Below are 72089 nucleotides of genomic sequence, written 5' to 3' on the forward strand. Positions count from 1 at the left end.
TAGAAGTAACAATCCATAAATCTTTTCATGTAGTGGATAAACCGTTTCATAAGTTTCTTCATATTCTTGTAGTAGTAGGTGTTTAATAGGATTTATATGTCTTTGATCTTGTAGTACCTATATATAGAGGTACATTGACACCCTTTATAAGTACTTTTGTATTTTGTTGAAATATAAGAATATCATTCTCCATTTCTCTACTTCTTCAATTCCTATTGTAGTATTTCATTTTACTAGTTTTATAACAAATTGATGCTAATAGACTAATTAACATATTTACAGTAACAATAAATGGTGCCCAATACACCACTCATGCACCTTACAGAAAATGTAAAGAAACAAACAACCTCACTTACTGGATAAATTCCATTATTTTTCTAAAGTTATATGACTATTACGAAGGATAGTACGCACTAAAGTTATATGAGTACAATCAATTAACATATCTAGTCTATTGAAGAATGTCAATCTTTCCAATTGATTTCAATTGCTGATGTGGTGCCTCCTTATTGGTCAATTGGTGATAATCTTTCAATTGATTGTAATTTGATCAGACGTGGTCTTGTGATTCATCAATTGATAGTAGTCCTTCCAATTGCACACGGAATTGATGATATGGTGAGTTTTGATTGAATGGGAGATGGTAAGTAACATATTGCATGTGAGATTGTGCTAAAATTTGGTCTTTTATTAATTTTTCCTTTTCCAACAATAAATCATGCTAACAAAAAATAGGCCTCCCTTTTTTTGTCTTCTTGTCCAGCAAAATCACGTTTAACTACCAATCTTTATTGATTAATTAATCATTATTAATAGCTCATTAATAATGCCATGTTTTTTGACGGTTAATTAAATATATGTTCCACCTTTTATTGCCTAACAGATCACACCTAATTACCAATTATTGACACTCTTGTTTGGTTGCCAAATGAATCATAATTAATTATCTTTTTTTTAATTGCACGTGTTATACTCCAACTGTGACAAAATTGGCTCATTGTCCCCCCTCCCCCCGTAAAAACAACCTTGCAAATCTCATTTCTCTTTATTTTTTTTTGGGGAATGAGAGAGGAAGACATTTAACAATTATTATCAAATTCTTCTAATTATCTTTATTTACTATATTATTAATTCTGTGCAAATAGTTGATAATGTGTTCCCCTTCCAGTTGTGTTAATAACGTGTTAACAGGTAACGTTTAGTTACAAATTTTTAAAGTTTTCTCAATTAACTATTAATAACTAATTAATAGTGTCATGCATTTGGTCGCACAACACACGATGTTCAGTTATCATTTCCCACTCTTAATTGTTAATTAATTAATTCATATTTTTGCTATTTTATTGCCTCAAAAGTGATATCTAATTATCAGGTTTTTGAAATTATTACCACTTTCTTTTGTTTGCTATATAAATAACAATTACTTATTATCTTTTCTTTTCAATCACTTGTGTAATGTTCCGATTGTGAAAAAAATTCCTCCTTTAAAAAAATATGGCGAATTATTTTTTAAAAAATGGTTTTTTTTCCCACGGAATGAGTGGGGAAAGCATTTAATTATTATTACCAATTTTGTGTAGCTTCTTTTTCCAGTTTTACGCAAATGCTAGATTATGTGGTGCCTTTCCTGTTGTGTTAATAACGTGTTAATAACACCCTGTTTCTTTTGCCGAATGAATTATGTTATTCAACGTGTCCTTGTGCTAAGAAAATTGGCCTCCCTTTTTCTTGCCTTGTCCAACAAAATCACGTTTAGCTACCAATCTTTCGCTATTAATCATTATTAATTAATAGGTAATTAATATGGCTGCTCTTTTTTTTTGGCGCCTAACAAATCGCAGTTGATTTACTCGATTTTTTCCTATTAATTTTTATAATTTAATTAATTACTGATCCGCCCTTTGTTGTGTAACTGTACAAACTAATTACCAATTATTTACAATAATTAACACTCTCTTTTGGTTGGCAAATAAATCACAATTAATTATCTTTTTTTAAATTGCTTGTCTTATGCTCCAACAGTGACAAAATTGGCTCCTTTTTTGCCAAAAAACTACCGAATCATGTTTAAAAGAAAATGTTGCTCTTTACTTTTGTGGAAATGAGAGGGGAAGATGTTTAACTATTATTATCAAATATTTGCAATTATCTTTATTTATTATTAATTCTGCACAAACAATTGATAATGTGGTACCCTTCTAGTTGTGTTAATAACTTGTTAACGGATCATGTTTAGCGACAAGGTTATAAAGTTTTCTCAATTAACTGTTAATAACTAATTAATAGTGTCGTGTATTTGGTCTCTCAACATACCACGTTTAATTATCGATTTCTCGCTATTAATTCTTAATTAACTAATTTATTGCCATTCTTTTCTACTTAATTGTTATTTGATTATTTTATTGTTTCACCAATTATACTTAACAATTTATATTTAATTACCATCTTCTTTTAATTATTAGCTTTGTCTTTTTTTTTCTGATATGTTGCATTTAATTACCATTTCTTTTTTTAGATTAACAATGACTTTGTTTCTCCGCCAGCAAATCTTACTTGCTTGGCTAATCTTTTGCAGTTTGTCATTGTCTCATTCCCCAACACATACGGAATAAATCAGGGTGCTGTTCCAATTATATGTTACACATTTAATAATGCGGTTATGTGAGGACGTGTTAATGTTGATCCTACCTGAGAAATATGCTTCTTCTTATTTTTTTTTTCTTTCATGTTTGGATTGTAAAAAATTATACTTTATTTGTAACTTATTTACACACACTGATTTGCTTGTATCATCAACACATTTTCCAATTACCTTTTTATCTCACATACATCATATCAAAAAAGTGCTACAGTACTTTTTCCACAAAATTATCTCAAATAATTTACAATCCAAAAGTGCTACATAATTTTTTTCTGTTGTAACTTGTCTTCTTATTACTAATTGACAACTATTTTTGTTAGTAAATATTTTGTTCTTTCAATTGAAATATATACATGTTTTCTCAATTTCTTAATACACTGCATTCTCAGACATGACTTGTCCTCCTTTGCAGACAAGTGCTTGTACCTGACCTGAGTGATGGATGTTTTATTTCACTATATTACCCATCCCTTGTGTGTGAATTTACACTTCCACTTAACAGGCCTTACAAATTTTTTTTTCCACTTTCCTTGAGGTCACTCTACACTCTTGTCAAGAGTCACCTGTTTTTGGTTTCGTTGATTGAGGTGGTTCTATGTTTTGCATCTGTACAATGGTTGCAGAGTTTATATGTTTTTTCCCACCGGATTTTTTAGTGATTATCATCATGATTAGCAGTAATTGTGCATCTACTACATTCTTTCTTCAATTCTATTGCTTTTGTTTCTTCGATAGACAGAAAGCAATAATACCTCATAAGCACTGTTCTTTACTTTTTTTTTTCTTGCCGAAACGATAGATATTGTATAACCTACTCTAGTCTAGTCTAGGGGAAGGGACAGGGGGATGGTCAACTAAGACCAGCCACATATTGTGGCCAAATTGTGACGCCCCTACTTCTCCCAAGGGTGTCTGTAAGACGCCTGCCCAACTCTCGCCAGGATTCGGTACAAATTCAATTCAAACTTAAGAATAACCAATTAGTACTAAAAGTCAAAAATATAGAGGAAAGTCAATTCCTTAATAATCGATTAAATCTTACATCATAAATTACCAAAATATCTTACAATCCCAAAATATATAGATTCCAAAAGTTTACTAAATGAATACATTCAAAATTCTAATAAAAGGCCATCAAGTCAACATCTCCATCATTCCTTCCATTTCAGCTCCTGTTAAAGAAAGTAAGTCTAACGGAGTGAGCGGATGCTCGTGAGGCCAAGAAAACATGCAAGACAATTATTTCAATAATAATAGCACTTACATACTAGTGAAACTATAACATTCAAGAAATTTCATAATTTATAATAAACACCCTTGAATAGGATGCAGAAGCTCTCCGGAGCTAATGATTTCTTATTTTACCCAAATTCAATTTTAATACCTTTTCGGGACGACACCCCGTCCCTCAGGTAGGTAATTGAGTTCGTAGCCCTTCACGTATTCCATATATGTTTCTAAGACGACTCAAGAGGTGCTTCCCACCCAAATCGGTGTGGTACTTACTATCATTCAGTTTATAGTTCTGGGACGATTCGAGAGGTACCTCCCACCCGGATCGGTGTGGTACTTACTATCGTGCAGAGGTCGATGAGACATCGCTCCAATCGACTTAGAATGCTTTAAGATTCTGAGACGATTCGAGAGGTACCTCCCACCCGGATCGGTGTGGTACTTACTATCGTTCAGAGGTCTAGGGCACTGAGATGATTCGAGAGGTACCTCCCACCAAATCAGTGTGGTACTTGCTATCGTTCAGAGGTCGATAAGACATCGCTCCAATCGACTTAGAATGCTTTAGGGTTCTGAGACGATTCGAGAGGTACCTCCCACCAAATCGATGTGGTACTTGCTATCGTTCAGAGGTTGATGAGATATCGCTCTAACCGACTTATGCAGCCATAGCATATTTTTCAAGTCAAGTCATGTCAGGTCAAGCAAGTCCGGTCAGGTCAAGACAAGTCGAGTCAAGCAAGCCACGTCGGGTCAAGCAAGCCACGTCAGGTCAAGCATGAGTCTTTTATTTCAAATGAAAACGAGTGCGATAAGGTACACACTCAACTCGGCAAGTTTACGTATCATGTATAACACTTGTACAACTAATATCTCAATCACATAAGCATTTAATACATACTTGACACTCCCCAAATAAACAAAGAAGAAATATCACTTGACGTTCAGGCGTCCACCGTGGAATTCTCTTGAAGGTTCTCGTGCGAGCCTCCTTAGATGCTAAAGGTCAATTTTTTGGCCACAAGAAAGCTCCAAGAAACCGTGGAAATGAAACTCTTCTCCTTGCCTAAGTGAATCTCCAAGTGGTTTGTGAGTTGGTTGCAAATTTTGAGATGAAATGGAGGAAGATTGGTGCAAGAATGAAGAAGCTTTTCTTCCTTTCTTTCCTTTGCTGTTTGGTCGGCTGTTTTGGGAGGGAAAGGAGAGTGTTTGGCTGGCACTTGAGGTGAGAAGAGAAGGGTTTTGATCTGGTGTGATGCTCCCTTGAGAAGCCTAAGAATGTGTGGCCCAAAATGCTCCAAAAGTCAACTAAGGAGAGTGCGCGTACGCGCGTGTTTCGTGCTCATTTCCTCTCGGGTTTGTTTCACTTGTGCACAAAACCTCTAATGCACTTATATTCATACTATTATTATTCACTCTTAATGGTCAAAAAAATAAAGGCCTTAAGTTCCTTAATTGATCGCGCGCGTAAAAATGCGTACTTCCAATTTTGCGCGATAACGCTTAACTTTCAAGAAATTCTTATAACGATTGTATTACTAACTAATACTTGATCACTTAAACTTAAAAATACCTAATTTAAGACTAATATACAAGTCTCCAATTTTCCAAATTTATTGTATTCTCAAATTAATTATTTACTCCAATTGCGTATTCATTATTTTCACTTAACGGGTTTCGAGAAACTAATTTTTGAAACGAGCCACTCTAAAAATATAAGTAAGTCATAGATCAATGTAATTAGGTCTCAAGAGACTAGAAAATAATATTCGGGACAAACAGGCAATTAAATATTTTAATAAACTCGTAACAGGAGTTTAAAAATAAATAAACTTTTGCGAGTTCTCATGACTTTTTCTTAATTTACCATTGATCATCCTTACTTTTTCAAAATTAATACACCCTCAATTCAAATATAGTCTTGAAAAACGTGTACTTATTGTTCCGAACTAAATGAGTTTTTGAAAAGTAATTTTCTAACAAAACGCTTTAAAAACATAAGAGAGGCGTTTTTTCATATAAATGAATTTTAAATAGTCGAATTAATTAATTAATTAAGCCAGTAAAATAAAATAAAATAAGGAAATTTTCGAGTCCTCATATCCTCCCCTCCTTAAAAAGAATTTCGTTCTCGAAATTCATACCTTGATTTATGAATAACCTCATATACTTCTTTCGGTCTCCTCTTTAACTTCTCAAGTTGCTTCATTGATTCCATAATCTCTCTATAAAACCTTCATTAGAGAGACTTACTTGCGTTTTTTACTTCTTCACCTTTTAATCAAAATCTTTACCGGTCATTTCTTCACGTGATCAATTTTCATCATTTTTATTTCTCCCATTCAAAATTCACACTTATTGAACTGTATTATTCTCAGGTGCCATTCATGATCTTATTACAGGTCTAGAGGCATTGAGCATTAGATTGCATATACATATAAGCCGTAGAATCAATTAGAAGCAAAATAAATTTTCATATATCATAAAAGATCATAATAGTTATACTAACTTATGATAAGTTCATCAAATAGTTTCAAAAGAAAAGGGGAATCAACAAGATCAAAATGTGCTAAATCGCAATATATAACAAAAGGATGTCATCCCCTATATAAAAGATTACAACCCCTAAAAGTACCACTCTATGTTAGGGTAAAACTACAATCTTTTTTGTCGAGTGGAGTTAGATTCACTCCTACTCATAGAGGTCCTACTACTTGGGTCCCTCTTACAATCATTAGTATTAATCACTCCTTCTGGCACTCGACTGATTTGCAGTGGATTTAGCAGGTTGTTGAGAATTCTCTTTTCTCTTAGAAGTTTTAGGGCAATTCGAAAACTTATGTTCGGCACTACCACAACTCAGACATTTTTCTTACTTTCTCCAGCACTCGGTCTCAGTGTGGTTAATTTGGCCACAATATCCACAAGTTACGTAAGGAGTCATGGCTTGACTAGTTTGAGATTTCCCTTTTATTGACCTCTTCTACCCCGATTTCCTTTTGACGGGGTTTCGCTTGATGGAGTTTCTCTAGGTTGGTCATGCATATTCACTCATCCAGCCCCTTTTTCTATATTAAGGGGTTGGATAGACTTCTCGAACGGTTTAGGGATATCACTTGGGTTACCCCTCTTTCTAGCATGAAAAGCCTTAGATTGAGACTTAGCATTCTCTACCCTCTGTGCCTTATCTAAGGCATCCGTAAAAGTGGTAATCTGAGCAGCCGCTAAGGATTCTTGGATTTCTACATTTAACTCCTGAATAAACCTCCTTATCCTTTTACGTTCGGTGAGTACAAGTTCAGGGGCAAATTTGGAAAGTTTGGTGAACCGCTCATCATATTCGGCCACACTTAATAACCCTCGTTTCAACTTAATAAAATTATCCTCCCTCTTTTCTTGTATAATTGGCGGGAGAAATTTGACATTAAACTCCCTTTCAAAGTTTACCCAAGTCCAAGGAATTTGTTCTCTTTCCCACTTTGCACTAACAACATTCCACCACGAGCGTGCCGCCCCTTCAAGTTGGAAAACGGCAAAATTCACTTGCCTTTTCTCGGTATAATCTAAAGCAGCAAAAATATCAACCATCCTTTCAAATCAATTTTTCGTTACTTCGGGATCAGACCCTCCATGGAACTTAGGTGGAGCGAACTGCAAGAATCGCTCTAGGGCTCTATCCTCACCCCTCTCATGGCTCGTAGGTTGGTTGACTGGTTCAGGCCCTTAGCGCTCAGCTAAGTGCTCGAGGATATCGGTCATGCGGTTAATGGCCGTAGCCACTTGGTTACCCTCTTCGTTTCTAGGGCTTTGGTTTGGTCCAGTCGCAGATCCCTCACCTCTCTCAGGAGTGCGGGGTTGCCGAAGCCCACGCCCACGCCCCCGTCCACGTCCTCGCCGATTCATTTAGCAAGTTTCTAAACGCATAATAGAAATAGAAAATGTAAGCATGTGAATCGAAAAACAGGTACATATTGCAAGAACACTTTAAGTCAAAGCATAGCTATTTGTATAAGTTAGAAATCATGTCACATGTCGATGTGCATACAACGAGTTAATACAGGTCATAGGCAATTAAGTGCCACAAATATAGTACTTGCAGGCAAAATACAAAAGGCCTCACGGCGAGCACCACTCCTACTATACTAGGCAGGATCAAAAGAAAACCATAAGTCTAGTTAGGGACAAAATTAGAGGAATACATGATACCAAACCACATCATTCAAATGATCATAAACTCCAAATTGCATCCAAAAGCCTGAGTTACTTTCTAAATTCTTAGCCTTCTCGCTAGATTCAAGGTGAAAGTTCTTGTACAAACTAGAGTAATAAGTCAAACCAAACGGAATGCAAAGATGTCTTATTTTCAAGTTCAAAGTGGAGCCCAAAATTGTTCAAATGGTTCAACTGTTCTTTTGAAATGTTCGACAAGCAAAAGAGTGGGGAAAGCAAGGTTTTTAACCATTAAACTCACTAGATAGCTATTTAGATTGTCTAATCTTGATCCACTTCCAACCTAACTTGAAGAGTAAAACCTCATAGTATTTTGTGAACAAAATGGTGCTACAACCTCAAGCAGCAAAAATCACGTTGTACTTAATACACAATCAAACTCCACAGTCCGGCATCCTAAACTTTTAGGCTTAGGATACACTACAAAGATCTAAACCCTAAACTCTGATACCAACTGTGACGCCCCATTTCTCCCAAGGGCGAACCCAAAGGTGTCTGCAGGACGTCTGCCTAGCTCTCGTCAGGATTCGGTACAAATTCGATTCAAATTTAAGAATAACCAATTAGTACTAAAAGTCAAAAATATAAAGGAAAGTCAATTCCTTAATAATCGATTAAATCTTACATCATAAGTTACCAAAATATCTTACAATCCCAAAATATACAGCTTGCAAAAGTTTACTAAATGAATACCTTCAAAATTCTAATAAAAGGCCATCAAGTCAACCTCTCCATCATTCCTTCCATTTCAGCTCCTGTTAAAGAAAGTAAGTCTAACGGAGTGAGCAGATGCTCGTGAGGCCAAGAAAACATGCAAGACAATTATTTCAATAATAATAGCACTTACATACTAGTGAAACTATAACATTCAAGGAATTTCACAATTTATAATAAACACCCTTTAGTAGGATGCAGAAGCTCTCCAGAGCTAATGATTTCTTATTTTGCCCAAGTTCAATTTTAATACCTTTTCGGGATGACACCCTATCCCCCGGGTAGGTAATTGAGTTCGTAGCCCTTCACGTATTCCATGTATGTTTCTGAGACGACTCGAGAGGTACCTCCCACCCAAATCGGTGTGGTACTTACTATCGTTCAGTTTATAGTTCTGGGACGATTCGAGAGGTACCTCCCACCCGGATCGGTGTGGTACTTACTATCGTCCAGAGGTCGATGAGACATCGCTCAAATCGACTTAGAATGCTTTAGGATTCTGAGACGATTCGAGAGGTACCTCCCACCCGGATCGGTGTGGTACTTACTATCGTCCAGAGGTCGATGAGACATCGCTCCAATCGACTTAGAATGCTTTAGGATTCTGAGACGATTCGAGAGGTACCTCCCACCCGGATCGGTGTGGTACTTACTATCGTTCAGAGGTTTAGGGCACTGGGACGATTCGAGAGGTACCTCCCACCAAATCGGTGTGGTACTTGCTATCGTTCAGAGGTCGATGAAACATCGCTCCAATCGACTTAGAATGCTTTAGGGTTCTGAGACGATTCGAGAGGTATCTCCCACCAAATCGGTGTGGTACTTGCTATCGTTCAGAGGTCGATGAGACATCGCTCTAATCGACTTATGCAGCCATAGCATATTTTCCAATTCAAGTCATGTTAGGTCGAGCAAGCCACATCAGGTCAAGACAAGTCGGGTCAAGCAAGCCACGTCAGGTCAAGCATGAGTCATTTATTTCAAATGAAAACAAGTGCGATAAGGTACACACTCGGCTCGGAACGTTTACGTATCATGTATAACACTTGTACAACTAATATCTCAATCACATAAGCATTTAACATATACTTGACACTCACCAAATAAACAAAGAAGAAATGTCACTTGACGTTCATGCGTCCACCGTGGAATCCTCTTGAAGGTCCTCGTGCGAGTCTTCTTAGATGCTAAAAGTCAGTTTTTTGGCCACAAGAAAGCTCCAAGAAACCGTGGAAATAAAGCTCTTCTCCTTGCCTAAGTGAATCTCCAAGTGGTTTGTAAGTTGGTTGTAAATTTTGAGATGAAATGGAGGAAGATTGGTGCAAGAATGAAGAAGCTTTTCTTCCTTTCTTTCTTTTGCTGTTTGGTCGGCTGTTTTGGGAGGGAAAGGAGAGTGTTTGGCCGGCACTTGAGGTGAGAAGAGAAGGGTTTTGATCTGGTGTGATGCTCCCTTGAGAAGCCTAAGAATGTGTGGCCCAAAATGCTCCAAAAGTCAACTAAGGAGAGTGCGCGTACGCGCGCGTTTCCTCTCGGGTTTGTTTTACTTGTGCACTAAACCTCTAATGCACTTATATTCATACTATTATTATTCACTCTTAATGGTTAAAAAAATAAAGGCCATAAGTCCCTTAATTGATCGCGTGCGTAAAAATGCGTACTTCCAATTTTGGGCGATAACGCTTAATTTTCAAGAAATTCTTATAACGATTGTATTACTAACTAATACTTGAGCACTTAAACTTAAAAATACCTAATTTGAGACTAATGTACAAGTCTCCAATTTTCCAAATTTATTGTATTCTCGAATCAATTATTTACTCCAATTGCGTATTCACTATTTTCACTTAACGGGTTTTGAGAAATTAATTTTTGAAACGAGCCACTCTAAAAATATAAGTAAGTCATAGATCAATGTAATTAGGTCTCAAGAGACTAGAAAATAATATTCGGGGCAAGCAGGCAATTAAATATTTTAATAAATTCGTAACAGGAGTTTAAAAATAAATAAATTTTTGTGAGTCCTCATGACTTTTTCTTAATTTACCATTGATCATTCTTAGTTTTCCTAAATTAATACACTCTCAATTCAAATATAGTCTCAAAAAACGTGTACTCATTGTTCCGAACTAAATGAGTTTTCGAAAAGTAATTTTCTATCAAAACGCTTTAAAAACATAAGAGAAGCGTTTTTCCATATAAATGAATTTTAAATAGTAGAATTAATTAATTAATTAAGCCAGTAAAATAAAATAAAATAAGAAAATTTTCGGGTTCTCACACAAATTGTGGAAGGCAGGGGTTGATCCCCTGATCTACAGCATCACCATAAGCACTGTTCTTTACTTGCTTTTGCTATTTTGAACTTTCCTTCTTCCTAATTTACTGGGTTGATTTTAACTTGCACTGCTGCTGTTATTGCTGGTGAGTATGTTGTCTTCGAGTTCACTTCACTTTGTCATTCTATAATTGTTGAATTATTTGAGAATATTGTCTTGTTATTTATTTTCTTTATTTACTTTTCTGCTCTCTCATGCACCGGTTCAGACATTTTAATTTTTCTCCCTCCCTTCTAAACTTTTACCACCGGTTCGTATTCTCTTTCTACCTCTCTTTTTTTGTCCCCTTTTCTTATTACCTTTTACATGATGTGGTTTCTTTGTTATTTTTAAAATTTCAAGGGAGGACAGTGCAACTATCAAAACCTCATATTTTTGTTCTAAAATTATCCCCTTTTCTTTTTTTATAAATTTTGGGTGAGATCTACTCTAACCACCATTTCAAGTCAAGCTTTTGTATTTTTGTTCATTGCCCACCATCTTCGCCCCCACCAAACAAACCCAACAAATATCCCCTGTTATTATTGAGGAGTTAAGGGGATTTAGTTTCTTCATGACAATTGCTGTAAACTGACTGCTATTTTATTCTATGTTATACCTTTAATTACCCCCAAAAAAAAAAACACTACGAGTGAGGGCATGTTCTGTGAGTCCACAGGTCGCTTACAGTGACACTTACCGTAACACTAGCAAATTATCTATCATTTCAGTCTTCACATCAACAGTTGATACGAACACATCACCTTTTTGGAGATAATGGTCCATCCACGGTGAGCCAACTCGTGTGTTTGCATCGACTCTGGATTCATGCACGAGCACCAAGGTGATAATCATCCACTTGGTTGCATCCCTTTCAGAACGATAGATACCAGAAGTTACGTTGTACATATATAAAATTTTGGGATAATTTCAGAAACCTCCCTTGAGGTATATAAAATTTCACTTCAGTTTGACAAAAATATTTCTATCAAAGGTCACAAATTGATAACATTACTCTTACTTTCAATAATTATTTAACCAAAAAAATAAAATAAAATTTTAAACCAAAATATGTAGATTAAAAACATAAATTAATATCTAATAATGATCCATATTTCTCTATATCAAGGTCGTAGTGGAACAGCAAAAAACGTGGATAAATTAAATCTAATCAAAGTTAACCACTTGGAAGGATTTTGGTAAGTAATTGACACTTTGAAAAATTTCGTGGACAGTTATATTTTAGGAAGTCAAGAAATTTTTTAGGAAATATATTTTAATACATGATGTAGTTTAAGTTATATTGTAAACTAAAATAATCTCTTCATACATTTGACTTTTTCAAGGCGTAAATTTTTCAATATAACAAAAATAAATAGTTCTGATATTAAGAGAAACCTTAGGGGATATTAAGAATTTACACCATATAAAAAATTTCAAGGTGATATTAAGAGAAACCTCATGGAGGTTTCTGATATTATCCCTTTAAATTTTATAAATAAGTGGGGGAAGGATTAACCTCTTCATGCCAGTAATGAAGGCCCAGGAAAAAAAACTTAATTGGAAGTAAGTGAACCACATAAAAATGTGGATGGAAAAAAAAAAAAAAAAAAAAAAAAAAAGATTGTCGATGATGACAATTATTTTTACCTTTCTTCCATGTCAGGATAGACCTATTGTATTCCCTGACTAGAGCTTGTCTAATCTAGTGAAAGAGCCTGAATACAGATGAAGGCAATCAAGATCATTTGAAAGTTGTTCTATTTCAAATGAACAAGATGCTTTCTTCTTCTTCTTCTTCTTTTTTTTTTTTTGTCAAACTATGAAGTATCACCCACTTTTTCTATACAGCGACATACCCATAAGAAGTCTTTTGTAGTGTTGTAACAAATCCAGACCTCTACCATAAAGAAATCAAGAAGTGCGACTCCTCCTTTCCAGTACCTCATCCAGGAGTTAGTATATTTCTTGCGGATTTAGGGAATTCTTTTCTTTTGCTCATATTCCCTCTCAAATGGATTTGATAGGAGGAGTTTCTACGTCTTACCTGTTCACTTTTACTTGAATCGTTTCATTCAAAATCGTATAACAACTCTGCTCGATATGCCACTCATGCACCTCACAGAAAATGTAAAGAAACAAACAACCTTATGATAAGTTCCATAATTTTTCATATGGAAAGCAGTACAAGCTTTCAATATTACAGAGTCATACATTATTCACTTGAGAGATAGAGCATACATGGCTCCTTATTGTTCTTACTTAAAACTGAAATTAAGTAGAGGTAACAGACTTGAGAATATCTTCATTTTTCTTTATGAACACCACCGGGTAAGGCTGACCACCTAAAGCCAGTCGCCTGGTTCCATCGTCATCATGATAGATGCCAACATATTTGCAAATCGCTTCAGAACTGGAGTCACAAACTGTGGGACAGAAAACAAGCTTGTAACCTTGAACACCGACGGCTTCAATCTTAAACCAATTGGCCGTGGTTTCACATCCCGAGTTCCCTTCAACTCCGTCAGTCAGTACAAAGTGTTGTTCGAGTGCCTCGTTGAAATGAACCTTCCACACATTTGATCCACTACAAAAATCAATAATTGGTGGTTCAGCGAACTTGATGTTCAAATCAGTGGAAACACGAACCACGCCTTCTTCTGGGTTCACCGGTGTAAAAGTTACTGGAAGGCCTCGTTTGAGCCACGCCTGAGCCACTGCCAGAGGGCAAATTTCATTGCCTGGGCCCTTGCCATAAGTTACACCGCCGCCAGGGCGGAAGGTGGTCCCCATGTAGTACTCGACACCGGGGCGGATTTCGTCCCCGTTGGTGTCGAGCACTGGATTAGGCTCTTCAGCAGCAAAAGAAAGGAAAGAGTTGAAGAGTAGAAAAGAAAGGAAGAGAAGTAATTTCTTCATTGTGAGCTGCAAGGTGTGTACGAAGTCTAGGAAGTATTCAGTGCAATTGTGCTGATGTCGAGCTATGTTGCTCGCTTTATATAGCTGAATGAACTCAAAGGTGATGATAAAGTTTTGTTTCCAACTACTGTGGTCCACCGTTACACGTGTGCTTGTACCGTTCAATTGATCTTGTAACTGCATTTTTTCATGGCTTTCAAAACCGTAGTAGCGTTCATTCGATTCGATGCAATATATGGTTTATGAAGAAATTTTCTGGAAAATGCTTTACATGAAGAAGATTTATTCTTGACATCTTCTTGTGCTTGGTGTCATTAAATATTTTTAAAATTGATCTCAAAATTTGTAATTTGAAGGGAAAATATTGTGAATGGTAAAAGGAAGTTTTGAAATTCATAAGTAGGGTATAACTTTTTTAAAAAAATTATAAAGGGGAATTGGTAAGTATTCATTCAATCAAATATATACTACACTTAATTACTAGATTACCAAATTATCCTTATTTCATTGAAACACTCTATTGGCCAAATCTGCCCAGACTATTAGGTTTTTTTTTTTTCAATTAGATTTTGTATATTTTTGTGTACAATTGCCCAATAACTATTAGTTTGGAAAGTAAAGTACATCTTGTGCTTCAGTGATTTCTTTTGGTCGCTATTGTTTTTGTTATATATTTTCTTACTTTAATTCTCAATTTAGCAATATGTATTGAGCTCTATTTCAATTTTCTATCGTACGAAAAATTAAGTTCAGCCTATAAAATGAATTTTCAATGCAAGTTAGAAAACCTGGTAAGCTGCTGTCTTAAATCCTCAATGATATTAAATTTATTATTTCGTAAAAATGATAATTAAGTGTTCACTTCTAAATTTTATTCCAAGGTTATTGTTAATTTTAGAAAAATTAATTTTGAATCAAAAAAATTTCTTTTAAATAGGAAAAAACTTTTATTTTCTTTCTCTAAGAAAGAAAAAGCTAAGTGAGAAAAATTTACCCCATGAGAGCTTTAAATGTAAAATTATATGCCTCAAAAGTTGGTTAAACATTTATGAACCTCAGGAGCTCATTAAGCGTTTATGAGCACGTGCTTGTTTTCAAATGTCAATTGTTATTTAATTAGGAGAGGACCAGCTGCGTTGTAATATAGGGACAGGTGTAAGAATGGCAATGGGGCGGGGACCTCATTAAGCGTTTATGAGCACGTGCTTGTTTTCAAATGTCAATTTATTTTGGGTTAAAAACAAAAAAGCCCCATGTGATAAGCCTAATACACAGAAAAGTCCCCCATGGTTTCAAAATATACAACACGACCCCTCATACTTTGAACTAAATTGTAAAGGTGACGGAATCCGTTAAACTTAACGGAAATTGTCAAAATGACGAAAATACCCTTATATAATTAAACAAAAGACAGCTCAAAAAAATCATTTGTTTTATTTTCTAAGTAGAGAGAATTGAGAGTTAAGGGGTAGAATAGGTATATTTGATAAAAATTAGGTATAAAAAATTTTTTTTAGGTTCCAATAAGTCATTTCCGTTAAGTTTAACGGATTCCGTCACCTTTACAATTTAGTTTAAAGCATGAGGTATCGTGTTGTATATTTTGAAACCATGGGGGGCTTTTCTATGTATTAGGCTTACTACAGGGGGCTTTTTTGTTTTTAACCCATTTATTTTATTACGAGAGGGCCAGCTGCGTTGTAATATAGGGAAGGTATAAGGATGGCAACGAGCTGCCCCTGCCCCTTCCCCCGTCCCTTGCTCCCCCACCCTGTTCCTGGATGCGGGACTAATAAAAATTTATTATATAATTTTATTATAGTTAAATTTTAGTAAATAATTAAGTACTAAAATATTAACACATTACCAAATTATTATTAATTGTAATTTCACAATTGAAACTTATAAAAACAATCAAACAAAAGTTATTTGAATACAATCCAACATGATGAAATAAATACAACTAAAGTAGTCAAATTTTCACTTTTGGCACAAATACAATCACTAATTTATTATTGTACTTGTGCATTTTTTTGAGAAAAAATTGTTATTGTATTAAGTGTAATTAGGCATTTAATATAAATGTATTAGGAAATTTAGTATAACCAATTAATAATTTGTATTAGTACACATATATAATTATTAGTATAATTGATAATATCAATTATATTACACATACTAATATACATTATATAATACATATAACTAATAATATCATTATCATAAATTTGTAACTAATTAAATTATATACTTTTATATATACAATTATATACATATATATTTTTTATATTTATTTTATTAAAGCGGGTGGCGGGCCGGACGATGGGGTGGGGGTACACTCTCCCACCCCCCCACCCCGTTTCTCAATGGGGGAAAAAAAATTCCCCCAGTCCCCGCCCCAACCCCCACCCCATTAGCACCCCGTGGGGCACCCATTGCCATCCTTAGACAGGTGGCATACTTTCAATCGCTCCGATCCTCGGCCCTGAAAGAGCCCTTTACCAGATCTCACCCTAAATATTTGATATCTATAATAAATTTGACATCAGCAAACAAATTTTTTTTCATAATAGGAGTAGTGATTTTTTAGAATTCTAAGTCAAGTAAATCACAGTTATTTGAGAGTGATTTTCTGGAATTCTAAATCAGTAACAGATATTCAAATTTAAAAAAGGGTGTAAACAGTGATGGAAAACATCATATGCTGCTGAGAGGGTTGAGAATAATTCTAATTATAGATTTATAATTTATAAATTTTTGTTTTATGTGATTTGTCATTGGTTGAGTTATTGATGCAGTGATTGGGAAGGAATAACCAAATTGGTTTCGAGTAGGATTGGATTAATAAAATTATATGAGTTATTACTGGTGTCAAATTTTTAGAATGAAATATGATAAGGGAACTGATGGTCGGATACGATTTTCAATGGGATCGGAACAAACTTTCATATCAATCAGATGTGCTTTTATTTCTACTTATATATTTTTGTATCTAATGCAGTCTTTACATCCACGACAAATTCAAACGCATGATTATGCGAGACAAAATTGTCCCTTCTGGGCAATTATTTGATATGCCAAGAGGTGCAAGTTATGCCACGTTTTCCTAGTACCAATCTCCCCTCAAATCACTGTACTGCCTCCAGGCTCTGGACTCCCACGGACCACGGACAGGAACGGTTGCAAGTGCAATCGTTTTTAGTAATTTTGTGTATTTTATATATTATATAATTTTATTTATACATGACGTAATTTTATTTATACAACGTATAACTTTAGAATAAATTTCTGTGGGCCTCACACATATTTTTAAAAACGAAGTATAAGAAGTGGTTTAAATCGTATAATTTTTTTGGGTCAAATCTTGACCGTGAACAGCTCAGGAGCAGTCTATCTGATGACCGCTCCTGCCCCTCATCCGGACTCCCTCCATCCCTTATCAACTCCGAATCCTGCTTCCTACCCTCCATGCGGGATATGGGGCAGGGACGGTCATCAGAAGGACCGTCCCTGATCAGTTCACGGTCAATATTTGGTCAAAAAAAATTGTACGATTTAAATTTCATTTTGTATCTCAATTTTAATAATGTGTGGGACCCATAAAATTTTATTCTAAAGTTACACGTTATTGAAAGTAAAATACATCATATATAAACAAAATTATGCGCTATACAAAATACACATAACTGACAGGAACGGTTGCACCCGTGTCCCCTCCATGCATACCCCAATCATCACCACTCCTTCCTTATCTGCTCCTTCCCCAAAAGTCACTGCTCCCTTCGTACCCCAATCATCATCACCATATTATCCACACCTTATTTCCTCTGTCTTCCCTCCCCAAAAATTGTGACGGCTCCCTTCCTTCTCTGTGCCTCCATAGACACTTACTCTTGAAATCTTTCTCCATTTTTTTTATAAGAAAAAATTTATGTGGATTCGACTTGATCGCTTACAAATCGTTCACTAATGTAACTCTTACATCAATAGCAATTTTCAAACAAACGACCTTTGACTATAAATGTGGACCGCCATTGTCAACTGACCCAACTTGTGTTGGTGAGATCCTTCTCCGTTGGAACCACTGCCACTCTCCTTCTTCATGATTTCTTTCCCTCTTTCATTTCCTAAGATGCTTTAAGGTTATATATATATATATATATATATTGTTTTGGGGTTAAGCTCATAATTACTGAACCCCAAATATATATTTCCAAAATAATAAACCAAATCCAAGCAGAAATTACCGCAAAAGAAAACTGAAGATGTGGGGAGGGGGTTTGGGAAATCTTACAAGAAGTGTGGGATGGAATTTGGGTAAGAAAGGAAAAAGAAACCTGATCTTGAAAATCGTTGCTTATTAGATTTTGATTTGTTCTCGTATGTATTTCAAAAGAGAAATTTAAAAAGATTTGGAAAACAAAAAGAAGAAGAAGAAGATGAATGAGAGACATGGGAGCGCAGAGCGTTGCAAAGTGAAGCAAAGACTTATGCTGAATGTTTTTACTTTTGATGGTACTGCAATTTCATCATTACCTGGTTTACAACTGGCTCATAGACCAGGTCTACACAAGTTTTTGCCATCCATCCTCAGTGAGCTAACTTCTGTGATCGCGTCCACATTAGATTTATGCACGAGGACCAATTTCATATATACAAATAATTTCTTTTGAATCTACAAAATGATAGAAACCACAAGTTACGTTGTACATAAGTAATAATTTCTTGGCACTTTTTTATGTTCTTTTTGGGTTTTTTTATTACGGTTTAGAAAACAAATTTTGAGATTTTTATCACAAAATTAATTATTTTTAATTGTTGAGGATTTCATTGTCTAGTGGATAAGTTTTTTTTTTATTATTTTACTTAGAGATCTTAGGTTCAAATTCCCTATTTCCCTCCCTACTTCTTAAATCACACCTCTCTTGCTAGAAATTTACTTTTAAAAAAAAAATAATTCATGTTCTTAATAGCTAATTGAGTACAGGATGATATGAATTTAATTAATTTTTAAAAAATATAGTTTACTTAATTACCTTTACAATCCTTATTTCTTTTGTATTAAAAAAATTATTAAGTCATGTAGCATTGTAAGATAGGTAAAGTTATTAAATTTAGTACCACGACGTGGTCATGACTCTAAGTTATCATGGTCATGACTAGAGGTGTCAAAATGGGTGACTTGGGCGGGTTTGGGTTGGGTAAAATGGGTAATGGATATAAGTAAGTTAACTCATTTATACCCATTTAATTAGATGGGTATAAATAGGTAAGTCAAAAAATGAATTGGGTAACCCAATTACCCATTTATAACCCATCTATTTTAATTTTTTGTAAACTCATTTAAATTTATTTTTGCAAACTAAGTTATCAATTTATACCACTCTTTGTACCCATTATTAGTTTTAAATATTTACTTGTAATGTTCAATAAACTTAATTACCAATTTTTTTTCATTTATACTCTGTCACAAAATTACCTATTATTTAATAATTGAATAATAAGAATATAAAATTTTGAACTAAGTACTATAAAAATTAATATAAAAACTTAATCCAAAAATTTTGAACCCCTAACATTTTTTTTGATATATAAATATAAATTTTCATTTTATAAAGATAATAAAATAGGCTAAAATTTATTATAAATTGGTAATGCTAAAAAATGAGCAAGTTAACAAACTAAGAGAAAATAAAATAATAAGATAAAACCAACAAATAATAATAATAATAATGAAACAAAAGTAGTTAACATCATGACAAAATGAAAATTTTGAAAAAAAAAGGTGGGGGAAAAGAAGAGACTTGGGGGGAAGAGAATTCTAAATGGGTTAATTGGATTTGATGGGTTACCCAATAATACCCATTTAATAATTATTGGGTAACCCATTTATACCTATATACAAAAATTTAAGATACCCATACCCATCTATTCATGGGCGGATATGGGTAAATTTAGTTAAGTGGGTTGATTTGCCACCTCTAGTCATGACACTTAAAGTTACTCTATTGTGGCACGCATATGATAAATGGCATTATCTTGTGATACTTATTAGTTAAATGTCATAATAATGTCACTAAATCTTATTTTTCTGACATTTTAAACAAAGTGTCATTAAGCAATAACAACAGATACTGTTATAATCTCTTATCTTGGCATTATAATTGAAAATATCATTAATTTAATGCCACTAAATTGCTTTTCTCTGGCAATGAGCTCAAGGCTACAGGTTAATCTTGTTGCGTCAAGGAATTTTCTGTATCTCCACAAGTTAAATATTTTTCGCCAATTTTAAGAGAAATTTTCCTTGGAGCAAAAGGCCAAAATAGTCCCAAAAATATTTATCCAAAGCTGCAGTAGTCCTTAAGTTCCACCATTACCCTGCTGGGAAAAAAATTTAAAAAAAAAAAATCGCAATAGTCCCTAAACTTTAATTGGGGCTAATTTAGTCCTTAAGCTAATTTAGTCCTTAAACTATATATGTCTAACGAATTTAGTGCTTTTTGGGTTGAGTCACCAATAATGCAAAATGCGGGGCAAAAAAAGAAAGCATACATTCCAACATTCATTAAAATCATTAAACAAGATTTTGACGGGACAATATTGCATCGATTGGAGGATCGAAAGTACAGGTACATTTTGAAACCCTACATCCAACCATTCATCTTAAAATCCATCCAAAAAGACACCAGTTAATCTAAACCCGGATCTTCGTCCGCTGCATTAATGAGCAACAAAATGCATATAGGAGGTAGCATTAATGAGCTTTTGAAGAGTAAGTTTCCTCACTCTTATACCTCCAAATAGCATTAATTAGGTTTGGTGCAATGCTTATGATTGCTGGTCTGGGCGTAAACAACTTTATGATGTTTAGTGCTTGTTCATTGGTGGGATTTGGTTAATGTGGGTCAAAGTTGAATTAAAAATGTATCAGTGAATTACTATATTTAGCCCACGGGAAGCGACTATTTGTTTGCTTGGTTAGCCTTTGCTTTCATGTTCCTATTTTTTAAGACAGAGTGGTTCTCGGTTCTAATCAAGTATATCCCTATTGTTTATAACAGGTGAAGGTGGCAATAATGATTTTCTTAAAGTTCATCATGGTGGGGTAATTGTGGAGGAAAATATCAAAAAAATATGCCAGTGGATTTTTCGATAGTTTGGGTGCGTGTAATGTTGAAACAATGAAATTGTCCATATTGGAACATGGTGCCACCGACATTGGCGGAGGGACTGGGGGAAGGGGCCCCCACGTCTTGAGATTACTTTTTAATCCCTAAGAAATTTTAATAACTCTTATTAGAGATCTTTTCTTTGTCCCCCCTAAAATATTAACAAAATTTGATCACCTAGTTTTTGCCTTGTGAAATTTTGAACTTTTATTCATCTTTGAATATTTTTGACCTTGCATTATTGTTAGTTGATTACTTATTAATTGTTTTAGCATTATATTTTACATTGTTAACAGTTTATTGTCGACTTAAGAAAAATCTCTTGTTAGCTAAGTTGCACACACCTTTCAATTAACTGTTTTCTTTTAATGTTCATTATTGATTAGCCAAATTTTAAACTTAAGTACTTCATTCTACATTTATGCAATCTTTTTGTGTAAAACAAGGAAACTAATAAGAAGTAAAGTTTAGAAATTCTCTTCCTAAACATTTACAGCTAATTAATAATATTATCCCTTTACTTCTTTTTTGCACTTTGAGATATGATTGCTTTCCAAAGTTTGATATTACAGAATAGTCAATTATATTTTGTCTCCTTAATAATGGAAGAATAAAAAGTTGGAAAATTGAGTAGTTGTATTTAATTAATATATTAATGTAAATTTTTATTTATTACACAATATATAGCTTCCTTATTATGTTTCATTAAATTAAGTATTACTATTATTTTGTCAAAAAGTCCATAAACAGAAAAGAACTTGTTAATATAACATTTTAATTAAAAATATTTTTCTCCAATTGCAATTCAATATCTAGACTGAATAAAAAAATATAAACTAATAGTTAACATGCAATTTATAAGTCTGAAAATGATGCACATAAAAAAATTTTTTTTTTTACTCAATGTACACCCCTCTCCCTTCTACCTCCCCTCCCCCTGCCGCAGTTCTTGGGTATCCAGAAATTACAAATTGGCAGTATAGAGTTCTTGATAAAGATGTAACTATCATTCTTAGAACTCTAGAGAATGAAGGAGATGTTAGTTACTATCACTACAAGAAATTTGGTTATTAGTGACAATATTTTCTAGTGACAAAATTGTCGTCATAAAATAGGGCACATTACGCACAACATAGAAAGTTGTCACAATTGACTGAAAGGAACCAGTGACCTCGAATTGTCGTCACAATTGGAATCCCGCTAGAACGCGCTCAAGTATGTCAGTGGTGACTTTTAAATGTCGTCAGTAATAATCCCCTTTCTTTGACAATGTGTCCATTTTTGTCAGTGATAATAATGGAAGTCGTTAGTGACGACTTATTCTTGTTACTAAATAAAATGAATTTTGTAACGATTAAGAACCAAGTCTTGCAAATGAATACTCGTACAATAATTTAAAACAAAAGTAGCCATTAAAATTCGTGCTTCTCAGTGTAAAACAACTGAAAATACTACTGTACTGTTAGGCTAAAATAATGAAAAGAAACAAAAATAAGTTATAATAATTTAGTTTCACAATTTCGAGACAATGTTATCAATATTAACACTGGATGAGCTATTTGACATCATTAAAAAGTGAACTATTTGAAATAAAAAAATGTACATTTATCACTGGTAATAACGCAACAAATTTTCTCACCCTTTATGAATAATTTCACAAAAACATAAAACAAATAGCAATTAATAATGTATTACTAAAATTAAACTTCAACTAAAAAATAAAAATAAAAAGCCTTGTTTGAAAATTTGCAACCAAACAAGAAAAGGGGGGAAGCTAAGGAATTGAAATTTCATTAAATGAGTAAACAAAGAAGGGGCGTGGTTCCTAGTACTCTTTCACTATACACTGTACTACCAACATTTAGAACCAAAATAGAGCTTCTCCCTCTTCATCTCTGCCAAACGAAATAGAAGAACTTCTCCTCCTCATTTCTATCGATCAATTATGGCTCTGTAGCGCTAAACCGAAGACTTCCTCCACTACCAATGCTCTACAATAAAAGGTATGCCCTCTCTCTTTTTTCTACTGAAAATTTCCCCAAAGTTTTGGGTAAAAATTCCTCTCCAATTTTTTTTTGGGTTTCTTTTGATTTATGGATGGAGTCATCTCCTGATAGTGGAATTTGCTTAGTTGTCGGTTTCTGCCCTATGTATTTTTTGCCAACTTTTTCTTGTACAAGACAAGGGGGTTTAGAGGGATTCGATTATGGGTACAAGGTTTGGTGAAAATTTTTGTGCTATCAAAGATATTTTTGTTTTGTTGAAATTTGGTTAACTGTAATGGGAATTTCACCAATGAATCATTTATGTAGTTGGAGTGTGCTTTGTTCTTCACATTACCGGAGTGTGTATGGCCCTGTTTCGTGTTTGTTTGGTTTGGAGTGTAATTTTTTCCTATTTCCCAAAGAGGGATCTCATTAAGGAAAAAAAAAAGGAAAAAGCAGATTTTTGTAAGATGGATTTGATGATGGGCTTTGAGGTACTACCTTCAACGATTACCATACCAGTTCTTTGTGTTCCTGCTACTGTTCTGAGAATAATTACGTATGATGCTTGACCTCTGTATAATCAGTTAATCCACTAGCTTCTTGTACAGATTGGATCATGGAGTTGAGTAATTCTTTGCAATTAACTTGTCCATTTTCTACTGCAACTTTAGCTTCAGTCAGTGAGCAACTTATGGACAAGGCCTGCAAAATACCATGAAGAGCAAAGAGTATTGGTACAAGGACATGCCATGATTTTGACAGATTAAAATAAGCACAAATAAGAAGTACCAGACAAAAGCCACTTTAGGAAACAATCCTAGTAAAAAGCAGGTTCAAGAACACAGGCAACTGAAACTGAAAGTAGAAAGAGCCATAACCACAAAGATATAGTTAATATAGTTCAATACTATATGTTTTAGAATGCATCAAATTATTAACAAAATCACATCACTGTAAGCTCCAGAGGCAAATGTATGCACTTGATGATATTCGGTAACTTTTTACTCTTAATTTCTAAAAAAGTTGTGCAATCTATCCAACAACTTGTTTGGTCTATTTTGTCTCATTTAATCCTCTTAATGTTCTATTTTTTGCTTGTTAAAATGACATCTCTGGAGCATAGATTACTTTTGATTAGCTAAAATAATCTCTAGAGTATAGTCATCCCTAGTTGTTAAAATTCATTTATGACTGGTTAACTGAATATGGATTACGCTTGACTGTACTTGATTGTAATGACTATGCTTGACTATCCTTTAATTTTTGAGCAATAATGCTCTGTTTAGATTGATAGTTGTAGGCCTTGTTAGATCAATTTGCATATGTACAATTTGATGCGAATTAAACTCCCAAACCTTAAATTGTTTGTACTGTGATTATTATTTTTTGCAGTGATTGAAGCTGCAAACATAGGCTCAGTGTCTCACTAGGAGATTGTCATATAGCTGCATTTTTTACTTTAAGGTGAGTTAACGCGAACTCTCTCTTTCTCTTTTTCTTTTGTTTTTGTGATCACGTGTGCACGTAATTAGAAATTTTCTCTTTCATTGAATGATTGAAAAATTGGCATAGTGCTGCATTATTGTAATTTTTATTTTCAATGTACTGAGTTGTCATGATGTGGTCAATCTAGTTCATTTAGTATATGTTTTCTATTCTACTTTGAGATATATGCACCTGATTGTGACATATTTGAACATGAAAAATATGTATTTCATGCTTTTGGAGTTTATTTGATAGTATTTGAGAAGATTAGTTTTTCCAATTCAGTGTTTGAATCTTCACTGTAATTTATTTGTTGCAAATCTTTATGTTAGGATAGAGGATGAAAAAAAATGGATAGGAGTTGGATGTCAATTAAAAACTACCTAGATCTGAGATATATTGCTGGAATCAAAGAATTTATCGAATTTTCTTATTTAGGAAAGGATTCGACTTGTAAACTCCCATGTCCTTGCAAATTATGTAACAATTTTGAAGATCAAACTATGGAGGTCATGGCTGATCACTTGTGTAGGGGAGTTGTAGATGGTTGTACAAGGTGGGTATATCATGGTGAAGGCTTTGAAGAATCTGATGATAATGAGAGTGCTAATACTACTATAGATGAAGAACTAAGTGATAGTGATGAGATTCAAGAAATGTTATTTGATGTTGGAGTGGCTAACTTTGGTGAGAATTGGAGAAATCCACAAGAATTTGATGTGAATGTCCCCCATGAGCAAGATGGTGAAGCTAGTAGGTTTCTTAGATTATTAGCTGAAGCTGAAAGAAGTCTTTATCCAGGTTATGATAAATACTCAAAGCTCTCTTTTGTTGTCCATATTCTTCACCTAAAAACAACGAACATGTGGACTTGTAAATCTGTCGATACGTTGCTGAAATTTTTAAGTCAAGTGTTTCCCATGGCTTCAATTCCTACTTCCTACTATGAGGCAAAAAATTTAATTCGTGAGTTAGGACTCAAGTATGAAAAGATACATGCTTGTGAGAAAGATTGTGCACTTTTTTGGAAAGAAAATGAAGGCTTAGACCATTGCCCCAATGAAAATTGTACAGCCCCTCGATACAAGTCTCCGGGATAAAAAATTCCAAGAAAGGTCTTGCGCTATTTTCCATTAAAGCCTAGGCTACAAAGACTCTTTGTAAACAAAGAGATAGCTCGTGATATGAGGTGGCATAAGGAGAGACAATGAGAATAGCATGCGGCAACCTGCTGATTCATTAGCTTGGAAGGAGTTTGACAAATTTCGTCCCTCATTTGCCAATGATCCTCACAATGTAAGGTTAGAGCTTGTGAGTGATGGTTTCAATCCCTATGGAAACATGAATAATTCCTATAGTATTTGGCATGTAATCCTCATTCCTTATAATTTGCCACCTTGGAAATGCTTAAAGGATCCCTTTTTCCTATTAACCATGATCATTCCCGGTCCTAAATGCCCCGGAAATGATTTGGATATATTTTTCAAACCTCTAATTGATGAGTTGAAAGAGTTCTTTTTCACTAGTTTTGAAACCTATGATGCCTTCAAAGGCGAGAAATTTATATTATGTGCAACACTTTTATGGACAATAAACAATTTTCCAGCATATGCCTATTGGTCGGGTTGGAGTACAAAAGGATATAAAGCATGCCCAGTTTGCTTAGATGAGACAACTAGTTTGTATTTGAGAAATGGACTCAAATGTTGTTACATGGGGCATCTGCGATTTTGCCGACTGACCATAAATGGCATCGAAAAAGGAAAGCATTTAATGGTGATAGAGAACTCAGGCAGCCAATTAGGACATTATCTAGTGAACAAATCTTGCAACAGCTTTTGGGTATTGACCATGTTGAGTTTGGGAAGGCCTCCGAAACACTTAAACAGAAGAAACGAAAATACACGCAGAACAATTCAAATTGGATGAAGATGAGCATATTCTGTGAGACATAATCGCTACCTTACTAACAAAATGAGACATAATCGCTACCTTACTAACAAACTGAGCTACCTTACTGGAGTACTAACAAAACAAGATCTTCAAGCAATTTGGGACAGTGGAGGAAGCACTAGCACATCGCCCTGAATATGTGTCAGAATCTAATTGGAGTTACCTTTGTAACTGCTTTTGTAGTCTAGAATTTAAGGTATCTAGGCTGACTGTTGTTCAATTACTTTTTCGTACCACTACACATGCTATATTTTGTGGAAGTTGATCAATCTTACAACTTCTTTAATGTAGATGGTGAGTGAGAGGAACAAGAGTAATAGAGCAAAGCAACAAACTGCTCATATAGATGGAACAAAATCATTTCTGCGACATAAATATGAACAAGTAATTAACCATTATAACGATTTGCTTCACGGTGTATGATCAAGTATTTTAAATTGTTATGCCAACAGGAAGCACAAGAGGGAAGGAAAATTGGTCCGATTGAACTTTATGACATTATGCATTTCAGTACAAAAAGAATGATATGGTTGACAAGATATCGGCTACCAATTTAGTGAGATAAACTGAACTTGTTATCAAATAGTGTATGTATAACTCTTATGCACACCTAACTATCAAAAACTTGTTTGCAGCGTAAGATGAAGGAAAAGAAGTTGGAATCTGAGGCTAATGGTGCAAATAGAATTGAAGAAGACATATGTGTTGAAGTAATCAGACGTGTCACTGGATATGTGCGTGGTTGCGGTCCCTCAATATTCTTGTCACTCTTGAAATCATTTTTTTATTGTTGATTTTTTTTGAATTGGGTTAATTTGTTACAAAAACATTAGTTTTAAGAGAGGTTAATGATATTTTCAAAATCTCAAGAGAGGACAGTGAAACTATCAGAAACATTAGGGGAGTTTTCTAAAATTATTCCCTTTTCCTTTTTATAAATTTTGGGTGAGATCTACTCCAACCACCATTTCAAGTTAGGCTTTTGTATTTTTGTTGATTGCCTACCATCTTCCCTTCCCCCCTTTCCACCCAACAAATATCCCCTGTTGTTATTGAGGAGTTAAGGGGAGTTAGTTTCTCTGGGACAATTGCTGTAAACTGATTGCTATTTTATTCAATGTTATGTCTTTTGTTACCAAAAAAAAAAAAACACTACAAGTGAGGGCAAGTTCGGTCCCCCACCCCCACCCAACAAATATCCCCTATTGTTATTGAGGAGTTAAGGGGAGTTAGCTTCTTCAGGACAATTGCTACAAACTGACTGCTATTTTATTCTATGTTATACCTTTAATTACCCAAAAACAAACACTATGAGTGAGGGCATGTTCTGTGAGTCCCCGGGTCAGTTATAGTGACACTTACAAATTATTTATCATTTCAGTCTTCACGTCTACAGTTGACACGAACACATCACCTTCTTGGAGATAATGGTCCATCCACGGCGATCTTGATAAGTGTTTATTATATATGCTTTTAAGTAGCATTAGGTGTTTATTTTTGGTATAAATTAGGGTTTTGGGGTGTAACTTGCTCTCTAAGTGTCTAAATTTTGCGAGTTTCATTTGAACAGTTTAACGTGCAAATTTGGTTTTATTTATAGGATTTGAGAAATGTTATAAGCATTGGATCAAGAAGGATTCATTCAACTCCATTAGTGCATGATTCAACGATGATTTGGAAAGTAATTGGGCATAAAAGACAAGTATTATTGGCGTAATGCATGAACAAAAATGTGGACACCTTACTTTTAATCTTAGTGTTGAATTGGAGTAGAAAAGAATTAAGAAAAATTCACTGAAGAGAAAACATGACCTCTGAATACGTGAGATCTAGCTCACATATTCCATTGCTCACGTATTCTCCCTTGTTTTCTACAACTTGTTCTGTCTGCTTTCACACAACTTTACAGCTCAAGTCCAGCAGATAATTTCAGCTATACCTGCTCAAGAATCTTTAAGGATATGCATAGAAAGCTTTATGTCATTCCATTAAACACTTTTTGAGTCTCTTAACAACTATATATGTAAGAATCATTGAAAGAGACAGGGGAGATGCAAGAAACACCACAAAAATGTAGTTCTTAACTAGTTTCTTAACTCTTTAGTTTGGGTAGTATAAGATTGTTTTATTAGATAATTTCATCCATTTCTTGTGTACAGCTAAACTTGAATGAAGATTAAGGAGCAAGATGGAGAGTTTGATCTCATGTGATAAGGGTGATACTTCTTCAACTACTTTCTTTTTTGTAATGAATTTCATGTTTAGTTATTATACAAGTTTGAATTTTATGTTTATTATGTGTTTCTAAAATTTATGCCTTGGATTTTGGTTGAACTTTCTATGATTGTATTGTGTTGATTTCTTAGCTATTTGATGCTATTATTTTGAGTAAGTTATTTAGCACTTTTGCTCCTCTAATCATGATTAACTAGCCATTAATTGTAAGAATTTTAAGATGTTAAGTTTGCAATAAAAATTGGGATTTAACACTAGTTCAAGAGGTGCTAAATTTAGGGAGCACACTCATGAAAGTAGATGTGCACCTTTGTGGTTTTAGTGATTTATTTCATGTAATTTTATATAGGTAATGAACTTGTAGCTAATTTCATAATCACGATAGTAGGTATGGATTAGTTATAAGTATAGTTGATTCACTACAAGACTAGGTTTTAATGCATGAGAAAATTACGCCATAACTAATCAAGATAGTAGTACTCAATAATCCAAAAATTGTACTTGTATGAGTAAATACTATAGTCCAAGGAGCTTTCATTTGCCATTTTCTTACATATTTTAGCTTAGTTTTATTTTCTTCAATTTGTTGATAGTCTAAATAATAGAGGAGGTGTAGTAGTGTCAGTAATTGTTAATTCTTCTCTGTGGATTTGACCCTTAATATCCTATACTTAATCACGATCTATATAGTTGCAAAAAATCACGTGTGTGGTATTTAAGAATTTATAAATGTAAAATCTAACTGTGGAATGAATTTAATTTTTATATGCATACTCCAGGCTCGTCAAGTTTTTTGCGCCATTGCCAGAAAAGATTTATGGCAATATCGGCGTGAAGAACAACTCTATTAGTTTAGACATTTTATTTGTTATATTGTGTTTGTTGTGTCTCGTGTGTTTGTTGAGTCTTTATTTGTGTGTTTTTGTATGTGTCAGGTCACCTATTCTTTTTGACTAAACTTGTTTTTGAATTATTTTGAAAGCATGTTTAGGGACTCAAGAAGAGTAATAAACATGGGCGGACAATGCATAAGAAATGGAAGATCAACAATGGATTGTTTCCAAGTACGAAGTTCCATGAATAGAGGTAACCAAGAAATGTCTAAAGATATATCATTTGAAAATGGTTTAAGAAATTTAAGGGTCAAACTTGATTATATAACATTAAAAGTTTAATTGGACACCATTATGTATTTGATTGGACAAAAAAAGGAATGTTAATGCTTTTAATTCTAATTATGCAATTTGTGACTTGTGTAAAGTTATCATACATGTAGGCAAGTGCAAAATGTGAAGTATTATGATGAATTTGAGCATTGCAATTTTTATTGTAATTAATATGGTCCTAATTGAGAAAATTCTTATACTTATGGTTGGGGTAATCAATGTAATTATAGTGATTCTTTATTTTTTTATGATTATCAACTCGAATTTATCCAATATGAATCTAAGCTATTTTGAAAATTAGTTATAGAAAAATTAGTTTTTTTTCCTAACGATAATAGAAAAATTAGTTAATAAACCTTTATCTTGGGAGTAAGTTAGTGAAAGATTAGCTAATGAACTTAAACCAACTTGGGAGGTAGCCATAGAAAGGTTAGCTAATCAAATTGATTCAAATTTAGAAAAACTAGTGATAAGTAGATATTTTATGTGTTTTAAGTGCGTTTTAACTATTTTTACAGCTAATTAATTAGGAATCTAGTGAAAATATCCATTTTATGGTTTAAAGTGTGAAAATTGCAATTTCTATGGATTTTTAGGGTAAAAACTTCATGTTTTTGTAGGTTTAATGATTCAATCATCAATTGGAGTGATTTGAGAAGATAATTGGATGATTGTTGATGATTTGAAGTGGTTCAAAAAAGACATGAAGTGCAAAACATTCAAAGGAAAAAATGCAAGTGAAGACAGTTTTGATACCTTGTGATATTTTGGTTATATCTTGAGATACAAGCTTGTTTTGTGAATTGATTTTCGAGCTTAAGAGGAGCTTGATAGTCAATTGGTTTGCATTTCTTATCTTTTTATTTATTTATTATCTTGTGATCCTTAAATTGCATATCTCTTCTACTTCTCTCAAGTGATATTGCTCCTTTATTGATTGATTTATTGTATGATCATTTAGAAAAGAGGGTAAATTTCGTATTAAGCAAAAAATGCCCATAATCTGATTAGTTTTTAATTAACCTAATTCACCCCCTCTTAGATTGTCTTCGAGCCTAACAAATATCATCAAATAACCAAGTAAATATTACTAACAAAATATAGTAAGTTCATCCATAATTCTAGGCATAAACTTTAATTAAATATGAAGATAAACACCAAACTTGTATTCTAACTAAATATGAATTCAATTACAAAAGCGACAATGATAGAAGAGAAGAGAAGTCACCCTTGTCACATGAATTTTAAACTCTTCAAATTTTCATCCAAATCTAGCTACTAATGCAAGAAGAATAAATTACACTAACTATACTATATTATCCTAACTAATGAACTAAGAAAATTTTAGTGAAAATTTGTGAGTTTCTCTAACCTTTCAAAGTTTTCAGAATGTTCCCTGAAGGCCTCTATTTATAGAGGATTGAAGAGCTAAAATGAGTTGTTTCTAGTTGGCATTTTTGACTCTTGAAACTCTCAAAAGTTGCTTCTCAAAATTTTCATACTCAGCTGATCATTTTCAGCTAAAAACTTTGCAGAAAAAGTGATCAAAAAGATTGTGTGGAAAGAACACAGGTTACAGAGCAAGTTGTAGCTGAAATTCACTAAAACGTGGGCAAGAAACGTGGTCTAGCTCGCGCTTTGTCCCCCCATTTTGCTCTTTTTGTAGGTTTGCTCATTCTGGGCAGATTTCATTTTTACTCTATTTTTGCTGATATTTTCTTGATGATGGAGGTTGAACTATTCTCGTACAAAATATGAAAGTTATAGTTCTTTGAATTAGTTTTTCAATGCCTCAAGAATTATTTAATTTGGAACTCTGTAGACCTAAAAATTATCAAAATACCCTGAACTGATCAGAATTCTGTTTCAACTTTCAACCATAAAAATGCACTTTTGTATTTTGACTTTTTGACTAGGAAACGACTACACTGGATTTTGATATCTTTATATCAAATGTAGATCCATCTCTTAGTTTCAAAATAGTACAAGAATCACCTCAATCCATACTTGTAACTCAAGATATAGCCAAAATACCACAAGGTGTCAAAGTTAAAAAACTCTCTTCTTGTATACTGAGTTGCATTTCATTTCTTACACTTCATATTCTCTTTAAAACCATTTTAAATCATCATCAATCATCCAATTATCTTCTTAATTCATGTCATTTGATGATTTAATCCTTAAATCTACAAAACATGAAGTTTTTACCATTAAAATTCATAGAAATGCAATTTTTACACTTTAATTATAAAATGCATATTTTCACTAGAATTTTAACTAATTAACTATAAAACTAATTAAAACACACCAAAACTAATTAATAAAACACACTAAAACATGTAAAATACACACTTATTAAACTCCCTCGCCCTTGAACCATTGTTTGTCCTCAAACAATAAGAAATACAAATCAACAATGATCTAAAACTTTAAAAATAAACATATGTGCACAATTCAACTTCATTTCCTCAAAACAATGTAAATAACCATTATTCAATCGCTCAACTAAACTCAAGTACTCATAATATCAAGTAAAACAGAGTTAATTATACCATAATTGTAATTAGTTCAAGTCATTTTCTCATCCTTACCCAATTTCACAAGTAACTTATAAGGTCAATAAAAACGCTTCCTAAACCCATGATCATTTCTTATTCAACTGGAAGAGGGATTTATTCATATCACATATATAAATATTACTCAAGTTGTGAAAAGTACCTTTTGATGTGAAAATCGACATTTTTGATGAAAATCGTCTGTTACTCAATACTTTACATACTCAAATTGTCTTACATACTCTTAATTCTAGTACCGTTTTACGCAAAATCGACATTTGTAGATAAAAACTCCCGATTACTAAGTACAAGAACCATTGGAATAGAACAACTCTTATTCTCTTTTTCTTTTTCTTTCTTCTTATTCTTTTTTTTTTCAAAGTAAAGGTAATAACATTTTCTCAAAAGAATAATCATGAGAAGAGTATTTCAATTATTGACCATAAGTATCACTTATAAATTTAAGTAAAGAGAAGAAATTTTACTAAACTTGGAAAATATAGGCATAATTTTCTCCAATTTGCAAGTTATACGTTCCCATAAATACACAAATTATAATCACATAATAGTCATTTCTAATTTAAATGAGAAAAAAAGTTTTCAAATCACATACATTTATCTTAAAAGGAGAAGGAATTTGAGTTACTAATGGTATGGAACTTGTTGCCCTTGGATATAATCAAAAAAATATTTTAAACCTTTTGGGGTAAATTTGTAATTTTGGACAAGATTTTGAAAAAATTTTGGCAGAATTTTTTCGTAAAATTGGATGAAACTCCCCGTCAGCAAACCCAAGATTTACAACATGTAAGTACAATTTATATTCCATCATCAAGTCAATGTCAATATAAGCACAAATATCACAAGTACCACCCATTTCCTTCTCCACACTGAAAATACATGTTGTCCTCAATGTGTGGGAAAAGAAAAACAATAAAAGATAGAAAAAAGTACTCTCTAGTGCAATGGCTGGGATCCAGATCAACCATGATTCACGAACCTTTACCAAAAGATACAAATATCTACTAACACTGTCGAAAAGATCAAATGCAAAAGAAAAAGTTAATGTCACCTACATAAGAAAAGAAAAGCTAAAAGATCATAGAAGCAAAGTAAAATGGCAGCTCAAGATGCTAGCCTAGCGCCTCCTGCACTAGCAGATCCTTGACCATCATCACTATCTCCAAGACTAGTGTGAGGCTGAGGAGTGATGCCTAAATGATCCTTCATTTGACGCATCCTAACATCATAGGAATCTAGGCGAGTATTGATTCGATCAAGTCATTCAACAACTTGAGTCTAATGACACCCTAGAATGTCGAAGAGTCACTATCAGTTGGAACGTTGTGGAGGTAGAGATGGCGGTGGTGGGATGGAAGTAGATGGTTCGGCAGAAGTAGAGGGACTAGCAGAACTAGAGGGAATTGTTTCGCATTACTCAGTTTGACCAGCTTGTTTTGATCTATCTCTCCCTGGGCAGGGTAAATTATCCGTCGGAATGCCCATGTCAGTAAGAGTAACAATATTTAACTCGTCCATAGGTCGCACAGGAGCTTGTGGGATACCCTCCAAATTGACGCCTTCCCTTTCAAAAAATAAGGATAGGAGACGTGAAACCCCCAATCGATAAGAAGTCGTACTTCTTTGGACGGCCATCCTTATGTTGCTAATGATTATATTCAGAAGTGAAATACGAGCATAAGGAAACTCCCAGTTTTAGAACATATAATCAAAGAAGTAGATATCAATATGTCGAACATCTCCTTGTCCACTCTTCTTGGGAATCACATTGTGCGCTATGACATAAATAATGAGATGGTGTCAATAATTGAACACGCATGCGAGAATGGCCTCTTTCTTAGATGAACGAAATAGTTGGTATTGTAGACCAAATCTTGTCATGGCATGTGAAGGGTTCCAATACCTTCTTTAAATATGGCGATGTAAATCCCTTCTTTATATCAATGATTGGTCTTTGATTATTGGACTTCAGAATTTGAGCAATTTTGGCTCTAGTAATGGTCAATTGCCTCCCCCGAACAAAAGATCTAATCTCTTCACTACTATGGCCCCCTTTTTGTTGTCAATATTGGCATAGAATTCTTGGACCAAATCGGGGCATATATGGTGAGAAAGAGTAAGAATAGGCGCCCATCCCAATAGTTCAAAAGCCTTCGTAATTCGATAGACGGCATCAATGTCTAGAGCTATGTGCATTTCATATATGAACACCATGTGCTCACGGTTGTCGAACCAATCTTGATTATCTTTGGAAGTGAAGCACTCAACATTATAGTTCGGAGGAGGTGGTCGCCTAGATATGTCTCTTTGCAATCTCCTTTGTTGGGGCACTGGAGATGGTATCCTCTCGACTTCTTCTTCACTAGAAGATTCGCGAATAATAGTGTGACAGCCCCACCTCCCCCTAAGGCGAACCAGAGGGTTCGGCGGACCGCCTGCCCAACTCTCGCCGGGACTCAGTCGTTCACTTCAGTTCTCAATTAAAATCGAAATAAAACACAGGAATAAATATAACGACTATCCAAAACTTAACGCAAAACTTATATACATTGCTATCTCAAAAGGGAGTATAAACATCGAATATACAAAGGTTCTCAATTCACCATACATCCAGCCCGCCGAGCATTAGGGCGAGAACCATTACAAAACCAAAGAAACCAGTCTAGGCTAGACTCTACCGAGCTCTCGTCCTTGCTCGCCGTCCCCTGTTAAGGAAAACAAAACTAAAGGAATGAGTTAAAAGCTCAGTGAGGTTCCGAACACATAGGCAACAAGAAGTTCAATGCATTCATTACATATAACCAATAATTCAAGATACAAATACAAAATAAAGCGAGAAACACATTCATTAAAAGGATACGGGCTCACAGGAAGCCATATATTCGTTCGTTCGTTCGTTCTCCTGTCATTCCCCTTATTCCTCCGGTCAATTAAATAAAATGCTCAATTAAATAAAATGCATTTTTGGTAAATAAACCCCTCGTTCGTTCTTTCGTTTCGTTCACCCCCTCTTGGAAATTGGTCAGGTTCCACCAACCTACAAGGTAATACTCGAGTATACCAACGTTCACACCCAGGGTCATCATATCGCCCGATCGAGTTTGTTTCTGGCTCGAGTCGATCGGTAACGAAGGGCAGGGTCTAGTTCAGCCAAAAGGCTTACATCATGCGCAACTAATATAACAATCATTAAATCATTGAAAATTTCACGTTTCATTTAGATCGAGCGCGATAAAGTACACGCTCGTCTAAAAAACTCATTTTGAAAATCCTTGAAAGCACTTAACACATTATCGAACAAGAACACAAGTCATAAAGTCAAGAAAAATATAGCAAACAAGGAATACTCACCTATATACGCAAAACAACGTGCAAAATATCCTTCTGGATATTATCTTTAGTCACCAAGAAAACCTAAGATTAAACAAGAAAGAATATTACAGCTCATCTAACACAAACAATTAGGTGAAATCAAAAACTCGACAATTGATGAGTAGAACGTATAAAAGACTTTAAAGTGAAACGAGGACATTTGGACCCGTGGACAAAAATAACTAGGGTTTCATAGTCGAAACGTAAAACCCAACTCAAAAGGGTTATAAAATTTTTCAATGGAAACACTTAAACCAAAGACAAGTCGGAATCCAACTAGATAGGCTAAGAAATACTATTTTCGAGATCGTTTATACGGTTCAAAATCATCTCATATTCAAGTAGATATTATAAACTAAATGTCTTAATGAAATTCATGTAAAAAGGGAGGACAAAATACCTAAGAAAATTCTAAACCACTCCTTTTTATTTGGTAAACGTAAGTAAACATTTGGAGTTTCCAATTGAAGAAGGATCATGTTTTAAGATGGAAAACGGTCATAGTATTTGCCAAACAAAAATATACAAATTCAAATAGAAACTTAGCTCTCGAGCGAAAATTTGGACAGCATGCCCTTTGTATTTACCTATTTTTCCAGCCATTTATGGCTTTATTGTTTTCCTCAATCAATTCCAAAATCACACACAATATCATTTCATTTCAATAGCCATTCCATAGGCTCAAAGTCATATAAGTACAAAAATCAAGCTAACAACATGTGCGGAAATGAAGTTTAACAAAAGACAGATTTGACGGGTTTTGCGTAACGGACACATCCGAAGCTACGCTTATCGGATTGGGATGTAATTTATACCGTTTCGAAGCTAAGACAGAGGGTTACAATTTTGATGAAGATCACTTAGTCCAACTTCCAGTGTAACCTAGTCAAATTCCCAATTCCCAGAACCAAGTTCCAACTAATCGGCTAATTAACCGTACTACCTTTAAATGGCCATATCGCAGGCTACCAAAGTCCGTTTAAGGCGTTCTTAGAGGCGTTGAAAACCTAAGACAAAGACCTACAACTTTCATGAAGACCACTCAGTCCAGTTCTCACCCTAACTAGGCCAAATTTACCAAAACAACTCCAGATTTTTTAGTTTGAAATTCATTGCAGAAATCAACTAGCAGTCCTGCTTTATTCACTCATATCTCAGCACACACAACTCCAATTCAGGTAATTCTAAAGCCATTTGAAAGCTAAGATACAAGGCTATAATTCTTAAGAAGACATCATCAGCCAATTCGGTAATATTCCTGGTCAAACTAACCACTTACAGAGGCTGATTTTTATTTTCGGACAGAAACAGGGCAGCAGGGGTATTTTGGTCTTTTCACAGGGTACGTTGCTCCGATTGAGCTGAAATTTTGCAGGCAACTATAAAACATCATTCTCTACAACTTTTATGTTTTGTACTAAGGCTAGTTAGGCCTCTAACAAGGTGAAATAGAATCGGGCAGAATTGGGAAAAAAATGAAACCCTAATATGGAATTCATGCATTCAAGTGCTAATCTTCCACAAAACAACATCTAAAACAACTAAAAACCACTACTAAGCTATTAATTGAAGTAAAGAGGATGTTCTTGGCAAAATACCTTAAAACCACAAGAAAGGTAGGAGTTTAATCTTTCCTCCTCCAAAACAACTCCACCAACACCTTTAACCTTCCCTAATGATCACTTGTATGGTGTAGTTTGTGATTTGGTTGGTTGAAACTAAAGATTTGAGCAAATTTGGAAGCTAGAAATTGAAGAGCTCTATCTTGTTTTCCTCCTCAATAGGTTCAGCCAAGACACAAGAAAAATGAGAGAAAATTGAGTCAAAATTGCTTTTAGAAAAGTTAAGAAGGTCTTGGTCAAATCCAACATCCAATGGGTTTGTGACACTTGGCACCTTACTTGCTTAAACTTATCTCTTTGTCTTTCTAATACTAATCCATATAGGTAACTTCTAATTATCTCTTAGCACCTTAGCACCTTGTAAAATAATATCACTTAACCAAACTCCAACAAGTTGTCAAAATATAACGCATTTACCGCACCAGCGGGTCCCACGTCAATAATACACTTCAAATTAACGTACACTAACTCATATTAGGAAGATGATTTTAAAATTGTACTTACTTGTAAAAATGCATAGAAAATTTAATATTTTCAAGAAAAGTATAAAATATAGTCAAAGAAATAAAATAATGCTAACAAAATGTGAAAATTTTTTGGTCCTCACAAATAGCTCGTCCTTTTCTTATCATGGTGTATAAAAAAAATCGTTAAACTTCTCATACACCTATCTAAAGTATGATACAATCACACATTATACAAGAATTAAATCCTATAAAACATCTAAAAGAAGAATCTTTCCCTTTATGGTAACCGTAAGCATTTTATAGAATTATCATTCATGTTTAGGGATTAAAAGTGGTACAAATAACCACAAATACACATCTCCATGTCATAAAGAATCAATTAAATATTCAACAATATCCAATATTATAACATGAGAGACATGACATTAAAATTGCCAAAATTTTGTCGAAAATTGCCAAAATTTTGTCGAAAATTGTCAAAATCACCAATTTATTAAAATAGGTAACAAATATGTTTCGATTAATGAAATTAGCAATAATGAAGTTTATAACAATCCTTAATTAGTAATAATAATCCACGTTTAGCCATAAATATGATTAAGCAAAAATTATCTCCATAAATTACAAAATTCAATAAAATTACTCTTTATACACAACGCAGATGCTAAAACGTCATCAACCAATCATTTTTAGTCACAATCATGAATCAAAATGGCTCAAATAACAATCCAAACTACTTTTTCAATTTTATCCAAATATAGCAAATTTAAAATTTTAACAACTAATTAGCCATCAAATTGCTACATTTAAAAATATAAACATGCTTAATCAACCTTAATAAGCATATTGGAGGTAGGGCTGCAAACGAACCGAACCGCTCGCGAGCGGCTCGAGTCAAGCTCGAGCTAGCTCGAGTCGAAATCGAGCTCGAACTCGAGCTCAAGATATTAAGCTCGTTAGCTCGTGAGCTCGAGTATATATATATATATATATATATTATTTTAAGTATATATATATATATTTTAAATTTTTTTATTTTAAGTATATATATAATTTTTATTTTTTTTATTTTAATAGTAAAATTACATATATATCCTTAATATTTTATTATTTATTAAGAAAAAAATATTATTTTATTTATTTTTTAAAAAATAAAAATAATTATTTTTTATTTTTTTGGAGTTCGAGCTCGCTCAAATCAAGTCGAGCTCGAGCTCGAGTTTGAAATTGTCGGCTTATCGAGTTCGAGCTCGAGCCCGAGTTCGAGTTCACTAAAATTATGTCAAGACTCGGCTCGATTAGGCCAAAACTTGACTCGACTCGACTCGTTTGCAACCCTAATTGGAGGCCAAAAATATCAATAAATATCATCAAAAATTCAAAATTAGAAAATGTCAGAAAAATATGGAAATTGAAAAATATCAACTTCTAAAATATGAAATTTTGATGAAGAAATTTATCTCAATCAAGTAGAAGGATGTTTGGTGATGCTAATGATTCAAAAAATCCTATGAAACACCCTCTAATTGGCCTCCAATTGATGAAATTTAGAACCAAGAACCCTAGCCTTCAATTTCTTTAAAGCTGACTTTTTGGTTTTTTTTTTTTTTTTGAATTTTAATCGGGTAAAAAGGGTTTATGAAGGTTAAAAGAAGTTGGGTTGATATTTGTCTACTAAAAAATAAAGTAAAAGAGAGAATTTGTGAAGGTGCGTGTAAACGAGTAAGCAAACACGGGTGAGAGGTAGGAAGAAGAAGAGAAAATATGGCCTGCGTTTTTTGTTTTTAAAAGCAAAAGATGAAAACGCGATGTGACGACCCGATCTTCTCCTAAGGCATACCTTAGAAATTAGCAGATCGCCTGCCTGGCTCTCGCCAGGACTCACTCACTTACAATAACATTCAGTCAATTATCGACCTTCAAGCTCAACTAAGTCGAGTGCGATAAAGTACACTCCCGACTTAGAAGGCGAGGGACAATTGAAATACACTTTACACTGAATCATTTACTAATAATTCATAATAAGCTCATTTGTCACGTAATTTCACTTAGGTACACATAAGCAGTTTAACACATAAATTCGGAAAACACTCACCGTTAAAGATCGATTAAGCTTCACTTTCTGGGTTAAACCCTTGATCACTCTCAATTCCTGAGGTAAAATATAACTACAATCATTCAGGTATTCTTAACGTGAATTCTAATAAGTTTATTTAGAGTTTTAGGATTCTCTAAACATAGTTCAACTAATCCAAGCAATCTAGTACTCTTAAAACTCCCATTTGATTTACACTTTCAAGATTAGGAATTTTATGTACAACCCCAAACATAAGTTCTAAAGTTCTGAAAAAAAGTTCTCTCTAGCATAGGGTTGCCGTGCGTCTATTTTTGGTAGTTTAGGTTTTCTGCATGGCTGGCATTCAGCCGCCTGGAGGGGGGGCTGGCCGCTCCTTTGCGGCCGTGCTCCAGGCGCAGCCTTCACCCTCATCATCTCCTTGCAAGATCAAGACTGCTGCACAATACCGTGGAGAGCCGGCCGTCCTTTTCTCGGCAGAGGATATTGCAAAGCTTTCTGCTCCTTTCACTTTTGCTGTGGTCGGAAAATTTTCCCATGGCAGGCCAAGTCTGGATGTCACTCGTAAGTCACTCCTGGCGATCGGTTTCAAGTCCACTTTCACTGTCGGTTTGCTAGATCAGAGGCATATTCTCATACGGTTTTGCTTGGAGGAAGATTTCCTTCGGTGCTGGACAAAGGGGTTCTGGAACGTTGCAGAATTCCCAATGCGTGTTTTTAAATGGAGCCCAGATTTTACAGTTTCAAGTGAATCTTCACGAGCCCCTGTCTGGATTGCGTTAGAGCATTTACCAATCCATTTTTTTGATAAGGTGTCACTTTTCTCTATTGCCAACACCATTGGCAACCCACTACAAATTGATACCGCAACTGCAGCTTTGTCGAGGCCCAGTGTGGCACGCATCTGCGTGGATCTTGATGTCTCACAGGACCTACCCGAGCGCATCTGGATTGGGACAGGCAACTCTGGCTTCTGGCAACGCCTCCTCTACGAGAACCTGCCGCTGTATTGCCCTCTTTGCAATAGACAGGGGCACTCCAGTGATGGCTGTCGACAGCACAAACATCGCAGGAATGGATCTAAGGGCACTCCTCTGACGGCGGCGGCGGTAGCCCAGACCCACGAAGACACGAATGGTGCAAAGCAATCCAAAGCTCCGCAACTAGCGTATCTCATCACCAGAACTGGGCCAAACCAGAAGAATGAAGAACTGGGGCAGCCATCACATGTCTCTATGGCTCGACAGGCGCAGGTGGGCAGCGGTCAGGTTGAGAGCTCTAGTTGCGTGTGCCTAGATGGTGGGCAGGTTGCGGCGGGCCAGGTTGAGGATAGCGGTGCTCCCGCTCCTGTCTTGAAAGTTTCTGCAACCCCTCCAGTCTTGGGTCGTATCTGCGATGATTCGCAAATCCAGCAAGCTGCGCATGAGAAGCTGTCCCCCCAAGGCTCCCTTTCGGATGGGGAGGATTTGCCAGAGGTGGGTGCGCGTGATAGGAGGACACTGGTTGCCTCTCTTCAGCAGTTCAGCAAGGCACTGGGGCCTCGGGTTCAGCAGAAGTTTGCTGAACGGGAGGCAAATGGTTTCACCATGGTACTCTCGCGAAAGGCAAGGAAGAAGCGTGCTACCACCCCTCTGACCCGACAGGTCTTGACACGGCAAGCTGCTAAAGCCATTACGAGCAAGTCCTCCATGTCATGGCGGGTCATGACTCTTGGACCGGGACTTTCTTTGCCTCTTTCATTTATGCTAAATGTACAAGGGTGGGAAGGCATGCTCTGTGGTCGGAACTCCGCGCTCTTGCTAGCTCGATCACAAGGCCGTGGTTGGTAGGGGGGGACTTCAATGCTATCCGTACGCTGGCAGAGTATACGGGTCGAGCACATCAAGACCTGGGAGCCATTTCTGATTTCAACACAGCAATCTCAGACTGTCATCTTCAGGAGTTGCCTTACTCTGGAAGCTCATATACTTGGTCTGGCGTTCGGTCAGGATCTAGGATATGGAAGCGGTTGGATAGGGTCCTGGCCAATCACCAATGGCTCAGTTTCCTACCAAATACTTCGGTCCAGCATCTAAATCGGGCCACCTCTGATCATACGCCCTTATTGGTGCATCTGCGGGGGGCTGATGCTAGTGCTCCCAAGCCTTTTAAGTTTCAAAATTTCTGGGTTTCTAGCTCGGAGTTTCAATCGACGGTGCAGAGCAATTGGGAACTTCCTACGCAGGGATATGGTATGTACCGGTTGGCTTTCAAGCTAAAACGCTTGAAGGCATGCTTACGCCACTGGAGCAGGCAACATTTTGGCAACATATTTCAGGCTGTTCGGCAGAACGAGTTTGAGGTCCAGCAAAAGGAAATCTTGTTCGAGGCTGCCCCGACGGACGAGGCGAGAGCTGAGCTCCATCGGGCCAAAGGCATCCTATTGCGCAGTCTTCGGGTGGAAGAGGACTACTGGCGTCAAAAGGCCCGCCTACGGTGGTTAAAGGATGGGGATTGCAATACACGCTACTTCCATGCTTCAGTGAGGGAGAAGCGCTCGAAGCTGGCTATACATCGCATTAAGGATGCGGGGGGGAGTTGGCTTGAGGATGAAGACAGCATTGGCCAGGAAGCGGTTGGTTTTTTCCATAGTCTTCTTACAGCTGAGGAGGTTAGCGACGTGGATGATCTGCTGGTACACATTCCGCGGCTCGTGACTGAGCATCAAAACGATGTCTTATTGGGGGAGGTAACCATGGAGGAGGTCAAGCGGGTGGTTTTCGACCTCGATAAGGATAGTGCCCCGGGTATGGATGGATTCACTGGCTTTTTTTTTCGTCACTGCTGGAATTTCGTAGCTCTTGACATCTTAGCAGCGACTAAGGATTTTTTAGCTGGGACTCCGATCCCAAAAGGAATTGCTAGCACTTTGATTGTCCTAATCCCGAAGAAGCCAAACCCATCTACGTTTGCCGATTTTAGGCCCATTAGCCTGCGCACCTTTGTAAACAAGATTTTTACAAAGGTCCTTGCTAATCGTTTGCAGCCAATCCTCTCGGGCATTGTTTCTGCGGAGCAATCCGCTTTCTGCCCTGGTCGTGATATTGCTGAAAACGTGCTCTTGGCGCAAGAAATGATTGCCTCCATTGACAAGAGGGCACGGGGAAATAGCTGCATCTTCAAGCTGGACATGATGAAGGCTTTTGATAGGGTGTCATGGTGGTTCCTCCGGCAGCTCCTTTGCAAGTTTGGTTTTGACTACCGGTTCATTTTGCCTATTTTAAATAACCTCTCCCACAGCTGGTTCTCTGTGTTGGTCAATGGCAGGTCCAAAGGTTTTTTCCAGGCCTCCCGTGGGATTAAGCAAGGCGATCCTCTGTCCCCTCTCCTCTTCATTCTGGCATCTGAGGCTCTAAGTAGGGGACTGAATGCACAGGTCGAGGGGGGCAGAGTGGTTCCCTATGCAACGTCACGTGGTTGCGTTTGGGTCACTCACTTGTCCTTTGCTGACGACATCATCATTTTTTCGCGCGGAGATAGAAGGTCGGTCGGGAATTTGGTTCGGTTCTTAAATTTATACCAAACTGCAACAGGCCAGCGGATTAACAATCACAAGAGTTTATTCATAGCATCGAGGCGGTGTGGAACTGGCCAGATTCGTAGAATTCAACAGATTACTGGATTCAGGCATGGAACTCTGCCGCTTCCTTATTTGGGATGCAACCTATATGCAGGACGTAGGAAAAAAGAATACTTCCAATTCCTAATCGATAAATTCATTGCTAAACTTGCGGGCTAGCAGAAAAAGATCCTCTCCCAGGGGGGGCGACTCATACTTATTAAGCATGTGCTCTCTGCCATACCTACGCACGTGTTAGCCGTCATGGACCTGCCCTCCGGGGTGCTAAAGGAGCTGGAACGCCTTATGGCCAATTTTTTCTGGGGGCAGACGGAGCTGGGCCCTAAACATCATTGGCGTTCCTGGAAAAACCTATGTTATCCAGTGGAGGAGGATGGCCTTGGCATACGTTCTTTTACAAGCATACAAGGGGCTTTCAGCTGCAAACTGTGGTGGCAGTTCCGCCATTCTTCCTCCTTGTGGGCACTATTCATGCGATCCCGTTATAGTGAGGACAATGGGGTAATCTGTGGAGCATCCAGAGTCTGGCGACGAATGCTGTCCGTTTCTGATATGGTGACGCAGTCCACCCGCTTAATTGAGGTAGACGACAGAGCTAGACCAGTTTGGACCCTCACATCTTCTGGCGATTTCACCATTTCTTCAGCTTGGGACGCTTTGCGGCCCAAAAGAGCTTGCCTTGGATCTAGGAAGTGTGTATGGAGTGCCAGTGCTCCTTGCAAGATTGCTGTCTTTATGTGGAAGCTGCTCAATCGGTATTTCCCTTTCCCTGATGCCCTTCAGCGGTTTGGCCTCCAACTCCCCTCAAAGTGCTCGTTTTGCTTGAATGGAGAGTCTCAAGATCACGTCTTCTCGGAATGCGTTCTAGCATCTCAGGTTTGGAGTTTTTTCGCCAGGGCCATGTGGGTTCCTCAGTCGCCTACGGCCGACACTATCTACCGTTTACAGCAATGGTGGCTATGTCATCCTCCAGGCTCTGCACGGGGTAAGCTGTGCAAGGTATTGCCGTCGCTAATCTGTTGGGGCCTTTGGAAAGCTAGGAACATGGCGGTGTTTGAGGGTATTGTTTTAACCCCAACTCAGGTTTGCTGGAATATTCAAACGCTGCTGCATCACTTGTCCCAGGACCGGCCTTTCGCTCGAGTGACGCAGGATGACGGGGAGCTGGTCCACTCGGGCTTGTTTCTCCGACTGACGTCACCGAAGCGGATGGCCCCACGCTGGGTCCTTTGGGAATCACCACCTGAGGGGTTCGTAAAATTGAATGTTGATGGCTCATCTCTAGGGAATCCAGACTCATCTGGTGCGGGAGGTGTGTTTCGTGACTCGGGGGGTAATGTCCTCCGTGGTTTCTCCTTTTTTTTGGGCTCAAGGACAAACATGGAAGCGGAGGCCTCGGCATTACTGGAGGGTATGTTGCTCTCCACAGGTTACCACTCTCTGCAAGTTGAAATGGACTCTCAGGTTCTGATGGCTATGGTGAATGACAATGGACGAGTACCTTGGAAGCTATGGAAGACTATCTCACGCATCCAAGCCTTAGCGCTGGGCCGCCAGGTTACCTTCTCTCATGTCTATCGGGAGGCAAACGGGGTGGCTGACGCCCTGGCAAATCTAGCAAGTTCCACGGGTGTCGATCACAGCTTTGGGGCCTCCACCCTCCCGGACTACATACAGGGGCTAGCCCGCCTAGATAAGATGCGAATGCCTTATGTACGGTTGTCTTAGCCCTTCTGGCAAACATCTCAGAACAGAACATCTCTTGTGTCTATTTTTGAATAAATTTGGGAGTGGCGTCCCCCCTCGTGTTCGAGGTTAGCCGAAAAAAAAAAAAAAATTCTAAAGTTCTAAAGTGTAAGGAGAGAAGTTTTAAGCGTTAAAATCTCACCAACTTAAGGATTAAATCACTAGAAACCAAGTTCCTTAGCTTATTAAACAAGATGTGAAATTCCAGGAATTCTTTCTTACATTTCTCTTCGAGATTTATTAAGTTTATTAACTAAGAATGATGAATATATACGTATACACCAAATTTAAAGTCTTGTGAAGTATTTAGACTAAGATTATATCATTTTCAATCCAACTTAAAGAGTAGAACTGGAAAAACTTTTCATTTCTTCTCTCTCGGCCAAATCAATTTCCAATCAAATTTGTTGTTTAAGTTCTCTCAGATTTCATTAGCTTTTCAGGTCTCAAATTCACTAAAATGAACGTGAATGATAGGGTCAAGTTGTTATAAGATGTTTTATACAAGATTACAACCAATCATCCTGGAATTTTTTCGAAATATCATAGAGTTTCAATTCTTCTCTCTCTCGGTCAGCAAGACAATTTTCCAGCAATACCACTTCAAAAATTTCCACAAAGTTCCATCTTTTACTTGCTTAAAACACTAAACACTGAGTATACATTCTGTCCAGTTTAAAACAAAATAGATATCATATAGTTCCAGCAAGTTATTCGACCAAGAACTGCACACACCAATCTGTCATCAGCTAGCAAAAACATTCAGTAACGTAGCAGTTTAGTACAGGGCATTTCCTCTATAATTTCTTCAGTTTTAACTCTAACTCATCATGCAAAGGATGATTCTTCAGCTACAGAGTATTCTTAACCAGCACACATGGAAGTTTACGGTTAGAGTTCGAAAGAAAAACTGATCAGAAGTTTAACTCTTTCTCTCGGCCAAGCTGGAAAAGTTTTTTCAGGCAGCAATCAGCTTTTAAGCAAGAACTTTCTCCAGCAATCCCTTCAGTTTATAATCAAATCCTTCATGCATGAAGAAATCAAGGTTTTATATAATATTTTACAACTTAGTACAGAATTTTAGAACCAAGATTCGCAAAAAGGAAACTGGTGCTTCATTATTTCTTACTCTCGGATGAAGCTGAGAAATTTCCAGCAACCTCTTATCAGTATTTTCAATCCAAATTTCCGGCTTTTCACAAGTTTCTTCAGCTAAACTTCCTATAATACATAAGGCTAACGTATTACATGCATTTCCTATCATTAGTTTCCATTCTACACCGATAACAAGTTGCAACTCAGCATGTAAGCTCTTGGTTCCTACAGGTTTCAGTCCAGCAGCTATGCAGTCTCAAATCAGAGTTTTCCTCAACATGCAGCTTATGTATTCACTTATACTTAATAAGTAAAGGATTATTACTGAATTTTTTTTACCTCCTTTCCTTTAGAATTCAACAGTTGCAGACTGCTCCAGTTTTTAAGCTTCGGTTCCTCCAAATTGCACAAGGTCTCACTCTTTTCCTTCCTTGTGTCCTTCCTCGGTTGAAGCTGATATGTGATGAATCTAACTAAGTTTCTCTTCCTATTCCTCAATTTAGCTCTCGGTTTTGGTGTTTTGAGAAGAAAGAAATGGGTCGATGCCCTGCTTTCTCTCTCGGTTGTTGCTGCCTAAGAAAATGCAGAGCTCTCGCTCACTCTCTCGGTTGGTCTTGAAGTGAGACTAGGAAATAAGCTAAGTCCTCACTTTTCTCTCTCGGTCTTTAACTCCAAAGAAGCTGATCACTCAACTTCCTCTTCAGTCGGTGGTTGATAAAACCAAAGTTCTCCACTCAACTTCTACTTCTACAATTCAGGTATCCGGTTGGCTGCATGGTAGTTCTAACCAAGGCTCAAGGTTATTTCTTTTCGGTGGGAAGTGGTAGACAAGAACATATAAGATGCTTCCCTCGGTTCTTCCGCCTACCAACTCTTATTTTTCTTTCGGTTTCATTCCAGAAGGTGATCCTCTCGGTTGCATGGTTAATTGCTCAAGATTTAGGGTTAAAATGGTCTTTTAACTTTGGTTTATTTGTTTGCCATGAGTCCGAAATTTTATTATCTCACACATTAACTCCAAATTTCATTTATTCTAATTTGTATATACCTTGAAAGATTTTGTTTATATCGATCTAGTGATTTCCATACATTTAGCTTTAAGAAAAATTAATTAATCATGTAACTTATTCAACTATATAATATATTCAAATGGCCCAAATTACAATATGCATATCATATGTTTATTTGATTCATATTCATATTTCTTTTTACACCATTCTATCATTTTGCTTATCATTTTATTTATTTATTATATCATTTTTTTCCCTAAATTTTCAATTCTATAGGAATTCAATTAGGCATTTAATTTACCCATTCATTTGTTACATATAATATTTCTAATAGCGGATTAAATGTAATGAAATAAATTCAAAATATACACATAAATTTTCGAGTTCTCACACACCACCCAAGTCGCGTTTCTAGGATCGCATTTTCTGGTTGGATATTGCAGATTCTAAACGTAGGCAAAGGAAACGGGCCATACTCACATTTCATAGCCTGCGTTTTCAATTTTTTGATCCAAGCTAAAAACGCGGGGCAAAACGCGGGGTGAGGTCGCGTTTTTGCCCACGTTGTCTTCAAATTTTCTTGAAAATTTAATAAAACGCGATCATAAAATGCGAGGCTAGCCCACGTTTTAGTGGGTATGTTTTATGCTCTGCACTTTTAGTGCAAAAATTGCTGCAATTTTCTAAAATCATGTACATGACCCCAATTTCTATAATACACCCTAGATCATTCGTATATGAAAATAACACATTCACGCACATGTAAAATGATCTAAACATGCATTCTAACCTTCTTTAACGCATCAAAAATCACAATTACTCAATTTGAAGTATTGAGATCATTGATCAGATTTCGCTTTTTCACCTCATTTGGCCGCCTTTGTTTTTGTTTCCCAATCTTGCAAATGAAAAACAACAAAACAACTTAAATACATAATTTAAACATAAAATCACACCAAAATAACATAAATTTAAACAAATATTTGGTTGCCTATCAACAAGCGCTTCTTTATAGTCATTAGCTTGACTATTTCACCTCATTTTTCAAGGAGACTTTGTTAAAAAATAATCCACCATTTTTGGAGGTGGTGGATCATTAAAAGGCGACTAAACAACCAAAGCTAGCTCCGAAGATAGTTTAGAATCATTAGCTAATAGTTCACTTTCTAATTCTCAAGGTAAAGATGCATTAGCTAACCTTTCTATTGCTAATTCCTAAGATGGTTTAGATTCATATTGGACACATTTAGATTGATAATCATAACAATATGGTGAATCATTATATGCACATTGATTATCCCAACCGTAAGTATAAGAATTACCCCAATTAGGACCATTTTAATCAAAACAATGATTGCAATGCCCCAATTCATCATAATAATCCATATTTTGTGCTTGCATGCATTCATAAGTAGCAAGATAACCTCCACACAAGTCACAAATCATATGATTAAAATTAAAAATATTAACATTCCTCTTTTGCTCAAGCATATGTGTAATAGTGTCCAATTAAATTTTTGACGTTATAACATCAAGTTTAGTTTTTAAACTTCTTAAACCATCTTCAAACGACATACTTTCAGTAATTTTTTGGTTACTTCTATTCAAAGAGCTTTGCATTGGGTAACAATCCATTGCCGATCTTCCACTTCTCAAACATTGTCCCCTCATATTTTCTACTCTCCTTGAATCTCTAAACATGCTTTTAAAGTAATTCAAAAATAAGTTTAGTCAAGAAGAATAGATGACTGGATTTATATAAAAATAAGACACTAAACATAAAATAAAAGACTCAACAATACACTAAATACAACAATTAAGACACTAGACACAACAAAACAAGAAAAATAAGTAAAAGTGTCTAAATTAATAAAGTAGTTTTTAGCACTGATATTGACAAAATCTTCCTCGATAATAGCGCCAAAAACTTGACGAGCGTGGGGTATACATATAATAATTAGCTCATTCCATAGTCAAATTTTATATTTATAAAATCTTAAATACCCCACATGTGATTTTTCGTAAGTATACGAGTCGTAATTGAGTATCGGGTATTAAGGGTCGAACTCACGAGGAAGAATGTCAATTACCTATATTTTTTGAATTTCTTCATTATTTAGGCTATCACAAGTATTAGATATTAAATCTATACTATAAACATGAGATAAAAATAATAAAAATACTAATAGAAAAATCCTTACTACTCTTGCAAATGATATTACCATTTAAATGAATGCTATTATCTTGACTAGTTATACCGTAATTTCATAACGTGATTTCCTAATATACGTGATACCCGCTTTTGCCGATGTACCAACTATACCTATAGTTAATTCATACTTACTTTTGTGGTTATGAAATTAACCATAAGTTCATTGTTGTTATGAAATTACATGAAACAAGTTACTAAAATCACAAAGGTGCACCTCAACTTTCGTGAGTGTACTCCCCAGGTTTATCATTTCGTTAAATTAGTGTTAAATTTTAATTTTCATGGCAAACTTAATATCTTTCGTGAGTGTACTCCCTAGATTATCATAATTAATGGCCAGTTAATCATGATTAGATAAGCAAAAGTGATAAATAAGTTGTTCAAAATAATATTATCAAATAACCAAGTAAATATCAATAACAAGTTATAGAAAGTTCATCTATAACTCTAGACATAAACTTTAATTAAACATGAAGGTAAACACTAAACTTGTATTATAGCTAAACATGAATTCAATTACAAAAGAGAAAGTGATAGCAGAGAAGTCACCCTTGTCATATGAGTTTCAAACTTTCTATTTTTGCTCTTCAAATCTTCGTCCAAATTTAACTATAAATACAAAAAGTATAAACTACACTAACTATACTATACTAACCTAACTAATAAACTAAGAAAATTCTAGTAAAAACTTACATTTTTTGTAAGTTTCTCTTGCCTTCTAAAGTTTTCAAAATGTTCCCCAAAGGTCTCTATTTATAGAGAATTTAAGAGTTAAAATGAGTTGTTTCTAGTTGGCATTTTTTACTCTTGAAACTCTCATAGGTTGCTTCTCGAAATTTCCGTGTTAATTTGATCGTTTCCAACCGGAAACTTCACAGAAAAAGTGGTCAAAAAGATTGAGTGAAAAGATCACAAGTTAGAGAGCAAGTTGTTGCTGAAATCCACTAAAACGCGGGCAAGAAAACACGGTCTAGCTCGCATATTGACCCCCCGTTTTGCTCTTTTTGTAGGTTTGCTCATTCTGGGCAGATTTCATTCTTGCTCTGTTTTTATACCAACTTCCACTGACATTTTCTTGATGATGGAGGCTGAACTAACTCTTGCACAAAACATGAAAATTATAGCTCTTTGAGTTAGCTTTCTAATGCCTCAAGAATCATCCAATGTGGAGCTTTGTAGAATGAGAAATTACCAAAATATCCTCGACTAGTCAGAACTTTGTTTCAGCTTTTAACCATGAAAATGCATTTCTATATTTTGACTTTTTTGACTAGGAAAATTACTAAGCTGGACTTTGATGTCTCATACCAAATGTAGATCCATTTTTTATTTTCAAAATGGTAGAAGAATCACCTCAATCCGTTACTTGTAACTCAAGATATAGCTAAAATATCATAAGATGTCAAAACTGGAAAACTCCCTTCTTATATACTAAGTTGCATTTCATCTCTTGTACTGCATATTCTCTGTAAAATCACTTCAAATCATTATCAATCCTCCAATTATCTTCTCAATTCATGCCATTTGATGTTTGAATTCTTGAACCTACAAAAAACATGAAGTTTTTACTTTTAAAATCCATAGAAATATAATTTTTATGCTTTAACCACAAAATGCATATTTTCACTAGCATCCTAACTAATTAACTGTAAAATTAATTAAAAACACACCAAAACTAATTAATAAAATACACTAAAAACATGTAAAATACACACTTATCACTCAACAAGGAGCTGATGGCGATGAAGATGGAGATGCTTAAGAAGCTCTAGTGACAAGGGTTTTTCTTCTCTCCGCCTCTTTATCTTTGTATTGGACTCTAAATTTTGCTGATACAAGTTTTGGATATTATGTTTGTGATGTTGTTTTAAAGTTTATATTTTGGGTATTTGGTTGAACTATCTATGATTGCTATGTATTGATTTCTTGATTATTTTGGACTATTATCTTGACTGACTTATTTAGCACTTTTGTTCTCAAAATCATGATTAACTGGCCATTCATTATGATAATCTCAAGGTGTTAGATTCACAATGAAGTGTTTTGTAGTAATTTCATAGAAGTAAATGAGTTTATGGTTGATTTCATAACCACGAAAATAGGTATCGATTAGCTGTAGGTATAGTTGGTACACCAACGAAAGCGGGTATCACATACATAAGAAAATTACGCCATGACTTAACCAAGATTTTAGTACTCAATTAGTTGAAAACTTGCACTAGCATGAGTAGATAGGGATTCCATTACCCGGGGAGCTTTCATTTGTATTTTCTTCCCATTAGTAGTTTAGATTTGTTGGTAGTCTAAATAATAGAGAAACATTAGTAGTGCCGGTAATTGTTTATCTTCCTTGTGGATTCAACTCTAATTACCTTATACTCGCCCACGACCCATATACCAGCGAAAAATCGCGTGTGGTGTCATTGAGGAGATTATAAATTTAAAACTTGATTGTGGATTGAGTTTTATTGTTATATGCATACCTTGTACATGTCATCTGTCAACACTTCCAACCCAAATGATGAGATTCTACCATACACCAAATTTTAATTAAAGCTAAACACCCCGTTTTCTACAAGTATACCGGTCGTTTATTGAGCATAGGGGATATCAGGAATCGATCCTACAGGGAAGAGTGTCCATTAACGATGATTTTTAAATTTTTTTATTATTTAGACTATCACAAGTACAAGAAATTAAATCTATACTATGAAATAAAAGTAATACAAATAATAATAGAAAACTCCTAGAGGTGTGAAATTTTTCACTACTCTTGCAAGTGAAATCACCGGTTAATTAAATATTATTATCTTGGTTAATTATGGCGTAATTTCCTAATGTATGTGAAACCTACTCTCATAATGAATCAATTATACGTGTAATTAAACCATACCTAATCTCGTGGTTATGAAATTAACTACAAATTCATTTCTTCTATAAAATTATATGGAACAAGCCACTAAAGTCACAAAAGTGCACCATTACTCTTGTGAGTGTACTCCCTGAGTTTAGCATTACCTTAAATTAGTGTCAAATTCTAATTCTCATTGCAAATTTAACATCATAAGATTATTACGACTAATGGTCAGTTAATCATGATTAAAAAAGCAAAAGTGATAAATAATTTGCTCAAAATAATATCATCATTTAATCAAGTAAATATCACGAACAAAATATAGAAAGTTTATCCATAACTCTAGGCATAAACTTTAGCTAAACATGAAAGAAAAGACTATACTTGTATTATTGTTAAATATGAACTTAAATACAAACGAGAAATAATAGGAGAGAAATCACCCTTATCATATGAATTACAATCTCTCCATCTTGCTCCTTAATTCTTCATCCAAATCTAACTATAAGTACAAGAAGGAAAAACAGCACTAACTATACTATACTAATAAATTAAGAAAAACTAGTGAAGACTACATTTTTGGCAGTATCTCTAATCTTCCAAAGTTATCAAATAAGCCCTCCAAAGGCCCCTATTTATAGAGAATTCAAGATCAAAATGAGTTGTTTCTAGTTGGCAAATTTGCCTCTTGAAATTACTAAAAGTTGCTTCTTCAAGTCTCTACACTTTTCTTTACAGCTACAGCTGAAATTCTTAGTTGGGGAATAAATGAAAAAGTTATGTAAATATAGAACAAGTTGATGAGCAAGTTGCAGAAAACTAGAAAGAATACGTGACCTCTGGAATACGTGAGTTGGAGCTCACGTATTATCCCACATTTTCCTCTTTTGCACGTTTTCTCAATTCTGGTCAATCTTCAACTTTGTCTTTTTTTTATTGCATCAATTTCCATTGATATTTTCTCGATGATGATGGCTGAAATGCTATTGTATAAATATGAAAGTTGTAGTACTTTGAGTTAACTTTCCAATGCTCAAGAATAATCCATTTTGGAGCTCTGTAGATTGATAAATGACCAAAATACCCTTGATTGGTCAATTCTCTATTTCAACTTTTGATAACAAAAAGATGGCTGACTGTATTTTGACATTTTAACTAGAAAAACTCATGAATTGGATTTCAATATCTTCATACAAAATATAGAGCTATGTGTTAGATTTAAAATGATTCAGGAATCATCTCAATCCAATATTTGTAACTCAAAATATAGCCAAAATACCAATAGGTGTTGAAACTATCAAACTCCATTTCTTTTATACTAAGTTGCATTTCATTTTTTGAACATTTGTACTTCATATTCTTTTTAAATCACTTGAAATCATCAACAATCATCCAATTATCTTTCCAATTTACTCCATTTGATGATTGAATCATTAAAACCTAAAAAAACATGAAGTTTTCACCATTATAGTCCGTAGAAATGCAATTCTTCACACTTTAACCATAAAATGCATACTTTCACTAGAAACTTAGTTCATTAGCTATAAAAATGGATAAAATACACCAAAACTAAATAATAAAACATACCTAAAACGCTTAAAATATACACTTATCAAATTCCTCCACACTGGAACTATTGTTTGTGCTCAAGCAATTAAGATATACAAACCAACAATAATTTAATATTTTGAAATGAAACATATGTGCACAATTCAAATTTATTTCCTCAAAATAAGGAAAATAACCATTATGCAATCACTCAATTAAGTTCGAGTACTCATAATATTAAGTAAAGACGAATCAATTATAACTAGTTCAATTCAATTCCGCATCCTTTTCCAATTTCACAAGCAAGTAATTTCTATTGTCAATAAAAATGTTTCATAAACCCATGATCATCTTTTTCTTTCAAGTTTAAAGAGGGATTTATTTACATTTTGACGCGAAAATTGACATTGTTAGATAAAGATCGCTGGTTACTCGATACTTCACATTTTCAAGTTGCTTTGCATATTCTTAATTCAAGTACCGTTTTACATGAAAGCCAACATTTTTAGATGAAAATTCTCGATTACTAAGTACAAGCACCACTGGAGTAGAACAGCTCTTATTCTCTTTTGTTTTCTTTTTTCTTCTTCTTTTTTTTTTTGTTTTCGTTTTAAAATAAACAAAGATAATAAAGTTTTCCTCAGAAGAATAATCATGAGAAAAGTATTGCAACTATTGACCATATTTATCACTTGATTATGTAAAATTAAGTAAAGAGGAGAAATTTTATCAAACATGCAAAATGTAGGCATAATTTTCTCCACTTTACACGATATACTTTTCTAAAAATGTAAAAATTCTAATCGCATAATTGCTATTTCAAGTCAATGAGAAAAGAAATTTTCAAATCACATATATTTATTTCAAAATTACAAAGAATTTGAATTGCTAATGGTATGGAACTTATTGTCCTTGGATAAAATTGAAAAATTGAAAATATTTTGGGGCAATTTTGTAAATTTTGACAAGATGTTGCAAAAATTTTGACAAAGTTTTTTCTTATAAACGGATGAACTCCCTCCCAACAAATCTAAGTTTGAAAAATTTCTAAGTATAATCACATTTCCAAGCATAAGTCCAATATTTTAAACCAACAAGTTAATCACATATAATGTATATAATTTTAATTCTCCCTCCTCCCAACACTTAAAATACACATTATCCTCAATGTGTAAAAAGAAAAATCAAGATAAAGAAAGAAATACTCCCTATTGATGTGATTGAAGTGTTCAAATATGAAGTTTCACAATTCATCATGAAATTTATGATCCATTTGCTGCAATTCTACGAAAAGGAAATTTCATGAATTCCACGTATAACCATTAGTAATAGAAACCTAAGAAGTGAAAATGAGAAATAAACTACTATGATTGAAGAAATATAAAGGCAACAACAAAGGCATTAATAAATATAAAACGGTGATCCATGATTCTACGCTTTTATCTTGGTGATGTTGTGACGCCCCCACTTCTCCCTAAGGCGAACCAAAGGGTATCTGCGGGACGCCTGCCCAGCTCTCGCCAGGACTCACGCAAAACATTGAAGCTTATAACTAATCTAATAGTCACATGTACAAAAACATAAATACAGTGATGCGGAAGCGTTCAAGTTAACCATGGTCATCTATTATCCAACCCGTACATCGGGTGTTCAAAATACACTTTAAACCCAAATTCATCTCATGCCCAAGTGCTACATTCCAAATACAAAAGTACAACCCAAAACCAAGAGACATAGACAAAATGATGACGGAAACTCTAAACAAAAGTACATCAAGAGGGTTTCTCCAATACGTCCCCGGATCCAGTCCTGTTAAGGAAAACAAATTTACAGGGTGAGCAAAACGCTCGTGAGGCCAAGAACACACATGCAAGCACATTGCTCAAATAACAATCTCAATTTACAAGTCAAGCAATAATATTGCAATAATTAACAATTCGAGCGGGAAAAGTAAACAGAAACAATTCAAGGATATAGTAGCTCTCAGGAGCTGAGTTCCACTTGCACGAGCAATAACCTCCACGAATTGACACTCCGTCAATCGGGTAGGTTTAGTCCGTAGAACTCCACTTAACCTGTCCCCTTTCACCTTACATACCCCTGTATCGGGCCCGCCTGTCATTAGTTTGTGGCGATACTATTCGAGTATGCCAAGCAAGACCTCTCATTAGGTCAAACTTATATATCTCATGGTTCGCCAAGGTTCCCGACCAAGCCCATGCCGGCTCGAGTCCAAGGTCGGCCAATGAGATTTGGGCGTCCCCCATGTGCACTTGTGTGTCGAGGAGATTCACTCCAACGACGTATGCAGCTAGCATACCAATACATTTCATTCATTCAATGCATTTCAATCATTCATTCAATGCATTTCAATCATTAAAATTTCATTTCTAATGAGAACAAGTGTGGTAAAGTACACACTCGACTCCACTTTCAAGATTTTCAATCATTAATAACAATTAAGCATGTAACAAGTTTACATACACCTGACACTCACCAAATATTAGGTGTGAGTAAGGTCAAAGGAAGTTCAAGCGTCCACCGGGGAATCCTCTTGAAGGTCCTCGTGTGTGCCTGAGCAAATAATAGTGAATTCATCATTCACATCCCAAATATCGAGGAATAATTCGTTCACTAGCATTAATCGAGGGAATTCCGTGAAAATGAACCTCAATTACTCGTAAATCGAGATTCGAGTGGGGTTTGATAACGTTCAAAAGTATTTAAGTCTTTATCTAGAAAATCGGGGATAAAACGTTTAGATAATATCAAAAGAATAAAGAGTTCTTGAAAAACTCTATTTCCTTGAAATTGGAAAATTTCAGTTTTATTATGAATCTTTGAAAAATCGTAACTCACTCGGTACAAGTCGAGAATTGGAAAAATTTATACCGCTGGAAACCTCTTAGAAAGTACTATAAGTTCCTAGAAGACACTTTTCCATGAATCGAAGTGGAAAGTGCTCAAAAATGAGCTTGAAGGTACAGACTCGGTTTACAAGGCAGAATTAAGTTGGATTTTGGCCAACTTTGAAAATTCGGCACGATTCACACGTTGTAAACCGGCCTCTGAAATTTGTAAATCAATTAGAGTTGCAATTGAGGTTTATAAAAAAGCAAACGGATCAAGAATCGGAGTTTCGAGTACCGAGATACGGTAGCTCAAAGTTGGGGGAATTCAAGACTGGAGAAGAATTTCCAGATTTGAACCTCCAACACTAGAAATTTAATTAGGTATCGAAACGAACTTGGATTCGTACCAAAATTGGCAGTATTTTACTCCTATATGAAAGGTATCTCTCTATCAAATTTCAGGGAAAAATACTCTCGGGAAGGCAGTTAACTAATCATCCAAAGTTCCGGAAAATTTCTAAGGCAATCTGCCTTTTGACTTTCATTTCCCAATTCAAGTCGTTTAACCAAGAAAGCTATCCAACCATGGTTCATTTGTGAAATAAAGGTCTAAGATACATCCGTGATACCTTTGGTAATGGTTTAGCATCAAAAATTTCAATTAATAAGATCGCTCCCGGGTTTTGTCCCAAACCAGTCCAAATATTACGTTTTTCCAAAACAGGGCAGTCCTCTTGTTTTGGTCACAACTCCGTCAATTTAACTCGGAATTGAGCATGGTTTATGGCGTTGGAAAATAAATTCATAGGACTAAAAGTTCACAGAAGGAAACATTCTGAAATTTGGCAAGCAACCAGCTCGAAATTGAGCCTCAAGTTGCTGCCTCTACAAACCATTCCAGCAGATCCGAGAGACAGGATAGCTATATTAAAACTAATGGTTCGGCTCCTACACATGGAATCAGAATACGCATTTTATACCGTTGGAAAGGTATGGATGTCTAGTTTCGAATGCCACCAACGGCACTCAATTTTGACGTCGGAGGACAAAGTTATGGTCAAAATGCTACCGCTGGACAGGGTTATCCGAAAATAATTTTTCAGCTTGCCTAGTTCACGAATAAATTCATTTGCCCATCTAAACGTTAATGTTTTCCAATGAAAATTTTTACACATATAACATAACATATAAACATCAGGTTCACGCCAATAAATCACCAAAAATTGGCCTTATCATGGCCGAACAAAACAGGGGCAGTTTCGGAAATTTCTTGTCATGACCTCAACTTTGAGTTTCCAACAACAATACTCTATAAATCCATCATTTTAACCACTAAACTACCATTAAATCCAACATTAATCCTCTACTCAGCAACAACCCAAGTGTGGGAATTCATAGAGCCCACTTTTCAAATTTTCCAACAATATCAAGCCATCCATACACATGCAATAGCTTAAAGATGTATTTCTACCATCATAATCCAAGTTTAAGGTGTAGGATGAAGTTATACCTCCTTAGAGCTTTAAACCAGAAATTTTCGGTCCTCAAGAGGCTCCAAGAAACCGTGAAATGCAGCCCTTTAGTTAGCTAGATCCAACCTCCAAGTAGTTTGCTAGATGGTCTTCAAGTTTGGTGAAGATTGATTGAAGTTTTGTGGTTAATTTGGTGAAGAAATTTTTGAAGCAAGGGAGTGAGAGAGAGGGAAGGCTGGCCGGCTGTTGGTGAGAGAAGAAAGAGTGAAATTTGATCAAGGTTAGCTTCCAAGAGAAGATTAAAATGAGTAGTGTAAATTCACTCCAAAGTCAACCCTCATTAGGGCTCGTTTGGTGCGTTTAGGGCTCGATTTCTCACGCGTTTGGTTCACTAGTGCACTAAACCTCTAATGTACTTATGTTCATATAAATATTATTCACTCTTAATTGTCTCGAAATAAGGGTCTAAAGTCCCTCAAATAAAGCCGCGCGTATGAAAACGCGTATCGACAATTTTAACGCTATTACGCAAAACCTCCAAGAAATTCTTATAACGATAATTTTATTAACTATCACTTAAATACTTAAATCTAAAATTACCTATTTTAAAGCCGTTGTACATGTCCCAAAATTTTCGGGCTAATTGTACTCCTAATTGGCAAAAATTCTCCAAACGTATTTTCACCTTTTCTCTAAACAAGCTCCTAAGAAAAATAATTTTTGAAACGAGACACTTTAAAAATATAACGAAATTATATTGTCATGTATTTAGGTCTAATGAGACTAGAAAATATTCCTCGTGGTAAAAATCCAATTAGATAATTTATTAAGCCATAAATTAGACTTAAAAATAATAGTTTTTACGAGTCCTCACAGATGTACCCAAATAAAATTGATAAGAAACTTTTCAACGTACAATGAAATACTTCACTTAACACATTTTGTCTTTTCATCCTAAATACCTTACTTTTCACTTATAATGCATACATCCTCCTCTAGGTATTTATAGGATCACCGTATTATAACCATTAGGCGAAAAGTCAAACCATGGATAATATACCATGCACATATGCAATTTTCATTCCTAATATTCCACACAAATTACTAAATTCTTCACATGTTTAAAATTTATCATCCAATCACGCTCTATATGAAGATCAAGTTACAAACTTTCATTTAAATGCATCATTTTTCTTACTAGATAAACTAGCCATTCTCTAAAGTTTCAAATTCAAATTTTCTGAAATGTCACCATACAATGAATGTATACATGTAAGCATCATAAACAAGGCATAGTTTGAAAATTTGAACCATCCAATTATACTTAACAATATTCCAAAACCAATTACCACATTGATCATGAAATAGAAATATGCATAAATTGAAACATTGCATAGATAATCATATTCCCACACTTGATCATCTAGACATGTTTAAAACTATTAAATAAGTATAATGGGATTTATATACATCAACAAATAACATAGCAAATTCACTATTCAAAGTGTGTCAATAAACTCAAAAAAATATGCAAATGGTGAATTTTAAAATATCAACTTAAGTATTTTAAGAAACTTATCTTAAATTGGTATAGTGATCTTTGGTGATTCAAATGATACAAAAAAACCTATAAAATACCCTCTAATTGACCCCTAATTTACAAAATTAGAAACTATGAAACCTAACCTTCAATCTCTCAAAAATCAATTTTTGAGATGCTTTATGTGAATTTTAATCGATTAAAAAGGTTTTATAAAGGTCAAAAGACGTTTGGTTGATGATTTCTTGTAAGAAAATGGTATATAAAAGAAGATTTGTAAAGTGTGCGTTTGTGTGAATGAAAAATGTGGGTTTAGGAAGAAAGGAAGAAGGGAAGAAGTGAATTGCAACCTGCATTTTGTGTCTTTAAATAGAGAAACGAATACATGACCTGAAAATGTGTGTTGGAGCTCACGTTTTCAAACCTGTGTTTTCTGTGTAAATTTTACGGAAGACAAAATGTGAGCTGATGAAAACGTGAACTGTGCCACGTTTTTAGAGGTCACATTTTTGTGTTAATTTTACGGAACACAAAACGTGAGCTGTTGAAAACATGAGTTGAGCCACATTTTTAGAGCCTGCGTTTTTTGTTTCGCAATTTTTTTGCAAAAATTTGAACTTTCAAAAATTACACACTTCACCCCAATTTCTCAAAATGCATTATAGATTATTCTTTTGTCAAAATAATCAATGTGCGTATATATAAAATAATCAAAACATGCATTCTAAATCTATATAACAAATAAAAAATAACAATTACTTAAATTGAAGGGTTTCGTTCCTTGATTAAAATTTGCTTCACCACATTTGGTCACCTTTGTTTCTATTTCCCATTTCTATAAAACAAACATAATAAAATGATATTAATACGTAACTAATCTAAAATCACATTAAATTGAAATAAAACATTAAAATATTGGGTTGCCTCCCAACAAGCACTTTTGTTTATAGTCGTTGGCTCGATTATTTCACCTTATTTTTCAAGGAGACTTTGTTAATGAGTAATCCACCCTTAGAGTATGAGGTGGATCAACAAAGGGTGGTTCAATAACAAAAGCCACATGTTCTAATGATAAGAGAGATAGAAGTGGCTTACCAATCTCAAGTGATTCATAGATATTATTTTGAATGTGCATTACTTGAGAACTCACTAAAGGAACATCCATATAACCCTTTTGAGTGATGATATCTTTAGAATCTACTCGTTCAAAACACTCCTTAAGAGGGGTTAAATATGAATCATTGACACCAATTTCTTAAGATTCAAATTTAGTTCCAAGGATATTATCTTGTGAAACGGATACTTTTTCATTGAAACAACACTTAGGATCATCATTTTGATCAAAATGCAAACTACTTTCACATGCAACATTTCCACCATTCACAGTAGGGATAACTTGCATATTATTAAAAGATATAATTTCACACAAAACATGCAATTGGTCTTGAATTGTCTCAAAGTGAGAAGTTAGTTCATCTAACCTATCGTCAATTCTATCAAAACGGTCAAAAGTCACATTAGCTACCTGTTCTAAATTTGAATCAATTTGATTAGCTAACCTTTCTATAGCTACTTCCCAAAATGGTTTTGATTCAAGTTGGACATAGTCGGGTTGATAATCATAAAAACATAAGCATCATTTTATGTACATTACAAATCCCAACTATAAGTATAAGAATTACCCCAACTGGGGTTGAATTGATCAAAAACAAGAATTATAATACCCAAATTTATCATAATAATTCACGTTTTGCACTTGCAAACATTCATAAATAGCATGATAACCTTCAAACAAGTCACAAATCACATAATTAAAATTGAAAGTATTAACATTCTGCTTTTGTTCAACCATATTTGTAACGGTGTCCAATTGAACTTTTAATGTTATATAATCGAATTTAGCCTTTAAACACCTTAAGCTATTATCGAAAGACATACCTTTGGCCATTCTTTAATTACTTCCGTTGTTGTAGTTTTGAAAATTGTAATCCATTGCCGAACTTTCTTCTCTTAAGTTTTTATCCTCTTTTGGTTACTATCCTCCTTATAACCTAAAAATGCTTTCAAATAATTTCACAAGCAAGATTAATCTAGAAGAATTGTTTAAAGACACAAACAAAATGAGACATTAAACAAAAATAAATGACTCAACAAGACACAAAAAATGACAATTAAGACACTTGACACAACAAAACAAGAAAAATAATTAAAAATGTCTAAACTAATAAAGTTATTTTTAGCATCGATATTGAACCAAATCTTCCTTGACAACGGCGCCAAAAATTTGACAAGATTCTATCATGCATCAAATTTAAAAAAAAAAAATAAATACCCCGTTTTCTACAAGTATATAGGTCGTTTATTGATTATAGGGGATATTAGGTGTCGATCTTACAGGAAAGATTGTCAATTACCAATAGTATTTTAATTTCTTTATTATTTAGACTATCACAAGTGCAAGAAATTAAATATACACTATGAATATGAATAAGACAAATAATTATAATAAGCTCCTAGAGGTACGGAATTTCCTACTACTCTTATAAGTAAAATCACTGGTTAATTGAATGTTATTATCTTGGCTAATTATAGCATAATTTCCTAATGTATGTGAATTACCTACTTTTATAGTGAATTAACTATACTTGTAATTAAGCCATACCTACTCTCGTAGTTATGAAATTAATTATAAGTTCATTTCTTCTATGAAATTATGTGGAACAAAAACCCACAAAGGTGCACATCTACTCTCGTAAGTGTACTCCCTAAATTTAGCATTTCCTTAATTAGTGTCAAATTCCAATTCTTATGGCAAGTTTAACACCTTAAGATTATCACGACTAATGCCCAGTGAATCACGATTAGGAAGGTAAAAACGATAAATAATTTGTTTAAAATAATATTATCAATTGATCAAATAAATATCACAAATAAAATATAGAAAGTTCATCCATAACTCTAGGCATAAACTTTAGCTAAACATGAAAGAAATGAAAGAAAAAGCCATACTTGTATTATAACTAAACATGAATTCAAATAAAAAAAAAGTGATAGAAGAGAAATCACCCTTGTCACATGAGTTACAAGCTCTCCATCTTACTTTTTAATTCTTCATCCAAATCTAACTATAAGTACAAGAAAGAAAAACTACACTAACTATAATATATTAATGAACTAAAAAAAACTAGTGAAAACTACATTTTTGGTAGTGTCTGTAGCCTTCCAAAGTTATCAAAGAAGCTTTCCAAAGACCTTTATTTATAGAAAATTCAAGCTCAAACTAAGTTGTTTCTAGTTGTTTCTAGTTGGCAAATTTGCCTTTTGAAATCACCAAAAGTTGCTTCTTGAAGTCTCTACACTTTTCTTTGCAGTTACAATCGAAATTTTGAGTTGGGGAATAGTTGAAAAAGCTATGTGAATGGAGAAAAAGCTGATGAGAAAGTTGCAGAAATAAGGGAGAATACATTGCCTTTGGAATACGTGGGCTGGAGCTCACATATTACCCCACCTTTTCCTCTTTTGCAGGTTTTTCTCAATTCTGATCAGTCTTTAACTTTGCTCTTTTTTTGCACCAAATTTCACTGATATTTTCTCAATGATGGAGGCTGAACTAACTATTGTACAAAACATGAAAGTTGTAACTCTTTAACTTAGCTTTCCAATGCCTTAAGAATCATCCAATTTGGAACTCTGTAGGCTGAGAAATGACCAAAATACTTTTGACTAGTCAATCCCTTATTTCAGCTTTCGACAACAAAAATAGCCGACTATATTTTGACATTTTGACTAAGAAAACTCATGAACTTGATTTCGATGTTTTCATATGAAATGTAGAGATAGGTGTCAGATTCAAAATGGCTCAAAAGTAGCTCAATTCGATGCTTGTAACTCAAGATATAACTAAAATGCCGATAGGTGTTAAAGCTGTTAAACTCCATTTCTTTTATACTAAGTTGCATTTCATCTTTTGAACATTTGCACTTCATATGCTCTTTAAATCATTTCTAATCATCAACAATCATCCAATATTTTTTCAATTTACTCCATTTGATGATTGAATCATTAAAAACTACACAAACATGAAGTTTTCACCACTTTAGTCCATAGAAATGCAATTCTTCACATTTAAACCATAAATGCATACTTTCATTAGAAACTTAGTTCATTAACTATAAAAATGGATAAAACACACTTAAAACACTCAAAAATTCACACTTATCACCAAGCTTCTATCAGCTTCCCATCCTCTTTCCTAGCAGCCACTCTCCACTCTCCATCCTGCTTTCCTCTTTTTTATATCCAATGTTGCATCAGTATCAAGCAAATGAAACCTTGAGGTGGCAGGATCCATCTGTTTCTTTTCTCATCAGCTCTTTTTCCTTCATCGTCTATGTTCTTGCTACTTGAATTTGTCTCATTGTACTCCAACCATTCCTGTACTGCTTTGTCAATGATTTTATCAGGACATTTCATTTCTCTTTGGAACTTCATCTGATTTCTAGATTTCCATATTTGCCAAGAGTATGTTGATGGTAAGGGCTATATGGTCCCTTCATTCAGTTCTCCTTTTTGTCTCCATAATACCATTCCACCAGAGCCAAAATTTGTTTCTGCAATCATACAAGCCATCCCATTGAATTGGTGCTGCGTTCCATATTTGTTCTGCGTGCTTGTAAAAGAATAACATGTGTTCCAAGATTTCCGTTTCTTCTCCATAGTAAAAGCATCTGTTCTCCCTCTTGCCTATCCTACTTTTGACAACTTCACCAATAGGCAGAATCCCATGCTAACACTTCCAAATGAAATGTTTAAGTTTATGTTTAATATCAAGACTCCATATGAATTTCCAAGCACCAGTATTGCCTTTAGCTCTACTGCTTTCCTCCACTTTTTGCTTTGCTAGTTCCTTCTCTTTTGGTATCTCTCTGGCAAGCATGTATCCTATTTTCACACTGTACTCTCCTGACACTATATAAGGCTGCACAATTCTATCTTTGCTTCCATACATGCTGATAGGGATGTTCTTAATCTTCCAACAATCCTCTTCATCAAACATGGAGTATAGTATATTAACATTCCAATTCCATCCTGTATTAACTCAGAAACTTTTCTCACTTGACAACTTGGTGTTTTTCTAGTTGTTACCCTCCCTGTCCCTTGATCAGGAATCTATCTATCCCTCCAGATATCAATACTCTGACCATCTCCTACTTTTTTTCCTAGCTTCCCTCTCTAATAGCTCCCTTGCACTTAAAATGCTTCTCCACATCCATGAATCCCCATTCTTTTGTTTCATTGTCCAAATAGATTCACCCTTGAAATATTTCCCCCTTAAAACTTTTCTCATCATGAGATTTGGCATAGTGATTATTCTCCACAATTGCTTAGCTGACATTGCAATATTGAAGTCTTGAAGATCTTTGAATCCTAACCCCCCTTTGCCTTTAATCTTAGACAATTTCCTTCACTCTACCTAGTGAATCTTCTTATTTCCCTCATTATTTCCCCACCAGAAATTAGCCATCTCTTTGGATATATTCTTACATAGAGCTTTTGGTAAGTTGCAGCATACCATAGCATAAGTAGGCATTGATTGTGACGACCTCACTTCTCCTTAGGGCGAACTTTAGGGTTTCGGCGGGCCGCCTGACTAACTCTCATCAGGACTCAATACAAGTCAAGATTTATAGCTTAGAACCAAACAACCAGTAAGAAAACTAATATAAAGAAAAGTCGCTTCCTTCAATAGTCACCCAATTCTACATCATAATTTTCCAAAAGTTACATCAAATTTTCCCAAAATACAACCACCAAAAGTTGACTAAATCATTTACATCCCCAATTCAACCAAAAGACAATCAAAGCTAGGTTCTTCAAAATCTTTCCACTTCAAGTTCCTGCTAAGGAAAACAAACTTACGGGGGTGAGCTAACACTCAGTGAGGCCAAGAAAGAAAACAGACAAGCAAACAAGTACAGCAAGTATTAAACTTATAGCAGAAAGGCAGTCACATAATATTCATGTAATTCACAAAAAAAATCAAAACACAATCATTAAAGGATACGGAAGCTCTCAGGAGCTAACTCCACACTGCTTCGCCAAGGTCTTGATCCAAAATTTCAAATGTTGACACTCTGTCAACCGAGAAAGTATCAAGTTCGTAGAACCCCACTTTTCACCAAATTTCAGTCCACCGTTACACCCACTACCGGGCCCGAACGTCACACAAGTCTTTGATATTACTCGAGTATATCCAAGTCAAGTATGTGTCCAAGGTTCACCAAACTCCTCAACCAAGCTCTTGCTGGCTTGAGTTGAATGGCTAGCCATTGGTTTTGGACGTCCCCACAAGTTCAAGTATAAGTCGACGAGATTGCTCTCAAATCGACGCCAAGTCAATCACAAGTATAATTGTCAAGTATGAGCAGGTCAATTATCAAGTCAAGTAAAAGAGAACGAGTGCGATAAAGTACATACTCTTCTTGACAAGTCCAATTCACATATTCAACAAGAAGTAGTTCAAGTATTATGCAACAAGTCATGCACTTTACACTCACCAATTTCAAAAGCAAGTGAGCAAGAAATTTCTTTAAAGTTTCTCGTCGGGATTCCTTTCGAACCCCTCTTGAGCACCTGAAGAAATATTAACCAACCATCACTCATGGATATCCTAGATCACTTGGCATACAAGGAAGAAAATTCATTTGCTTAGAACTTAGGACAACGCCTCAAAAGTGTTTTACTCCTTCGAAAACCAAAATTCAAAAATGAAGGTTTAAAGTCACAAGAGAACTTGTATCATCTATGAAATCAAGTTTGAAATGAACTATCAATCTCAAAAGGAAGTCGGAAGTTCATAAAAGTTCATTTTGTGGGAAATCAGAAATTTTCAGCTTTACGCGACAACACTTGAAAATTCATATCTTGAGTTCGGTAAGTTCAAAAATTGGAAACTTTATACCGTTTGAAACTAGATTCAAGGTACTAAAATTTTTCAGAACACTTTTCTCAAATTCCAATCAGAAATCATTCGAATCTCAGCTCAAACTTGCTGTTTTATTAAAACAGGGCAGAAACAGTCTTGATTTTTAGTAAAGTTTGAAAATGTGGCAAAATTCACAGGGATTGAATTAGCCTCTGAAATTTATAACACAGAAAGAAATTCAAGTCAAGTTTCAAACGCAACAAGCAGAAGTCAATTCAGATTTTCCAACACCAAAATACAATAGCTTTAAGAAAACTGATTTTTGGAAACCTGTTTCGTGGATTCTTAGTCATAAAACTTTGGCATAGTTTAGAAATCAGGCTATAACTAATGCTACACAAGTTGAAATTGGAAATGGTTTATGGTGTTGAAAACTAGATTCAAAATGCTATAAATCATCAGAAAAAATCGTGTTCAAACTCTTTTCACAAGAGGGACAAAATTGAGTCACAAGATGCAACTGTATAATTTTCTCGGGTAAACAGGTAAAGCACATCAGTCCAATTTGCCATTTCGCTACGGCTCACTCAAAACGAATTAGCAGGGAAATTTTATACCGTTGGAAAGCTCTTGGTGTCTAGTTTCAAATGCTACTAACAACACTTGATTTCAACTTTTGTACAAAGATTTATGAGCAGTCAAAGAGCACCTGGTCGGCTGGCCTGGGCAACTTTTCCAATTTTCTTTCTTTTCTCAAAATTCAAGTTTTACCCAACCAATTGAAACAATTTTTGAGAGATAGTTTTTACCCACACAATACAACATATAACAAGCATTTTTACAGCCATTTTAGTAACAAAATTTGTGAGAACCCAAAAAATTTCACATTTTCTCAGCATTATTTTATTTCTTTACCTACATTTTACACTTTCCTTGGAAATATTAAAATTTCTATGTATTTTTACAAGTAAGTACAGTTTTAAAATTATTTTCCTAGTATGAGTTCGTGTACGTTAGTTTGAAGTGCGTTATAGACGTGGGACCCGCTAGTGCTTTAAGTGCGATAAATTTTTGCCGATTAATTGAAGTTTTGTATCAAGAAATATTATTTTACAAGGTGCTAGGAAATAATTAGAGGTTACCTGGAGGGATTAACCATTGGAAGACAACAAGATGAGGATTAACCCTTGGATGCCATTTGTCACATAACCATTGGACCTTGACTTTGACTTGGATTTGTCTTAACCTTTACTAAACCAAATTTTGACCCAATTTCTTTCCATTTTCATTGTCTTGGCCGAAATTTATGGAGAGGAAAGAACAAGAGAGAGTTTCTTCAACTTCAACTTCAATTCTTGCTCAAATCTTGAGTTTCAACCGATTAATTTGTAAACTACTCCATAAAACTTACTTCCCAAGTAGTTTCCAAGGTGTTTGTGGAGTTATTTTCGGAGGACAAAGCCTAAGCTGCCATCTTTCTTAGGGAGATAAGGTAAATTGTCAAGAAACTCCTTCTTTACTTCAATTAATGGGCAATTTGTGGTTATAGTTGTTGAATTAGTAATTTTGTGAGAGAATTATATGGGTTGAAATAGGTTTATGAAAATTTCAGTTTCTTGGTGAATTTTCTGCCCTAATATGAAGATTAATGATTAGTTATGGTTTGATAGCTTTGATATGTGTAATAGTTAGTGTTTAGATGTTAGTTTACTTGGCCTAAAGAAATTTCTGGTTTGTAAGCATAAATTCCAGCTTGGATGATAACCTGCACTGCTTCTGCCCGGTTCTATTTTCCCATGTTAGAGGCCGAACTAGCCTTAGTACAAAACATGAAAGTTGTAGAGAATGATATTTTATAATTTCCTACAAAATTTTAACTCAATCGGAGCAACATAACCGATGAAATGACCGAAATACCCTTGACTGCCCATAACCCCTATTTTCGCGGACAGTTTTCTATCTTCATGGGATTTTCAATTTTTCACTCTGAAAATACATGATTTAGCTTTGGAGGTCTTCATAAGAAATGTAGGTATATGTCTTGGTTTCGAAACGCCATAAGATACACCTCAATCGGACTTCTGTAGCCTGAGTTATTGTCGTTGAATCATAGTGCAGTTAACTAGTCTGATTGTGAGATGCTGGTTCTGTAATTTGAAATTTTGACTTAGATACACTACAAACTGGACTGAGTTGTCTTCATAAAAGTTGTAGCCCTCTGTTTTAGCTTCGAAATGGTATAAATTTCACCCCAATCCGATAAGCTTAGTTTTGTTTGTGTTTGTTACGGAAAATAACGTCAAATCTGTCTTTTGTTTTCCAACTTAAACTTCATTTCCGCACATGTTCCTAACTTGATTTTATACTTATATGACTCTAAACCTATTGAACGGCTATTATAATGAGCTTACATTGTGAATGACTTTGGGACTGATTGAGGAAAAATGAAGCGATAAATGGCTGGAAAATAGGTAAATCCAAAGGGCGTGCTGCCCAAATTTGCACCCGAAGGCTAGGTAGATGTACTCTTTTCACTTCCAAAACTATATTTATACTTTGTACCAGTAAATATTCAGATTTTCTTTGGTTCACCTAAACTTTGAGGGTTTAACTGTAAAATTTTCTCTTGGTTATTATTAGGGTTTGTTTAGCTTCCTTTACATATGATTTTACCCAAGACACTTGTTATACGTTATTTCTTTGCATATGAGTTAGGTTCAGACCGAACGAAGAGCTTTACGCAAATTTGAACAACTGTCTTTTCATATCCGGTTGTATTTTGAAGTGGCACTTTATTTTCAATGGAATTTTCTAAAAATCTTTTTGGTATGATTTGGGGAAAAACTCTTAGTTACTAATGTCCTCTAATCGAAATATACACTTTTCACTTTAAAACTCATATTTATATATTGCACTAGTAAGCATTCGGATTTTCTATGAATTACTTAAACTTTCGATGAATGAACTGTGATAGTTTCTCTTGGTTATATTAGGGGTCCTTGGTGATTGAGGGTATCACCCGAAGGGATACTTTGGACGTTCTTTTGTGTAAATTGGTAAGTATTCCTTGTTTGTTATAATTTCATTGACTATGTGGCTTGTTCTTGATTATATGATTTGTTATGAACGAATGATTACATGTTAAATATTTTCACTGATTGCTTCAAATGAGTTTTCTAGGCGAGTGTGTACTTTATCGCACTCGACCTAAATGAATGTGAAATTTTCAATGATTAAATGATTAAATGCTAGTTGCGCATGATGTAAACCTTTTGGCTGAACTAGACCCTGCCCTTCGTTACCGATCGACTCGAGCCAGAAGCGGACTCAGTCGGGCGATATGGTGACCCTGGGTGTGAACGTTTGGTATACTCGAATATTACCTTGTTGTCGGGTGGAGTCTGGCCAACGTCCAGGAGGGGGTGAATGAAATGAACGAACGAATGTCAATGCAAACGAGGGTTTTACTTACAAAAATGTATTTTTTTTAATGATTGGAGGAATAAGGGGAATGACAGGAGAATGAACGAACGAACGAACGAACAAATAGCTCCATGTGAGCCTGTATCCTTTTAATGAATGTGTTGTTATCGCTTTTCCCTGTAAATGTTTCTTGAACTGGATTGATTATTTGATTATGTGTTCGGAACCTCACTGAGTTTTTAGCTCATTCCTTTAGTTTTGTTTTCCTTAGTAGGGGAAGGCGAGCAAGGACGAGAGTTCGGTAGAGACTCACCTAGACTAGTTTCTTTGATTTTGTAATGGTTCTCGCCCTAGTGCTCGGCACGGGTTGGATGTATGGTGAATTGAGAACCTTTGTATATAAGTTTCACTTTAAGTTTTGGATTGTTATTTCGTTTGATCTTGTGGTTTTATTTCGGATTTGATTGAGGTTTGACTGAGTCCCGGCGAGAGTTGGGCAGGCGGTCCGTCGAACCCTTTGGTTCGCCTTAGGGTGAGGTGGGGCTGTCACAAAATTCAAAATTAAAGCACGGAGATAACTCAGAAAAATTTTGGCAGCACCCTTCCCCTTCATCTTCAAGTTTCTTTTCAACTTTCAATCCAACAACCAAGCTATAATCCACAAGAATACAATCAAACAAGCAAGAATCCTCAAGTCCTCTACCTAAAAGTTCACCTCAAGGCCACTACCTAGGATATAAAGCAAGAAACAAGAGTTTCCTGAATTCCTCTAGTTTAGGTTTTTGGTTAGAGTTTTCAAATCCATGCAACAACCACTAACCATTACTAATTTTTGAAAAATTAAAGATCAAAGGGCGTGAAATTGGTTACTTCTTCAAGGCTTCTTGAACCCTAGGTAGAGCCAAGGTTTTTCACCAACAATCCACCAAAACCACAACAAGATAGCAACTTTCCTCTAGCTAGAGCAATATCCAAAGGTCTTGAGGGTTGGGTGTGGATCTTTGAGCAAGATTAAGGCAAAAGGTTGAATCTTTTCCTTCCTCCTTTTGAGCTCCCAAATTCGGCCAAGATAGAGAGAGTGTGTGAGGGAGTTGAGGTTTTTGATTTGTGGTGAAAAGATAAGAAGAAAGGTAGCCTTTTGTTAGATGAGAAAGTCAACTTTGACTAGTGGGGTAATAGTGTCATGCACTACCAATTTTCTTATTGTTTGCTACACTTAAATACTAATCCTTCAAGGTAGTTCCTCTAGCACTACAATTACTCATTCTTATTAGTCTAAAATTAATTCTCCAAATCTCCGATTAGTCATGCCGGTGCGACTTTTGAAAAATTTTGATGTGTAAGCGATAAAAATATAATTTAAGTAAAATTCATGCTAAAGTAATAAAATTAAATAACACCAAATGCAAATAATTTTAAAATAGGCTAAATTAAGAATAAAAATATGAGTCCTCATATCGATAAAGCAACTGATTTAAATAGCACTTCCTTTCTAGCATTAATTAGGAACTTTTCCTTCCATCCACTTAGTCTATTTAAGATCTTCTCCTTGGTGTAGTTAAATACTTGCATTTTAGACCTCCCAATGGCCATTGACAAACCTCAGTACTTACTTTGTTTGACTTGATTCA

General features: G+C 35.1%; 2 protein-coding genes across 2 annotated transcripts; one reads left to right on the forward strand and one right to left on the reverse strand.

Moving 5' to 3' along the window:
• Nucleotides 1-13281: 13281 nt before the first annotated feature.
• Nucleotides 13282-14113, reverse strand: LOC113712793 (21 kDa seed protein-like). The gene has a single exon (XM_027236374.2). It carries the CDS (start codon nucleotides 14050-14052, stop codon nucleotides 13408-13410), a length of 645 nt encoding a protein of 214 aa, XP_027092175.1. The 5' UTR covers nucleotides 14053-14113; the 3' UTR covers nucleotides 13282-13407.
• Nucleotides 14114-25915: 11802 nt separating this feature from the next.
• Nucleotides 25916-43940, forward strand: LOC113711482 (uncharacterized). The gene is made up of 6 exons (XM_072067159.1): nucleotides 25916-25998; nucleotides 26834-26846; nucleotides 26942-27034; nucleotides 27286-27384; nucleotides 40513-41816; nucleotides 41921-43940. The coding sequence occupies exons 1-6, from the start codon at nucleotides 25916-25918 to the stop codon at nucleotides 43938-43940; spliced, it is 3612 nt and encodes a 1203-aa protein (XP_071923260.1).
• Nucleotides 43941-72089: the final 28149 nt, after the last annotated feature.

This window comes from Coffea arabica, chromosome 10e (assembly GCF_036785885.1).
Source record: "Coffea arabica cultivar ET-39 chromosome 10e, Coffea Arabica ET-39 HiFi, whole genome shotgun sequence".
Taxonomy (NCBI): Eukaryota; Viridiplantae; Streptophyta; class Magnoliopsida; order Gentianales; family Rubiaceae; genus Coffea; species Coffea arabica.

What these genes read in the sequence shown, in the direction of transcription:
- LOC113712793 (XM_027236374.2), bottom strand. Translation starts at nt 14,052, where the DNA reads ATGAAGAAATTACTTCTCTTCCTTTCTTTTCTACTCTTCAACTCTTTC.
- LOC113711482 (XM_072067159.1), top strand. Translation starts at nt 25,916, where the DNA reads ATGCGGCAACCTGCTGATTCATTAGCTTGGAAGGAGTTTGACAAATTT. An exon ending in TGCGACATAAATATGAACAA is followed by an intron (nt 27,035 to 27,285) that starts GTAATTAACCAT and finishes ACTTGTTTGCAG; the next exon opens with CGTAAGATGAAGGAAAAGAA. An exon ending in TCAGACGTGTCACTGGATAT is followed by an intron (nt 27,385 to 40,512) that starts GTGCGTGGTTGC and finishes GCTGGCATTCAG; the next exon opens with CCGCCTGGAGGGGGGGCTGG.